Source organism: Paramormyrops kingsleyae, chromosome 24, assembly GCF_048594095.1.
Source record: "Paramormyrops kingsleyae isolate MSU_618 chromosome 24, PKINGS_0.4, whole genome shotgun sequence".
Lineage (NCBI taxonomy): Eukaryota > Metazoa > Chordata > Actinopteri > Osteoglossiformes > Mormyridae > Paramormyrops > Paramormyrops kingsleyae.
In genome coordinates this window covers 6,321,741-6,393,829 of record NC_132820.1, presented here as the reverse complement: position 1 = coordinate 6,393,829, position 72,089 = coordinate 6,321,741, and the positions used below count along the sequence as shown (strand labels likewise).

The window sequence follows — 72,089 nt, the reverse complement described above, 5'->3', positions numbered from 1 at the left end:
ACAGCACAAATATTTGCAATGTGCTATTTACCTCACTTGTACGTCGCTTTGGACAAAACTCTCTGCTAGCTATGTAAATGTAAATGCAAAACGACTCTACGACCGTCCCTGATGTACCGTAGCAGTGTTGGCAACTTCGGTTGGCTGGCTGGAGTGAGATTTTCAATCCCAAACAAGTCTGCGCACGCATTTGCATGTATGTAGCAGTTTTATTACCTTGTAAATAGTCTTTATGGCTTACAAACTACCCCAGTGCTTTTGATGTAGCGAATTTTAGGCTTATAATGGAATAATATGAATTCGCAGTAAGATTTCTTGCGTGAACGTGAGAGTCAGAAAGTGTGAGTGTCATGCTGGATACACCAGGGTTGGCAACCCTGACCATAACTGTCAATCTAGGCTGTGAGTGTGGAGATTATCACCCACGACACAGGATACCCTGGACGGAACGCCAGGCCATCAGACGCTCAGGAATGAGGCTGCAATGCAGGTACAAACGTATGATTGGCGTCATTCGCCAAATACCAGAATAAGATGGTGACTGATGCTGGAGCTCATTCCACTTATATCTGCCATGTATGTCCTGTTTTCCATTCACTGTGGGGCCTGAAGCTGGCGGATCCGGGGTTCATAGTGACGTGCCTTTTTCCGAAGCTGCGTCAGAGCTCCCTCTGTCACCGTGGCGATTTCCAAGCCTCGAAATGGATCCTAATACGTGTAATGACTACAGACTCACGCTCACTGCGATCTTCTCCCCGTGTGACACTCAAAATGCGACTTGCTTATAATAAAAAAAATGCACAGTTACACTAACAAAAGAATATGCATTAATCTGCGTGTTTTGCATGCTTGTCATCTGCTTGTGCTGTTCCAGTCTCTGTGGTGAATCTTTCTAAGGATTCTGATAACTGTAAGATTGTTATTAAAAATGCCTGATTGCAAATCTTCTGATATGTTAAATGTTCAGCCGTTTCAGGCTATAATTTGATACTGTGAATGTGGAGATGCACTTAAGACAGAATGGAGACATACAGTCATTAAATTGGGTGACTCCTCAGATAAAGCCGTAACGTAATTACCTTCCTCGGTCTGTTTCCCGTCTGACCGAATCGAACAATGCCAGCATTCCATGCCTTTGCACACTTTTGTCTTTATTGCCCTCGCTGTTTAATTAAAAACGACCCGTTAGCTTTGCTTTAAGACTGATAAAAATCGAGCACATCCTTTCAGTGTCAAAGATCATCTCACCGGCAGAATCTAACCAGGCTTTTCAGGAGTATTTGATTATTTCTCGATGGAGTCAGCTTGTGCCCGGTCCTCTGGTAATGTGAAATCACACTTAGCCCCCCCAAACCCCCCCCCCCCATTTCTCTATTTTGTCTTTGCATTTATATTTTTCTTCTATTATCTTCATATGGGACTTTTCTTCTGGGAGTTTAAGATGCTGAACTGTCTACATAAAAGACAACGCTAATAAGAGATCTTACCATTTGCGAAAACATGATTAAGGAAATGAATGCATTTGAATGTTAATATAAAAAAAAATCTGAGGGCTATATAGTCATAGTCCATCAGCGTTTGCAGTGCATCATGTAGACTGTACTATGACATATTGCAAATTACATTGTTCAGTGTCTTACTGGCAGGAAGTCCCTTTTGACCACTGTGCCAGCTGATTTCATCACTTGGCGTAACGGAGGTGGGCGTTGCACACGGGACAGTGAGGACACATGGGAAAAGAAACATATCTGATACACGACATGTCACGACCTCGCCGGACGCCAACACCTGGCAGCCATCCCTGGAGGACGGACAGATCAGGATTATTCGTCGTCTTTTCCGTGTGTCAGCAAAAGGATGTCGATTTGAGGTCTGTCCCATTTACAAGGGCCCTCGCGCTTCGTGAGCTGGCGTGCTCATGAGGATTACATTAGATTACGTTAGATGAACTTTACCGAGAGCGAGGCTCGCGCACACAGCAGCACGGTTCACAGAGTACAGACACGCATACATGTAGCGCAAAACAGACGAGGTTCCAAGAGAGTTCACATAGTACGAACAAGTACTCTAAGCTAGTGCACAAACATAGTACACAGTATATAGCCAGAGTTCTGTAAACAGAATAGTACGCAATATTAATTAAATGAATATTATGAGAAAATTAAACTATTACTGCTACTTCTCCTCCAACTACTACTACTACTACTACTACTAATAATAATAATAATAATAATAATAATAATAATAATAATAGAACAAAGGGATCCAGCATAAACAAATATAATATAATAAAAACATTAAAAAACAATAGGGATCTAGGGACCAATAATAATAATAGATATGGATGCGGTTAGATTATATGTCGCTTCTTTCATTTGTGTGAACCCTACGTCGGCCGTAAAAAAATTATAAATGGTTCCTTCATGTCCAGCAGCTGTTCCTGCATTATAGACGTCGCTCTTTGTGTGTGGTTTAAGGTCCCTGGGAGTTTTTGACAGATTAAAACGCTCCAAGTCGGGGAGAATGGAATGGGCCGGCCACATTTTTTCCGACGCCTTGGCAGACGGCCACTGCGGAACGTTTGTGTGCTGTTGCGGCTGATAATACGGGGGAAACGGAAGATTAAAATAATTCCTGTCAGAAACCGCAGTTGGGGGTTTCTGGAGCAAGAAATTGCTACAGGTGTTGGTGACGGTGACGGTGACGGTGACGACAAGCTCGCGGCGTAAAAGAACAGAAAGGAATGGAGCATGCTGGGAAATCTGTGGTTAACCCATTTCACTAGACTGAAAGGCGAATGATTGAATAGGTAAAGTCTTATCAAGATCGTATACCCTGCTGGGCTTGACGCAGTATCTTGGCATTGGTGTCAGGTGGTGCCAGAGAGGGAAGGTTCCAGGCAGAATATCTAAAATTAACACTGGGAGAGTAATTCTGAACCCTTCTCTCTAACCTGTGGATGCCTTTGGTGAAAGGAAGATGCAAACGACGTGAGAATTGAGCTCCTGAGATCATGAAGAATGGTAATAGCTAATAGCTAAGTCACATGTATGAAGGTGGGGGTTTTATGTGAAGTCTTGGGGGTTAATCATGTTCTGCAAAGGTTTCATAAGCTAAGAAGGAGATAGCAGAGAAGATACAGGCTAACTGAGACCAAGAGAGGTTTGGAGATAGAAGCAGAATTGGACAATCCAGGAGGTGATGTTTGATGTTTGTGGTGAAATTGTGGTAGGGGTGGAATGTATCTGGGGGTGTCATTGAGGTCATAGAAAATGGAGGCGACCATTTAATTAGAGCGACAATGTAAGAAAAAATTCTACGACGTGATTTGTGATTGGTTACTACAGAAGGATTTCGGTGTCTTGGTAAACAAACGCGAATGCTTTCAGTCATGTTTGTCATCTATTAATTTAATTTTTATTTTTAAATATTTTTTTTTATTTTTAATTTAGTGAAACCCTCTTTTGCCAGTTTCGGCGACCGGGTCATTTCACCGAAAGACCCGCCCACTGCAGTCGCTGAAGAGGTTGTCTAAATTTGCCAAGCTCAAGAGACGCCGCACCTGGTAATGTCTTTATTAACAGCCAAATTGGCGAGAATGGGCGAATTTATCCCGGAAGAGCACAGCGGGCTCTTCAACAGATGGCAAAGAGAGTCACAGTGTGAGAGATACTGGACTGGCAGCCTTGCACTCTGATTAAAAACAAAAAGTAAGGTGTGAATGTGTCAGCACACTTTTTTTTTCTCCCGGTCAACACAGATGCACCAGTTTCTGTAGGTTGATTCATTCCGCGCAGTTCACTGCTCACAGAAAGCAACTCGCTTCAAAACCCTAAAGAATATTTTTAACCAGCATAACGATAGACGGCTAAAGGGTCCTAATAAACATCCGAAATATGCTTCTTGTAGGAAATTTCCTCTGCGAAGGACCGCATCTTCTCCACAACGCAGTTGAAAAGTATCAGCACTCAGTAACCTGGCTGACTAACGCGATATATTAAACTTTGTGATTCAGGGACTCGGTATTACTGGGTCTGAAAAATTGGGGGGAAAAAACTGTTTACTGTGGATTGTACAGTAACTTCTGTTCAGGTTATGTCTGGAAATACCTTGGCATGAATTCCATATTCCACAGAACAGTAGGATGTTTACTTGTACAAAGTGAGGGTATTAAAGCAGTTAAACCAATGTTCAACCTCAAATATCTGGACCTCTAATACCAAACAAGAATCTTGCAACGGGAAACAAAGCTGAGGTGTGATCCCTTCACAGAATAATCAAATTCCATGATACACAGAAAAAAACAACGCAGGGGTGGACTGGTAACAAAAAGCAGTATAGGATTTGCTGCCAAGCGGCCCCATTTGGTGTGGGGGGGTCCCTCCCTTGTTACATTTTCCTGGGGGGGGGGGTCAATCAAACATCAAATTAATTCCCAGAAATATGACCTCTGTCAAGGTCAATAGGCACTTGAGTCATCTGTATTTCATTTTTTTTAGTAATTGCTCTCATTTTCCTGTGTTGGGATTACAAGAGTCAGCTATTTATTAGCAAAGGCTTATTGCAGATTCTGCTGTGTTGTGATGCAGCGAGTGAGGATGAAGAAAAGGAATTTGTAGCCCCTTGCAGCTTTGCAAGGCGTTCCGGCCACACAGACACAGAATGGCTATGCCTGTTTCGGCGTGGTGCTCACAAATTGCTTTCTACTGTAAGAACTTTCTAGAACTTACTGTAACCCCCTTTGACAAAGTTCCATACACACAGCAGGACTCTAACGATTATTTTCCATGCTTCATTTTCCGAGATGTCCAAACCCATCTTCTATTCACTATTTCCTGAGACCTCAGGTCAACTAAAAATCAAGCTTTTTTTTCGTCGCTTAATAAAAGGAATATTAACGTATTATAGTGGATGTAATGTTGAACTTTGCAAAGTGTTATAAACACTCATGGTGCAACATAGATTTGAGGTTTGGAAGTGGCAGTACGTCCAGGACAGAGGTAACAGGCAGTAGGACTGAAAAAATTATATGATTTAATTATGAATTTTTAATACGTTTCGGTGCCAAAAATCATAACATCTCCAATTAGAAGCAGAAAAGGATAACAAAGCAGTAATCAAAAATAAAGTAGCATTTAAAAAATAAAGTAGCTTTTTTACTTCCCCAGTTCGTTAAACGGAATATTAATTAGCCTCATTCCCATTTTCCCGTAAGATCAAATCCGCCACTACAGGCCTCACAAAACATCGTCCACTTTATTTTTTCATCGTATTGATGATGATCAAAATTATATTGTGCATGTTCTGTGTCACCTGTCCTAGGTTTTTTACCAACTTTAATAAATATTCATTGCACTCTTCTTTTTTTAAAAACTACAAAATATAAAGTTAAATTATCCCTTATTCTTCTTTGCCTTTAACCTCTATCAAAGAGAGAAGCAATTTGCATATAACATGGGGCGAAGACCATTGTTTACTAATTAAGGAAGCAAATTAGTCCCATGGTCTTGAATTTACATATTAATGAGGCACGGTATAATTGATGTTATATGGCTGTGGGCTTGTTGTGTTCACTTGTAAATCAGCAACTTTTCCCAAAAAGGTCAATTAATCAAAAGGAAGCCCATCCAGCATATGCTATGTTTGATGACATACCCCCCCCCCCCCCCCCTTCAAAATCAATAAAATGGGTGAAAAGAAAGAATCCCTTTTTTTCTGAGATACTTCCTTAAAATCTGCATTGCCCTCCCTCTGGCGAAATGTTTAATACACAAATATGTTGATGCACTGATAGTTCATTCAAGATGTAGGTTCGGGGTTATTTTTTAATACATTTTCATAATCTAGAATTAATGTAGTGTATGCTTTGGGAAAAGGTTGACCAACTGATTTTGGCAGCCAGAATACTGACAGATTCATAGCAGAAACGCATTTATACAATTTCTATGATATTTTTTTCTGTCTTATGACCAATTTTGCTTTTCATTGTTAGCACAACATGAAAAGATGAACACTCTATTTATCATATCTACCAAAACAAACACAAATGGAAAATATGTGACATGGCCAACAGTAAATAGGCCATTTTGAAAATATTGTAATATAAAGAAAAGGGGATAAAATATAAATAATGTTCTCAGTCTTTCTGCATGACATGTTCTTTATAGGTTTTACACTTCTGATGGCGTCCGTCTGGGAAGTTTCTGCTCTGCCCAGGAGTAATTCTGCTGCTTCGGGTGGAAACTGACTGGTGCCTGTGTGACCCCTGGAAATTTCTGGATGCTCGATGAACCCTGAAAAAAACTGTCCTGCACGCCTGACCCTCCTGTCTCCTCCCTGACGTGCTCCTGATGAGCCACGCCTGTTGCTTGTTACCCCTTGTTAGTTTTTGTATATAAGTACCTGTTCGCTTCGTCAGCCCCGGTCTGATCACTGATGTCAGAGAAGGCCGGTCAGCCTGTACTCTTGGCTCCCGGGCCAGAGAGGGTCACTCTGCTCGAGTCCCCTGTGTCCAGTCGAAGGGGGGGCCCTGTACCCTGCTTGCCTCTAGATGTCCTGACTGCGCTCCGCTTGACACCAGGTATCCCGGCTGCACAATGCTCGCCCTCGGGTATCCGGGCTGCACAATGCTCGCCCTCGGGTATCCGGGCTGCACAATGCTCGCCCTCGGGTATCCCGGCTGCACAATGCTCGCCCTCGGATATCCCGGCTGCACAATGCTCACCTCCAGGTATCCCTGCTCGCCTCTAGATGTCTGGGCATCTTTCTCGTCTCCTGTTGCTATCTTAGTGGCCTCCCCACAGCCTCCTGGCTCACTACCGGCCATCTCCTCATTCTCTGCCAGCTGCTGCTAACCCGACACCAGACTCCCCGATCGCAGCCAGACCAGATTGTAGTAATCCCTTTTCAGTGGACTAAGAGTGGGACCGTCTGGGACTTGCTCTGAGCCCCACTCTGTGGACCTCCACCTCAGTCCAGAGATTATGCCAGATCGGCAATAGGTCCCAGTGTCAGCTTAGGCTCGAGAGCGCGGCTGACTGAGTCTCCATCTTCCAGAGAGGGAGACGGGGCCATGCCATCCATGCCGGCCTCTTAGTCTTCCATTTGCCCGACACTGCCCACCTGGGTGACTTTCTTGCTGATGCCCAACAGGAAGAATCCTCCGCACCCTCCTGCCCCTGTCCCGCAGTCCCCTCGGCACCCTCCTGCTCTGGTCCCGCAATCCCCTCGGCGCCGTCCTGCCCCCGTCCCGCAGTCCCCTCGGCGCCCTCCTGCCCCCGTCCCGCAGTCCCCTCGGCGCCCTCCTGCCCCCGTCCCGCAGTCCCCTCGGCGCCCTCCTGCCCCGGTCCCGCAGTCCCCTCGGCGCCCTCCTGCCCCCGTCCCGCAGTCCCCTCGGCGACCTCCTGCCCCCGTCCCGCAGTCCCCTCGGCGACCTCCTGCCCCCGTCCCGCAGTCCCCTCGGCGACCTCCTGCCCCCGTCCCGCAGTCCCCTCGGCGCCCTCCTGCCCCCGTCCCGCAGTCCCCTCGGCGCCCTCCTGCCCCCGTCCCGCAGTTCCCTCGGCGACCTCCTGCTCCCGTCCCGCAGTCCCCGAAGTGCCTTCCTGCTCCCGTCCTGCAGTCCCCTCGACGCCCTCCTACCCCCGTCCTGCAGTCCCCTCGACGCCCTCCTGCTCCCGTCCTGCAGTTCCCTCGACGCCCTCCTGCTCCCGTCCTGCAGTCCCGAAGTGCCTTCCTGCTCCCGTCCTGCAGTCCCCTCGACACCCTCCTGCTCCCGTCCTGCAGTCCCCTCGGGGGGGTACTGACCCTCCTGCCTCCTCCCTGATGAGCCACACCTGTTCCTTGTTATCCCTCATTAGGCTTTGTATTTAAATACCCGTGTATTTCGTCACCCCCAGTCCGGTCACTGCACCTCCTGTCTCCCCGCATCCTTCTTGCTTTGGATCCCCCGCAGTCCTTTTTGTTTTACAGTACCTGTTTAGTTTAGGTCCAATAAAATCCCTTTTGTTCCCCTTACTCCTGCCCATGAGTCCTTTGTCTCACACATCACGACACCTAGATGGTTCACCAGATACTTTTTAATTGGCTCAGCCCTGAATTAATTGTGGATAACCATTCAGAGGTGACTGCCGTGTGGGTGAGAGAGGCACACACGAGAAATACTGATGGAGATCCCCCCCCCCCCCCCCCACCCCAACACACACACACACACACACACTTATTTTATAACAAGTCAAGTAATCTGAGGATGGCTTTTAAGTATTGCATCAATTATCACAAATTATTAAGAAATAATTAATCGTTATATCTTGCGCTATCTGGACTAGCGTCCCTACCCTGTCAGGGTAAGATTCTGCATGGGTGGATAATATTTTATGTCATTCAAATAGGTAATATTTATATAATTAAATAAAATACATCATTTATTTATAATTCATTTTGTTATTCTGTACCATCCTTGGCTTAAGAATTGCCAATGAATAGAGAGTGAAACTTGCAATTAGAAGAGTCAGGGTTAGTTTCGACCACAAACCCTTTAAAGCTTCACAGCTTGGTGATTTATGTGAACAATTACAGGCGACTTCCCTGAACAATAATTTGCTCTTGTCTGTTTTCATAATGATTTGTGTTTGTTTGCTTGTCAAAGGCAGGCCTGTCTATTCAGCCAGGATGACTGCGTTAGTTAATGAATGGGACTTATTTTTTTTTAACCGAGCGTCATCCCTGAAGCCTAAACTTATATATTTTTAATGATAGGCCTGTCATGCCAATGATGGGAAAAATCCGTCAGGATTTGCAGGCAAGAAAAGAGCGTCTAATGTTAATTAAAGCATTAGCTCGTTTTGCATTATCTCGCTAATTAATTTGCAATAAAATAAATAAAAAATACCGAGTCCACATTTTTCCTTAATCATGATAAAATGCCGACATTTTGTGCCTGTCTCTAAAACCACGTCGAACATAATGAGTAATTTCACAAAACTTTAGAACTAATGTAATTCGTACTTCCAGCTGAATATAACATCTCTGGGGACTCGACCATAAATCGGCTTTATGTTTTACTTAATGCTTCTATTTGTTATTACACTTCAGGTAATGGCTGGCTTTATGGCTTTTTACGGACCCTGCCTCTTTATTCTTTGTTCGGACAGCACTGCATGCCACAATAAATCCTTACAGAAGTTATGCTCGGTCTCCCTTTCCTCATTAACGTGGCTTCCACACCATTTTTATATTTATGAACGTGCTGTCCCGGCACACTCGCAGGAAACAATTCAATGAACTGGCGCGGCGCCCATTAGTCAGAGCGCTGGCTGCACCGTGCGAGCTCGTGCCGCGATGTGGGGCAGATCGCGATGGGACAGCGAGAAAAGGGTATGATGGCAGCGCAAAAAGCAGAGCCGCATTTAAGGAGAAGAGAGGAGTATCACGGATGGAGAAAGATTTGCTAATGCAGCCCTGTTCCAACTGATCTACACGCCCACTTCCCCTTCGGTCCGCCGCTGCTGCATGCCGGCTTTGCAGCCTTTGATTCCCCCCCCAACCGAGACAGCGTGTCACGTCGGCACGTTGCAGCCCAGCGCCTCGCAATGCGACAGCGCTCCGCACCGGTGTGACTGGGGCAGCTGTGCTTCATTAGGAGGCGGAGGATGGCGGCCGGAGTCTCCGCTGCGGCCGGATCGCTCCTCAGCAATCTCTGCACGGGCTGCTTTCCTCCATGTAATCCCAGTTTTACTTCATCCCGCGCATTTGCGTGCCACGGTAACGGCGGCAAGTGCAGCGCCACCCGCTCACCGGTGCACCGCGTCCCCTCACCCGGAGCCGATGGCTCCTGTCCTCCAATCAGAATTTTTAATCATTGCGCTAGAAGGAGCCCATTAACATGTATTCGCGTTAATTAGAGGTTGACTGGGAAAATAAAAGATGCTGCTTGATGTTCTTTTAAGAGGGAAAAAATACTTCTGCGGAGCCCCAGAAACATGCTTTTGATTAATTTGTGCTAACTCGCCTGGAGACATTTTCACAAGCCAATTATTTCTGACAGTTATATTGCAGTAAAAACGGGCACATAGTATGCATAGTATATATACAGATTTTTTTGGTGAAATATTCAGAGAATAATCAGATTCCAAATGGTCTGAAGATTAGTCGTAATATTTCCAGTTTAAGATTTACTACAAAAAACATTGGGACTTAAAATGGCCAATCGAATAATGGAATCTCATTTTGGTAGTGTATGACAGATCAACATCCCATCCATGCCATGGCCTGGGGCCCTGTGGTGCCAGGGATACCCCCCCCCCCCCCCTAAGCTTTGACCAAACAATATATGCAGTGGGAAGATGGATGGATGGATGATCTGTCCATACAGTGTGAGAGCATATGAGACACAGACATTACCTCCAAAATCTCAGGGATCCGTGTATTAGATAAACCACTTTGTAAATGGCATCGTGTCCTTTTAACTTTCCCATGACTTTACTCAGAGTTCAGCGTTATTTTCATAAACGTATGAGTGATGCTAGGGGCTACGATTTTGCCAAAACAGCCACGAGTGATCAATAATACTGGCTTATTAAAAAGCCCATCAAATTTATCATTAGCAAAGAAAAAGAAAGAAAAAAAGAGAAGGAGGACACTGAGATCGATTGCAACAGAAGCAGATATGCTGCTGGAATTCAAGAAGGTGACAAACATCTATTTTGCCTTAATCAAATCCAATCAGGCACGAGAATCCATATACTGATGCATCTCTTGTGTTCCAGACCTGTGAGATAGCTGATCTGTATGCATCATGCCTTGACAATAATAATATTAACATGTAAAGTAAACAGTTACTGCTAAAAGAGCTCAATAAATCACAGCTTAGAGTATGTTAGCTGTCGTCATATTCTTTGCAAAAAAAATCATGGCCTTTGGTTGTGTTATTTAGGCTTGTTTGTGTCAATGGCGATCTAGGTCTGACCTTGAAGGGCTTCTTGTCGAAATTCTGGCATTGTCCTGGGTAGTTGGAAGCCATGCAGGGCTGATGAAAGGGACACTAACGAGCGGATGTTTTGGATGGCAAGACTCCCGTCGTTACCTGACACATAGCAAGAGGGACCATCAGAGTGCATCCGGGAGGCTTGAGTCCTTGCAGTCTGGCCGCAATGCGCAATGCCTTCTTTTACGGCTTAGACTCTCTCCTGCGTCCATCCCGCGTCACGTGACTCTCGGCAATCCGAGGGGCGCCCATCCTCTGTCAGATCTGTGTCTTGCTCTTTGTTCTCCTGCCAAGTTTGCCCACGGAAGAGGCCCTGACTCATGTTCCTTTGTCTAATTCCGAAGCCAATCTCTGTGTATAAGGGGATATTCCACGGTAGGTAAAAAAAAGACGCTGCAGCAGTGCATGATGGGATTGCCACCTGTTGTTCATCCCTTCGCTCCCGTTCACTGCAACACGCGTCCCCCGCGCATGGGCCTCCCATGTGACGTGGAGGCTCAGGAATAAATACTGCTTTTGTCAAATGGGGATTAGTGCATTAAAAGAAGAAAAAAAAACATAAGTTAATTTGATACAATGTTTTCGGGTGGTGGATTTGTCACACTATGACACTCTGTACCCATGAATGTCCCTGTTTATTTTTAAAAAACCTAATTTAAATGCCTGTTGAAGGAACATGGATATTTTCTTTTCGTTTTTTTTTTGTTTTTCCGGACAAGTATTTTCACTAATGTTTTAAATAACAGTTCCAATTGATTGATTACGAATCTAAATCTGCAAGAGTGCTACACTTGTGGATACGGACAAGTGACTGATGTCATGTGACTCCTGGTCAGCTGGGGTGACTGAAAAAGGTCAGTATGGCTACTTTTCAGCATAAAGCGACACAAGTGCAGTTACGTAACCCCGGTCGACGGTTCACCTCTGCGTTAAGTGTTTAAGTAGAAATGCTTGGCTAGATGGTGCATCCAGAAAGGACAGGGTTTTTCCAAACCTGGGATTTAATCCCTCCATGCAGAATCCAATAGGACCTGCTCCTCTAGGGCATTTAAACCATTTTTCTTCTTTTTTTTTTTTCCAGAATCTGCCCACACAAAGCTACAATAGACATGCTCACCTCATACGCAGGAGTCATTGCAGTATGAAAGGATTTTTTTCTGCACATTGAAGAACACAGAAAAAAAAATGCAAAAGAGCTTTTGTTAAATATCACTTATATAGCCCCACAAATGTGCAGAGAGAGGGGCAAACTTAATACATCGGGCTATTCAAAGGCTGCTCCATATTGTGAGAAATGGATTTCAAAATGTGAAGTAAAACCAGGCGAAGATGAAAAATATGAGGTCACAAAGCAAACGGCTTGATTTAATATCACAAACATGGCACCAAAACATTTGAATATGACCTTTTTAATTAGAGAGTAGCAGGGCATGTAGGTATGTTTAACACCAGACAACGTATACAAAGGAAATAGTGTTACATTTTCCCCAGGGTTAAACTTGAGTCTTTACTATAATCAAGCAACTCAGTTTATTTATTTATTTGTCTCTTTGTCATTCATTCATTTGTTTGTTTGTTATTCATTCATTTGTTTGTTTGTTATTCATTTAAGTATTCGTTTGCTTGTTTAGTATTTGTTCATTGGAAGGGGAAAAACACTCAGATGGGATGCGTATTGCTTATGTTGCTGGCTACATTTTTTTCATTTGCTCAGACAATGCCATTCTTATACTGTAGCTACATTTCCGACATATTCAACATACTGATATTGCACAAGGTAACCAGTAAGAGAAAGTACATTACCCAGCGCACAAGGTCAGGCTCAGTGCAATGACTATCGATTCTGATATATTTCTGAAGATACTCAATATCTTGAGTGTGAACCTTGGAGCGTCGACTGTGGTTCAGTATATGTCGACACAATGAGTAACGTGCTGCACGTATCAGACCTCACACCAAAATGGCCAAACTCTTTACAGATTTTCTTTTTGACTTTTAGCAGTACTGGTCAAAGGCCTTGTGTTGCCCAAGGCAACTTTCACTGCTAGCGCCCCCCCGTCGCAGACAAAGGGAATTCGGCTTTCTAAGTTGATTCCCCCTCAGAAGATGGTGCTTCACACAGCCGCGAATGTCGCTTAATGGGTGGACCGGCTCTGTTTGTCAGGAAAATGTGTTTTGCAGTCTTTGCAGGAATGACCATGAAAATGAGGGTTATATGAGGAACCTCTATATGTCTCCCCTCCCCAAGAGGAAATCCTTTCTGAAGAAGCTCTCGCTTAAGCCACATTCAGTTAAATATCTTTTATTTATATTGCATTTCAATTTCAAAAAGTACACACTAGTTGACAGTAAATCATATTTACATGCGGAGATTGGCTGCAATATCTTTGTGTTTTATTTATAATTTGTCCTTTCAGAAAGTATTAATTGTACAGTCAGTACTTCAGCTGAGCCACTTCCAGCCCTTGTCGAACCCGGCGAGAACATAAACCCCAAGGTGAATGCCAACAACGTTCACATTGTGTTTTTGTGTTAGAAAACAAGCAGTATTAATCACGTACAAAAGGGCGACTGATGAAACCTGTGGTGTTAATTTATACCAATGAAAATTAAATACGCGAATGAAACGAATCATTGGAAAGAGTTCCTCGCAAAGAATATCGTTATGGGTTGGAACGGATTAATGCAATGGTTTTCAAGAGATGTGGAGCAAGTATCACTTCGAAATCAAAGCCACCAAGTGCCACATGGGTGAAAAAAATCACAGTGACCTGAATACATGTGCGCGTATATATACACACACACACACACACACACACACAGAAAAGAAACAGCACTTACCGTTTCAGTGAGGGGGGTGAACTTGCTTTTCAGGTTGATTAATATCTTATTCAACCTGAAAATTTATTTTTTATATCAAGTAATTTTACATTGATTTCAATTTTAAATTCCTATTATTTTTTTTTTCCAGCACAAACAGCATATTAGCTTGGTCTGCTAACACAGTTTGAGAACCACTGGATTAGGAGTCGGACTGTTTTTTGCGGGTTGATTAGTAACCCATACTTGGGATGTAGCATAAGGTTTTAGTTTTAGGACAGGTCAGACCCAGGTGGGTAGGAGGGGAGGGGGCTCGATACATTGGGAGATATGGGGGGCATTTTATAGGGTCCATAAATATGAAATATATCAGTTATATGTTGGGAAATATTATTACCTCTGCTCTGCAAATTGTATCAGTTGCCCTCCCACCCCTGTGGGGGACCCACATTTATTTTCCCCTCCCTAGCAGGGGGGGTCCAAGTTGATATTTTCTCAGGGGGGCCATGGGTTCTAGGTACACCCTTGTTGTTTGAGAAAACTGCTTGCTTAGTATGAACGACAGGAGCAAGACCACTCTCCTCTCAAACAATAAAATCTAAAGGACCCTGTTTATTCATTCTCGGACCCGTGGCTTTTATTTCATTCCATTAATAAATGAGTAAAACACACTGTGATGTCTTCAGCCTTAAATGTTTGAACCTATACTGTGGACTGGCAGTGGGATTCCCAGCGAAACCATTAGCATCAGGAAATACTGCTAGATTGTTGTGAAAGACAGGTTTTGAAATATACTGACTCTAGATGTGGAATGAATAATAAAATCATCAAGTATGTAATCATAAATCATAAGATGCTCTAAACATCAGCAATGAAAAATGAGTATTAACAGATTTAATATTATGCAAAATGTTTGTTTCCTGCATAAAATCCATATGTTGAAAACAACACGTTTTTTAAATAAAATATATTGTTTCAGTTGAATGGGGTGGATGTATCCTATCTTGTGTATTATGGAAAGCAGATAAAGGCTCATTCACTATGAATCATTTGGTCTCCTTCCTTATTTGTCACCATCAATATTCAATTTCGTCAAAAAGAACACACCTATATGAATGTCTGGTGAAACGGCAATGTATGGTACAATGAAAAATGCACTAAAAGTGAATTAATTAAAAAGGAAGCATTTTAATGCAATTGTTCTTCAGTAACATAACCCTGTTTTAGGTGTTATTCATGTACACACACACACACACACACACGCACACAGCGACTTGCATCTTCCTCTTTGAAGTTTCAATTTAACAGCCACAGATTCTCTAAAATGCCTTCCCCTCTACACTTTTCATATATATAGGCCATTAAATCTGTAATTGCTTTTGTTCACATTTAGGTATATTACAAATTAGGAAGTTTAAAAACGTATTAAGAAATTCTCTAATATTTACAATATTATACGGCTTCATTTTATATGTACTCACAGAAGATTTCATATATACAGCTAGCAACATATTGGAACATAGTATTTAAATCCCTGACCCCCTTAAAAATTACATCAATAATATTAAGACAGCTATTTACCTGCTAAATTATAGTTAAGAGATGGCAAATCTAGATACCCAGGTAACATCTTACAATAGAGCACTTGCAAAAAAAATTCAAATAAAATAAAACTGCATGTATTCAGAAATGTAGGTACATATCTATAATCAGCTATGCACTTTTATGAGATGCACAATGAATCAGGCTGTATAGGATATGGATGATACAAAGTTCTGATAACTGTGCAGTAATTGCATGTACACTCTTTGCATACAAAATAGATTCATTGTGACAGTACCTACATGACTATTACAGCAACAACATAATATTACTTAGTAACTATAATAATTGTAATGATAAATCAAACGTTCATAATTCATTTTCAATGTTATATCAGGTTTATTTCCGACATGTATTTAACGAATCATCCAAAATGAAGATTTACTCTTAGTATCATTCGACGAACTTTATAAACTGCTGCAGTCTCTTATAAGATTAAACATTAACCAGTTTCATATCTGACACTTAACCCAGTTATTTAGTTGGATATTTTCCAGGAGGAACATGAGCAAGAATCTTCCTGATACTCAGGGGGACATGAAGGGGATTCTCTTCCTTCTTAGGGGTACACAAGCATGGACCCCCACACTTAAGGGTACATGAGGGAGGGACCCTCCCACACTTAAGGGTACATGAGGAAGGGACTCTCCCACACTTAAGGGTACATGAGGGAGGTACCCTCCCACACTTAAGGGTACATGAGGGAGGGACCCTCCCATACTTAAGGGTACATGAGGGAGGGACCCTCCCACACTTAAGGGTACATGAGGGAGGGACCCTCCCACACTTAAGGGTACATGAGGAAGGGACCCTCCCAACATTTAGGCGGCTACAAATAATTGACATGGCATGTCTGCATCGTTACAAGACCATTTGTTATCCACTGCTGTCTAGACCTGTGCAGTATTTATATTAAGGCATTGCAATGGGCTCATGGGAGTGTCTTGGTCCCGCCTCCTCTAGTTGTTTGGACCCGCCTCCTCTGCAATCTGATTGGTTATCTCTCTGAACCAGTCATTTTTCAATATGCCCTCAGAATATTTTTGTGTAAGTAAAACTCCCATGAGCTTTCAACGGAATGATATCGATCACGAATCAAATCATGACACACTTAAAATGCAGGATGTGACGTACAATGAACCAAAGAGGATATTTTAAGGAAGACTTGGTTTAAAATCTTATTTTTGTCTGGGTACCCTGTCTAATTCCTGCTGTTTACTTTGGCTTTTGGAAAGGGAAGATTTCCATGATTATAGAAAAGAAGTTACACACCTCGCAAACAGACAGCATAAAAATGCTGTTACAATCCACATGAAAGTAGAGCCGATAAATTAAAAAGGAAGCAGCAATCGGATCATTTGTTTAAATTATATATATATATATATATATATATATATATATATATTAATTATATATGTGAATAGCCTTCATGTTACGTGTTGTTCAGTGAACTATGATTACAACAAATTTTTAGTAAAGGAAGCTTTTTTCCCTCTTGCTGACAGTTTGAAAACAGTGATTTTATATTGTTTAATGCTTGCAAATGAAAAGATTTGAGACTAAGTGTAGCATAATGTTAGCAAGGGTTAAGAGGTTATGAGTAATAGTCAATGATGAACCACAATGGCGTTAGTGGCTGCATGGGTTTTAACAAGGGAAACTTCAAATTCCACCGCGACTGTTTCATTGACTTGAATGAATTTGAAAATATCCAAGAAATAACTAGTGTGATTATTAAATCGGTTAGATGTTTACAGAGGTGGAGAGTGCAGCTCCGGAGAGTACAAATCCAGACCAATATTTTGTTTCAACCAAATACTTGAGTACTCTGTGACTGTCACCCTTTATACTCAAATGGTTGGTTGAAACAAAATCCTGGTCTGGATTTGAACTCTCTGCACCTGAAATCTCCACCTCTGGATGGTTTAATTGTTATCAAACAGTAGCAGCAGTAGTAGAAATGATTATGTGTGTACTCTAGGTGTGAAACAGATATCCCTGCAGCTGCCCTTTATAGCTAGCTATATACTATATATTTGTATATTCATTTCTTTCATAATTGTAACCTATTGCTAGAATTCGAAAGTCTGCAAATTTTATTGCATACTGTGCCCATGTTTGGTTACATTTCATCTGCAGTTCAAGAAGCCACTTTATAAACCACTACAGCCGTGCAACATTATCCATGTGGATACTATCGATATTTTATATGTTCATTATCCTCATTTACAGTCTATTGTTACTTTTTGTATTCTAGCAAAAGTTGTGTATAAATGATATCATATCAGGACAAAAGACTATCAAGATTATGGAGATTATTCAACCATAATAGACCGGTTTTGAAATGAGATGACGCCATTATATCTTGGTTATACACGAGGTTTGTCACCAACCTACACATATAAAATTAAATAGGAAATCCCCATAAAACTAGAACACAAGCCATAACTGAGCAAAGGATAACAAACCATGCTAATAAAATGAATGTGGTGTTTCTTCATGAGTGACGCCAAAGAGACGTTGTGCTGTTGAGTGTTTTGGTGTTCAACCCGTCTACTTCTGAAGGATTTTTATACATGGAGAGATGTGCGCTAAATAGCTACCGAATGGCTTTTATCGCAAAGAAATTAAAATGGCAGGTCGATATTACTGTCTCTGGCTGGATGGTTTGAACAGTTTCCTGTGCAAAGTATTCTGGGTAGTTCCATGACAGACTCTTTTCTCTCACATGGCTTTTAAATACATGCATCTAAATCAAATAAATTTAAAGTCACTCCCCCCCCCCCCAAATGCCCTCAAGTAATAAACAGAAATGTACCATTCCTCATGTAAACACAAAGTATACTCCATGAATGGTCTCGTAAAATAAGATAACATGTTAACAATCATATACAAGAGATATTTACAGTTCATTGTGAAAGTCAAAGGTGGAAACGCGACTCCTTGCTTCAGATAATTCCAAGTGATGTTCGGGCTCTGTGGCTGCCTTAAGCGTCGCCTTTAAAGCCATTATCAGGCAACGGAACGGCGACAATGACAAGTGTCAATATATTACAAATGAAAACCACTGCAGTGGTGGGGAAATAAAAATGAAAAATCACATTAAATTTTGTACAATTAGACCAACAGGATTGTGTGTTACCATTCAAAAATTTCAGAGTTGATGCAAGCAACTACAAAACAAATCGAAGCAACTCAATAAATAACACATCTTTAAAAAAAAATGAAAAACATAACGTATTTTAACAAATGAAAACCTAAGGTAGTTTTTCTGAATTAAAATAGATAGTACTCTATTTTAGTAGTACTTTTTCAGTATGTACACTATGTAACACTGTGGATTTGGCAGTAGGATTTTCAATGGCAGAAACTAGTATAAATGAAGTATGGCGTTATATCTTAATAAATAGAATCTCGTAACGTTCTATAAATAAAAAATGGGTAGTTAAAAAACCTTTATTTACAAATCCTCAACTATAATTTATGGAATTCTGTAGGATGAATGGAACATTCTTGGCTAATCATAAAACCATTTCATCCAGGTTAAAACAATTAACCTATAAAAATTTTATCAAAACATACCACTTTTGTTATAATCATGTATTTAGTGAGATGGTCTAATTTACACTAATACATAGTGCCTACATAATTCTCTAAAAAATATCTGAAATATTGAGATAATGGCTGCAAAAACAATATTTGGGGAAAAAAAAATTAACAAACAATAAAGCTTTTTTAAAAAATAAGCTATTTATGAAGCAAAACTGAAATACTTGACCAGGCACAGTATGAAAATGTATTTTTTTCATTTCTTCATTCTACGGTTTTTAACGTGTTAGCCAGCAATTCAGGTGTTCTGAAATAAAATGGACCCAGTTCTGACTGTAGCTCGGGTGTGACAGGAATTCAAAGTCTTGCTCGCATTGGAAAATCTATCAGCATAGAGGCATCGCCACCCGTTCCCTCGCCATCAGCATTAGTTGACGTAGTAGAGCCAATAGACGATGTTGAAGAAGGAAAATACGGTGGGGAAGATCATCCTCGACCACCTGTCGATAGAGTTTACGTCCGTCAAGTCGGGGATGGTGATCTTCAGCTGCGATGCACGCCTCCGTAGACGGCTCTTCTTCTGCGCCACGTGGCGCTCCAGCGCATTGCGTCCGAAGTTGGGCCTGGCCAAGCCGGCTTTGCGGTACTGGAGCGCCGAGCTGTCATACGCCAGCATTGTGCTCCGCGGGTCACCAAGACCCAGGGTCAGCTCCGACGTGCCCATGTCATTCTTGATTTCCAAGGGGCTCAAAAGGATGTTTTCGTGGGGGTCCATCTACAATTAGAAGTAAGCTTGTCAGAGTGGTCAATAAATCTTTCATCTAGCTACATGCTTTGCCTGTAGTTTTCTTGGTTGTAATAATACACACAAGCATATAAAGTCAACTTGACAACAAGAGCAATCTTGAGCTCAAGGTACGTAGTTATGTAATGATAATATGACGCAAACTCGTTTAACTCTCAGTGGTGTGCAACAAAAATTTAACACTGAAATATCCAATAGGTCATCGTTAGACGTTGAAACATTTGAGTTTCATTGACGGTGCATGTTACATCACAACAAACCTTGACTGCTACACCACGCTTAGTCACGGCCTTCTCAACTCCACCCACTTGTTCAGACACAACAAAGAAGCATATACACAATAATAATAAACAAGCGAACAAACTAATGAGAGAGCAGACCCAACCAAAGTGGACCCAAGAACACAACCAGGTGTTCTGATGAAAGAAGGGATGAGGGGGAAAAAGAGCGATGAAGAGAAAAGTGGATGTTACAGGAAGTTCCAGTGATGGGTTTAAATGTGAAATTGTTCCTCATTGTTATTGAATGTCTTTTAATCAATCATGTAATTCTTCCCTAAATCAATACTAATAAATGTGTGAGTCGTGTAGCTATGAATCCTGACAAAGCCTCTCGCAAGCAGTGACTCGACTGAATACTAAAGCTCTCATATCTGGCAGCCGCAGTGTAATCTTGAGCTAATCCTATTTTCTTTCCACTTCACTCTTTGCGACTCAAGTGCTTATTTTCCTAAGTTAATTGTGTTTTGTGGGGAATTCATACATTTTATTAAAAAAAGGTATTATTACATGTCAGCATCAATGGCTAAAGTAATTACAGAAAGTATCTACAGACTTGTCATGCATTGTTCTTCGATGCGCAAATTTGACGTAAAATATTCGGGAGAAGGGGAAGACAGTGGCGGTGGAGATGGTCATGATTACTACTTAAAAAAAAAGTGAAAACAAGTGTGACGTTTGTTCTGGTTGAGTATTAATGGAGGTTTAGTGCAATGCATGTTATCCATTTTGGACTGTTAATCCAGTACCTTATTCTTTTGTTCCCCTAGTCCTATTGCTGCATCGTCCACAAAGATCGGTTCCCACATCGAGTCATGAGCATCAATGTCCCTCTGTTTCATTCTGGCATAGAGAGCATCATCTCTCTGAACTACATTTCCCACCAACCACTGCAAGCATACAAAATCATTACGTGGGTCAGTTGCAAAAAAAAACGTATATAGGAGAAAGAAGGGTGAAGTTACAATTCTCACAGCAAACTACATCGACTAAAGGGAGTTTGAGAGGATGCAGGCATTTTGGGATTTGATCCGCAAAACGAGGTCCCAGGCATCCCTCAACTCACTCTTCCGTGCAGACCTCTCACCTCAGAGACGGCTGCATCGTCTGCTTTTCTAGACAAAACATATGCTGCAAACAATCTGTTTGTGATGTGACTAATTGTGCAAAGGTCTTTCTCCACTGCATCAAGTGCACAATGCTCAAGATGACTGGCTGCTGGACTGTTGTGTCTTTGACACCTGGTTTTTACAACAATATGCACAGGATGAAACAATTACTGCTGTTGCTTTATTAGATTGCGATGTCACTTGTATATGGATTGTCATCAAAATGTAAGTAAAATGACTTTATAATACAATATAATAATTATAAATCAAAAGGAAAACTAACAAAAACATCAAATGAGGTACAACGTCACACCTTCCTAAAATATAAAATCATTTTAATGCAAAACAAACAAAAAAATCTTGTACTAATCCATATTTGGTCTGTTTTCCTGAAGTGTTATGTTACCTAGTTTCCCCCTTTGAGATGCTAAGCTTCTTTTAATTCAACGCACGCTATTAACTTGCACTATAAAGTTATTCACAGACTGTATAAGAACAAACTCCAGTATGTGAAGCGTAACTAAAACACTCACTCATCATCGTTTATTGCTTGTTTGTATTGGTTCAATGTTTTTTCTACGTATGTAAGGGCACGTAACCGCTACAGGAATTAAATTCATTTTAGATGTCGCTTCTATCTTTGGGTAACGAGCAGTTCCTGTGTGCACCAATGCAGTGTAAAAAATCAGAAAGTCAGACAGTGAAATCACAGTGAAGACATGGGAACAGACCAGACAGGCACGGTACACTACCATTCACGATGCGGCAAGAAAACCAATCAAGATATCAGGCACTGAAACTGCGGCCATCTTGGAGGATACTTGTGAATTTTAATTTAAACATCTTGCTTTCGAATACTGTCTCGGTGACTCGAGCGTCAGCAGAACAAACATTGAGATCTGCAGGCTGTCAGCAATTTTCATTTTTGATTAACCGTTTAATATTTCCCATGATCTTTTAACTACTTTTATTAAAAATCCAATTAGCCTATTTATAACATTGATGATCATTACAGCTACAGAGTTTCAATATTAAAATCAGCGTTTCCCCCAGCACTGATAATCGCAACAATCACATAATATGCTGATACTAATAAATTTAATACTACAATAATACAACCACACGATAAATAAAGACACTCTTATTCGACGCAGGCAAATTTAGCTTGTACCTTGTTGGCCTCCATCCTCATCTTCTCATTGTTAGCGGTGGCTGCTTTTTCTGCAGCTTTTTTTTGCCTCTGTGGCCCTCGACCGAAGAAGATGTAGTTTACTAAGGCGTACTCCAGCAGGGCGAGGAAGACGAAGACGAAGCAGCCCATCAGGTACATGTCGATGGCTTTGACGTAGGGGATTTTGGGAAGCGTTTCCCGCAAGTGTGTGTTGATGGTGGTCATGGTCAGCACAGTGGTGATCCCTGTAGGGTGGCACCATGAGACCAGTCTCAGAAATCATTATCCTCTGACCCTCTTTCAGTCTCCAGACCAGAGTCATAAATGAGATACAAGGAAAGGCTACAAAACCATATGCACTACCAGTCGACAGCTTTTGCACACACTGAGATTTTCTACGTCAGCATGTTACTCACTTAACATTTGCTAAAAATACACTCGATATTCTTTACTAACAAACAAATTTACAGTATGTTCACCATTTCAGTACCTTTATTAGCAAGAAAATGTCATATCTTTGATGCATCACGTAACCTCCTCTAGCAGTTATAACAGTAAAGAAAATTCGAGCCGTTCTTCCTACAAGTGACATTAAATACTGCTCTGTTTCATGGGATGAAACAGGAAACTAGTGTATTTAAAGTTAAAGGACGGCCTAGAATCTGCCATCACCACACAACCAGTTAATAGGGTGTCAGATATGCCCTGTTACAAACTCTTTCCATGTTATAAAGGAAACTTATATTTTCCTTTATATGCGTTCACTCAAATTTCCAATGCTAAACAAGAATTTAAAAATCTGCAGTTTATGAAATAAACGTAAAAGTGGTAAAAACCCATGGTGTACAAACACTTCTGACTGGTGGTCTAGGTGGTATCAAGCTGAAATATCAAGAAGAGAATAGTTATTGGTAAAGAACAGGGGTGGGGAACCTGAACCATGGAGGGCCGGTGCGGGTTTTTGGGACGACCTCTGTCAGCCAATAATAAAACAGTGATTCTTAACCACTTGGATCAATGGACCAGGTTCCCCTGCTGTAGCTGCCATGCATTCTCTCTGCATCGTGTAATCAACATCTAAGTGCTCTTTCATGAATCTGCCAGATAAGCAAGTTGCTGGCACAATGTATAATGTAAGTAGGATGATTCTGGAACTGATCCATCTCGCAAGGGTTCCTGGGCTGCTCCTGTGCTGAATCCACATAATTTAGTCTTGGAATACGTGTTGTTCCTTTTTTTGATATGTAGGGGGAAAAAAATGCTGTTTTTCTGATCTAATGTACATTTGGAATTCATGGAATTATTCAGTTTGCTAGGGGGTGTCTGTGTTATTTACGCGTTAGTGAATTTACTAGCACCCAAGGAATAATGTTTCCCAGCATTGGAATTCTTCACGTGACAGAAAATTGATTGTGACTTTTAAAGATTGCGTTTCCATTTAAGGGCACTGATTTGTCCCCACCATTGTTTGTCCTCTGCCTTTGTGTCAAATGACAGGTAGCAGGCATTAATGAAGGGGAGGCTGTTTGTTAGGGTGATCAGAGGGCTGACATACCTCTGGCTATGACGCAGATCGGTTTTACTGCGCCGTTTGCGATCATCAGCTTGGTGTTTATATATAAGCTACCGGCGTTTCTCTGTCACCCATTTAAACATGCAAAGCTCCCGCATTTGAAGCATGACTGTGGCGTCTGTCAGCGATCCAGCAGGATAAGAAGCCCTAATCTGGCTGAGAGGGGCCGGATGTGCTCTTTGACACTTCCCAAATTGCTTCCCTGCAAACGGTTCTCAGCTTCCAGCTGAGGTTGTGGCACGCGTGCGGTCCCGGCCAATCGCTCCGGACTTCCGGAGCGTGGCGGATCGCCGGAGCGAAACGTGGGCCGAGCGGGACCCTTAACAGGACAAACACGGCCCCAATAAGCAGCACAGCGACCCGGCAGCGGGTTACGTAACGGTTAAAGTCACGGCCCTCGCAGGAGTGTCCTTCATAGTCTCATTTCATCATGACGCCAGCAAAGCACCCGGCTGGACAAGTAGCTAAATCTGTATCCGCACTGAATAAGCGTAGTTCGCTAACTATAAACTTAACGTACGAAATGTGAAGCTAAAGATTTGCTAAAGGTATAGTGCCCCCACTGGACAATACAGAAAACAACTGATCAATAAAAAATTTAAACAGCCAACAGGAATTACAAATTAATTAAATATTGCACCAAAAAAAAAAAGTTTCACTAAGGCATGTTGTGAAGCAGTGCAATCAAAAACATTTTGGATTATGCTGTACAACATTAGACAGCAATATATACTTACCTTTCCATAATATATTTAAATTTAAATAATGAAGCAGGCGGCCTGCTTCATTGCATGATCAGTTAATCATCCAGAGCAGTAGCGAAAATAAATACTGTTTCTAAATAATAATTAATGAAATAATCAGAAAGTACATAAACAAATCACTTTAGCACAGGTGTTGACTTCCTATTTACTTGCTAGTATCTAGTCGTAATTCCTGTTATGTTTACATGACAAATTTTGATTGCCTGGATCTTGGTAAGAGCAGGATTTAGGATCTATTTAAACAATATATGCACTACTACACGAAATATTAAGAATTTGTGTCAAACTTTTGTTTAATCAGTTATCTTGTTACCTGTATAAACACAAATTTGGCACAAATAAGTTTGTTTGGCCTGTGTGTGTCATCAATGCCCCCCCCCTCCCCGCTTGGCAAATTTAATTTCATCACCTGCACCTCCCCACCCTCCCAAAGGCAGTGCTCTTTGGATTTTTGCTGGTGCTGTTATGTATTCCTCGGGGAAAAGTAATCGGGGAGCCCAGTACGGCAGCAATGTCATGGCCTTACGTGGAGTTAGGCCTGATTGAGTCATGTCCGCTCGCATTTATGTCCGAGATCCACGGCAAATAATATACACTGAGCGAGAGACGTCTGAAAGGGGACGTAGTAGGACATTAGAGGATTATTGTTTAGTGTAACAGGTGCTGCCAGACGTATAATGACCCACTATCCATATGTAACCTGTAATACAGAGTACATACAGTAATGAATATGTGATGGACAGCTATTACATTCAGATCCCCATCTAGGGACTGTACTCCTGCTTTGTGCCCTCTGCTGCCTGGAATTGGCTCCACCCCCCCCCCCCCCCCCACCCCTGCGCTGCCTAAATGTTTGGAAGATAGATGGATATTTAAATGTAATCTGTGGCATGGATGCGTCTGCACGTATTGGGGGAAAACCAGCCATTTGGCGTTCCTACCCAAAGCCACTCTGGCGGCCGAGGCATCGTAGTTGATCCAGAAGGAGACCCAGGAGAGGATGGTGATCAGGATGGAGGGCATGTAGGTCTGCAGGATGAAGTAGCCGATGTTCCTCTTCAGCTTGAAGCTGAGGGAGAGTCGCGGGTACGATCCTGCAAAGGGGAGCACACCCATATTTGTGCCTAATTAAAAGTAAACACAGAATGATGTCCTCAAGGCTTTCGCTGGCCTCTATCTCAAGGCGGCCACCACGGGCTTGAACTCACATTAAATTTTCATGATGCTGCAGCGCCCAGGATATTCCATTTACACATGCTATGATAGAATAACTCCTTTCTACACCATATGATCTATACCATAAGCCTATTTATACATTGTAGTCAGAGCCATGAACCCTACGCAGGATGCAGAAACAGTATTTCAGGCGCATTGTAATTATTCCAGTCTAAAAAGAGATAAATTCTTAGGGATTACGCCTTAAATAACAGCGGTAATGAAGCCAAAATTATTTATAGCGATGTAAACAAAAGGCCAGGATGTGAATTGGGAGGGGATGCTTTGGCGCCAGGCCAAGGGAGACGCCAACTGGTGTTCGGTGTCAGAACGTGCCGACGGGAAGGTGGTGACAATATGACGAAGGCCAAGAAGTCCACGCGTCTCGCACGTGGCGCCGGGCCAGTCCTACCGTACTCGCTATTTGGACAGCCTTCTGTGTGTGTGTGTGTGTGTTTACATGCTGTAAACGGAACACAGGTAAAGGGAAAAAAAAAAAAAAAAAGGATTGGCTTCTATTTTTACGGAACAATTGCACACACACTGCGGGGTGTGGTGGTTCAGGACACTGGGCGCTTAACCTGACGATGAAGGTGTCCCACAGTCACCTTGACAGACCTACCCAACCTGAATTGTTCCAGTAAAATATTCCACTGTATAAATGGATAACACTCGTACTTTGCTATGGATGAAAGCATTGGGTACATAATTAGGTAAAGATTAAATGTTGGGGTCAGTGAAACAGGGATAGATTATGGTTCTAAAGGCTCATGGGAGTTTTACTTACACAAAAATGTTCTGAGAGCAAAATGGATTATGATTGGTTGAGAGAGATAACCAATCAGATTGTAAAGCAGGTAGGTCCAAGCAGCTACAGGAGGTAGGGCCAACCAATCAGATGTCTTGGTTCCGCCTCCTATACAATCTGATTGGTTATCTCTCTGAAACAATCATTATTCATTCTGCCCTCAGAACATTTTTATGTAAGTAAAAACTGCAAAGCAGGGCCAACTCTAGCTATAGGAAGAACAGGCAGCTGACGAGGGCCCCGGAATTACCTGTGCTGTGGAGGAAGTGAAACGATCGTTGGTTTTCTTGGCAAAGGGGCCTCTCATGTAAAGCTCTGCCTAGGGCCCCGGGGAAGGAAAGCCGGCCCTTCGCTGAAGTGGCGCGCGGCAGGACAAAGCCAACGGTTTCTGTCGACCTGGATTTATCCCACATGCCTGAGCCTGTTCCCTCGAACATCGGGTGAGTCACTGAGTTGAAACTGCGAAGAGTATCGTACTGTGACATCTTGCTTCCCCCGTGCCCTACGCTCGAGGCATGGTGCGGCTCAGTGAGTTAGGCCTCTATGTCCGCGGCGGCCACTCAAGCTCCGGCCTCGGCAGAACAGTCGTATCTCTGTTGGGCCCTTGAACAAGACCCTTAACCCCCCCCAAAATACTTCAGCGGTGCTCAGTAAATGGCCTGACCTTGTGCTTGGGCCCTAAGCTTCGCTCTTAGCTGTGTATATGTTTGTGCGCATATACGTCTCAAAGAAGAGCATGATGGGATATGCAAAGTCTTCCAATGTACCTGAACCAATACTCGTGCAAATGACGGGTAAAGATTCATTTCTTTCTCCCCCGCTTGCATTCACCTTGACGCCTTAACTGCTCTCAGTCCTCGCGCACTTCATAAATAATCCCCTTCAGTTCCAAACGTGCGCCAGGTCAGAATCCCTCCGGAATTGTTCCTTCTCCAGAGTAGATCCGGAACGCGCTCCCCTAGTGACTGTTGTTCTGATTGCTCGCATCGCAAGTGTATGGATATGAAAATGTAGTTCACAAATAAGGGTGCTCTGAGATAGGTCTCTGTTTGAAGATCGGAAAGTCAAAATGACAGCATGAAGTCTCTCAGCTACTGTGAAGATGACACTATGATATGCCGCCCATCCTAACCCCCCCTGTCCCTCCCAAAAAAAAACATTATGTGTTCCCTCCTTAAATATCTGGTGATAAATACACAGGGATGCACCTAATTGGTACACGTGCATGCACTTGCTGCATCAAGCACGGCAATAAATGCAAAAAATGCATTTGCGCTGTTATGGCAACAAAAAAATTGTGCAACTGTGCATTTTAGCCTTTACTGTATATGTTAACGCGTACTTTATTTGCAGTGTAATGCAGGGTAATTCCTTGTTCTAGCAGTGCAAATATGCCTCATAAATACACATACATGCTACCTTGTCTTATGTAATACATAATAAATGGTGTTGGAGTTGCTATGTTATTTATATGTCCAAGGGAGACGCTTCAAAGTTAACATGACGTGGCCCTAGAGGAAGACACAAACTTTCACCACCTCCCTTATAATTTTAGTCCCCTTCCCCATGTCGAATTTCCACAAGACTCTCGTCATTGCACCTATAGACTTTGATCTGTCTGCATTAACATTGCGTGCTCTATTGACCATGTAGTAGCCAAGGAAACTGTAGTATTAAGCTTTGCTAAGCTAAGAACCATCAAAAATACAGACGGTAAGAGCTTATCTAGAAGGGCACACAGTTTGCTTATCAGCCCTAACCTGCTTGCTAAGAGGACATGACCAGAAAGGTGCAGGATGTCTAAAAGTCTGCATTTTTTCCCCTAGTGTAGCACACAACAGAAAATAGCAATACTATAGTATTCGTTTTAAACGGAAATAGGTCAGGTATCTATAAATGATAATTGGTCATTTATGTATAGCATGGAACAGCAATTTTAGGCCTCCTGTCCAAATAAAATGACAGGATTCATTCCTACTGACCACTTACTATTCAAACTTTTCCCTCGACTCTAACCTGGATAAGTAGTTTGAGGATGTATGGATGTTTCATTCGTAGTGGAACAATTCCCATAATTCCTCGGCTTATCTGTTGTTTTGCTTGTGAGGTTTGTGCCGAGATGTAATTTTATGGTGTGTCGACAGCATAATAAACCCATGCTGCTTCAGATTCATCACCACAGTGCCTGGCTTACCGGTGGAGAAGACAACGTTCTTGGAGATGAGCTTGTAGTCCACGATGGAGAACTGCGGCAACTCTATCCGCTCCACCCCCGTCACTGCATGGTCACCCCCTCGCCAGTAGAACTCGATGTCATCTGTGGTATAGCCATCTAGGGCAGGGCAGAGAACGATTCGTGATTGGTCGATTGTGATGTAATAGGGGAACTGCCCTCTGGGTGGAGCCACAAGTCAGCCATGCAGCTTGTATGAAATGAGACACAGCTTTTCTGGGGAAAATACCCAATAACCCTAATAAAGGTACTTCAGCAAAGAAAATACTCCAAAAAGTACCTTAAACGGTCTTTGTTGACCCATTTAAACATAAAACTATATATAACAATCATACATACATATGCATACACACATATATAGACCAGAGTATCTGGAGCAAACTCCACGATGACATGGGGAAAACATATAAACTCCACACCCATGGAGTCATGGCGGAGACTCAAACCCTGGTCCCAGCAGTGCTGACCTCTGTACCCCCCCCTCCCCCAAAATAAGTCTTGTTTTGAAAATATATATATATATAAATAAATGTTTATTTGAATCTGCACACTTTTTGAAATAATGTCCTACATAAACAGGCCCCATGACCCTGTACTGAAATAGTGGTTAAGAAGATGGATGTATGGACAAGTATCACGCTCATTCTGATGTTTCTGCGCCAACTGTAGTAAATGGAGACAGCGCTCTCCAGGCCTTCCTCTTTTCCGTCGGTGATTTACCCAATTTCTTTTGTGATGAGGTCACCGGGTTCTAATGAGTTGTCACTTTCATGCTATTTCTCAGTACATCACAAATCCACCCCATTTCTTTTTCATGCAGCACTAGTTAGTCAGTCTGTGTTCTGCTGGCACGTGTCACACATTCACAATACCATTCGAATAACTTTTTTTTAATATTATTTAAAAAAATACTGATTGCGGGAGTGCCTCATATACGAAAATACACCTAATTGTTTTTGGTCGCAGAGTGATTGATCTTTTCTAGGGCACTTTTAATCTATAACAAAACCATCTGAGATCAATGCACCTTACAAATCAATCAAACGTATAGACAGCCGCCAGTGATTACATTTTACGTAATGTACAGCTAGATGTTGCATGCTAATGGATCCAAATGCTTTACTGTGCCCTCCGCTTGAAGTGCTTTTACCTTAAGGTCCAATTACCGATTCATCTCCTTTGAAGGCTTCTCCATCCCTTCAGCCAAGCGCCCTTAAGTCCTGTTGCTCTCTTACGCTCCTGTTTTTTAGTCGGTGTTTTTTTGCCTTCGGTAAATTCGGTTAATTGTTTGCAGCAAATTTCTCAAGGTTTCATCATTTCTGGATCTCTTTTAACTCGCTTTCCGTTACCTGCCTATGCGCTACCTTGATATATCAATGGCCCTTATTTTTGCATCCATGAACTTTCGAAAAGCAGGGAGAACTTATTGAGGGGTGGCATGGTGGCACAGTGGTTCAGCATTTTTGTCTCGCACCTCTGGGACTCGGGTTCGAGTATCCGCCCCTGCCTCCATATGTGTGGAGTTTGCATGTTCTCCCTGTGTCGTGGTGGGGATTCCCCCGGGTATTCCCAGGCACCTTCGTACAGACGTCTGGAATGTCCAAATTCATTTTCTCCTATTAGCTGCCAGGAAATCCGAGCAGCACAAAACGTACAAAGTACTTTGCGTCTTCCGTTTTGGATGTACACTTACGGTGGACAGTTGACAGCAGTATTGATTAACTGTATGAAGCAGAGCTTGGGGGGGCCTCTCTAACGATATTACAGCTAACCTCCCTGCATTATATTCATTTATTAAAGAGAAAAGGTCTATATACTTCCTTAGCTATTTGTCGAATGGGCCATCTTTACCCGTGTCGATGAACAAGCTGACCGAAGTACCAATTCGGCACAACTGCAGCTTTCATGTGCCCAAACCACTAGCAATAAATGATTGAGTAATATCTTAAACTGGCCCAGAAAAACTGATTTTCCGCCAGAGCGTGAAGCTGCATCTTGCACAATCCAGTGCTGTTTCTACGCAGTCATCAAGTGAACTGACTCCGGGGCATGGGGTGGGCGGGCGGCTGGGGGGGGAGGTGGTCAGGCGGCTGGGGGGTTTACATGGCAAAAAAAGTGGAATTAAATATTACAGCACTGTGCAGAGGAAGACTCTTCCTCACCCCTTCCTGCGTTCGTAGTCGCGTCTCCCGACAAGTTAGCGCCTTGACATTGTTAGCCTAGCTAAGGCTACGGGAGATGTGTAGCGATGAAAGTAAGTAAGAGGTCCCAGCAATCGCCAGCTAGCATCACTGATTAGCCCTGTACAGGTACTAAACCTGAATCTCCCTTTACCTGTTTCTCACAGCCAGTGACCTATTTACTAAATAAAACCATTTTTATTTTAATACAGCATTTGATCACTTTATAAATATCTAACTTAGGAAATTAAAAGCTGACTACTGTCAACGTCATGCAGTACAGAGGTACTAATTAGAGGACTGATTGGCTGAAGAGTCCACGCCATGGCAGGGCACAGTCACACACCATTAACACCTACTGGCTATTTAGTAACTCCAGTTAGCCTCAGCATGTCTTTGGACTGTGGGGGGGAAACTGGAGTACCCAGAGGGAACCCCACGATGACACGGGGAGAACATGCAAACTCCACACACAGAGCCATGGTAGAGACTCGAACCCTGGTCCCAGAGGTGTGAGGTAACAATGCAAACCACGGCACCACCATGTCAGTACAAACCACTGCACCACCATGTAGCCAGAGACAGCAAGGAGCACTGCTGAAAAAAGCAGAGGGCAGTTGTGTAATTTATATACGCACACATACATATTGCATATATCTCATTATTTCCAGGTCAAAGTAAGTGCCATATTTGTTGAACTATCTGAAATAACATCCACAAAATCCAAGATAAGAATGACAAAATGGCACAGCAACCGAAAAACACGCATAGACGTGCAAAACTAGATAAGCTACGGACTAAGTTACAATAAACAACCAGGCCGAACGATAATATGAAATAATAAAGGACATTTCCATTGCTGTTTGCTGTTGTATGCTGCTTAATTTGCACTGTTGATTATGGAACTAATAAAATAAATGGCTTTGCAAAGACTAATATTAATAATTTTATGCTTTTAGCATTTTCATTTATTCAATATATAAAGTCCCTGGACTTTCAAAAGACGATGGAGAGAGAAACATTAACCTTTATTTGTGTGAATAGAAAAAGTTACCGGATGATGATCATTTAAACGTCTGCTTCAGACAAATGATATCACAGCATGATATTAAATTATGTATGAGCTGAGCATTCGAGGCAGCGGGAAAATGGATAAACACGCGGACCGACACGCGTCTATTTCACGATGGTCTTGAGGTTGTTCCTTTTCCTTGCAAATTCAAGCTGATATTTCTAGTTTGAAGCTCCTTTAAACTTCCCCTTTCTGGTGGCCAATTAAGCCGCCTCAAAGTCAAGCAGAACATACGGATTTTGCTGTTCCTTAGAGATGAATAAAGGGCACGCAAGGGGACTCAAGAAATCCACAGAAAACTCAGGCCATAGAGCGACAAATCGATCATTTTCCTTTAAAATGATATGCACTGATTAAAACTTAAATATGCTAGAGATATGAAACAATAAGTATAGATAAATCAGTTTCACTGGGCGACTCGTTTTAGAGCTCATTTTGCAGGCACAGAAGAAAAGTAAAGAAAACTTTTTGCCTCAAAGAGTACATCACTGTGCTGCACTAATGTTTCCGTTACGCTTTGCATGTGAGTGACTATTTCCGCTGTGTTATGCCAGATTATGTTTCTCTCTCTGAAAATGCTGACGGTTTACAGGAACACCTCAACATGTGCAAGAGGGTAACTAGATTCTGTAGTTATAAGAGATTTGCTGGTTAAACTGCTAATTTAACAGTAACGGTTGTTGATTTACTTTCTGATCAGGAACATGGCAGCAGGGGTGACAGAGGGGGGGTATGGAGACCCTGGCACTTAACAGGAGCCCTTCAATACATAAAATTATATGTGAAATTGGGCAGTGGGGGCCAAGGGAATTTCTAGGCACGCCTTTGTACGGCAGTACCTCATGCTTTTTGAATCTATTTCAAATAACACTTCCTAAGTGACGTAACGTTGTCATATTTTTCTGACACCGGCCCTTTAAGATTTATGTAGATTAGTCGGAAGTCATACCACCTGTACCTCACTTTGACATTTACGTATTTGGGTCTGTTGTGTACTTTGGGTATAAGCCAGACCAGACAGAGAGACATGAGGAACGGGGGCTAGTTGAGGTATTAAGACGTATTAAGGCCCAAATTAGTTAATTAGCTTGCTGACTCCACTGCCGAATTGACAATTTTTTTTTTTGTGGGAAAATCCTAACCCCCCTCCCCATCTGAATTGAATCCATAAAAATGACAAGTGTAAAATAAAATCAGTACTATTTCTGTGTCCCATGACTGTTGCGCGCAAACCCGCGGCGAGCATTTCGACACGGCGCCGTCTGTCCGCGGCAGGTGTCTCCTGCCGCAATTTGCGTCCCATAATCCTCTGCGTTATACCCGGCCTAATGCAGCTGGGGGTGCATTCAGCATAGCGACTTATTTTAGCACCACGGTGTAGTAAAAGAAGGAGCATGTAGTAAACAGGCCAACCGAAAAGGGAACGAGGTCGACGCTGAAATGATGCAGGACTCTCTTCAGAGATTATTAATGCTGTTCTTCACGGGGAAAAAGGAGCAAATTCCTCACTAAGTCCTTTCTGGCTGCATCACTGTAAGGAGATAAAACTATGAAGAGTGTATCAGAGACAGGGTGTGAAAGATCCCATTTCTGGTTATGTACTGGAACAGACAGGGACATATCTAGTGTGTGTGTGTGTATATATATATATATAAGTGCACTTATTACCAGTGGGGAAATAGCTTGAAACATTTCTTTTGACCGCCTAAGACAGAGGTGCCCAACTCCAGTCCTGGGGGGCCGAAGCCCTGTCTGGCTTAGTTCTTTCCCTGTTCCACCATAAATGATTTAGCTCAACAGCTGTGTGGTAATTAGCACAAGGAGTTGAATCAGGTGTGTTAAACAAGGGGAAACCCAAAAATGTGCAGGGCCCCGGCCCCCCAGGACTGGAGTTGGGCCCCCCCCTGGCCTAGCACTTTTGCATGGTACTGCATATTATATTACATATATAAAAATTTATTTCTAACCCCCATTCTCCGTTGTAGTTGCTGAATATATAAAAGTTCATCGATTTATTATTCCGACTTAAATTTAACATCAGCTATAACAGGGCTCAGAAATCATGTTTGAGATCACTGGTGAAAAAGCAAGAAACAGTACAGACTCACGACCAATGAAACTGCGAGACGCCGCAAGCAACTAACCTGCTCTTTATATTCACGAAACCATCGATTTATCTTAATACACAGGCTACACATAGTATATTACACTATCAAATGATTTAGTGCGAGAGGCTGCAATAAAAACCCATAAATCAAAGACGGATTAGAGGAATAGCGATGCAGGAACTCAGGATATATGCTATGTATTTATTTACGAAGCGCTGAAAGTCAAATCAAAACAGTGCAAATAAAAACCAAACAGAATATTAGGGAAGTTCAGCCTGGTGTCCATGTCAGTTAAAGAATTTAAAGACATGAATTAACACAGCAGGAGAATAAAAACAAAGAAATGTCAATAATTTCCAGTCCCATAATAAACATGCATATATAAATCAAGATGTAATCAAGATCTAAAAATAATATCATAATATTGTATGATTAACACTGTATGCATCTATCCCCCACTCTTCAACCTATTGTTGCTACAGAAAATGGCACGTTTTTTGTTGAATGGTTGTCAGGGGTCTAGCATCACTCAACCAATCGGCAGTGTTCTTATTATGGTTGTCAGGGGTCTAGCATCACTCAACCAATCGGCAGTGTTCTTATTATGGTTGTCAGGGGTCTAGCATCACTCAACCAATCGGCAGTGTTCTTATTATGGTTGTCAGTGGTCTAGCATCACTCAACCAATCGGCAGTGTTCTTATTATGGTTGTCAGGGGTCTAGCATCACTCAACCAATCGGCAGTGTTCTTATTATGGTTGTCAGGGGTTTAGCATCACTCAGCCAATCGGCAGTGTTCTTATTATGGTTGTCAGGGGTTTAGCATCACTCAGCCAATCGGCAGTGTTCTTATTGCTTCCCGCCTCTATCATCCCGCCCACGATGCCCAGTAAGGCACACATGGGTTTGCCTGTGGCGAACGCAGCAAAGCTATCATCCTGGTCTCCTTCTGCCACCCTTTAGCCTAATTAATGAGGGTAGGACAAATGAACTTCTGAAATCTCATAAGTGCGACAATAACAATCTCTGATACAGGGGATAGCAATGCCTGTTAGCATTGTTTCCGGGCACCTGGGTGGTCCCAGGACTCCTAGGTTACGTTCCAGGCTCACCACGATTGGACAGTTCTGGCCACCTGATACTCCTCACCAGTGTATCCCCTGTATCAGAGATTGTTATTGTCGCACTTATGAGATTTCAGAAGTTCATTTGTCCTACCCTCATTAATTAGACACACAGCACTTACTCCCCAAATACCTCTTCAGAGAAACCCCCCATCCTTATAAAAAACTACTCCCACTGGAAATAAAATATATTTGCTAATAACTTAAAACAGAATATGAAAGATCAGGTTCAGGTATATTAGCAATGCTTCCGAAAGTCACCCTGCTCTAGCCGCTAACACGTTCATTATGTAATTGTTAATCAGACATATCAGACAGTGTTAACAGTGCTTAGGTGAACTTGACTGAGACTGATGTCTTAAAGGTGCGATGTCCTGATTTTCCCCGAGTCCAATGCATCCCTGGGTCAACAAGTGAGTGGCTAGCATTGCACCACGGTCTCCATTGTATGACATCACCGCATTAATTAAAAACGGTGTCCTCTGTTAAGCGGTGAGCTGCGTAGATATATAATAATATCAACAACAGATTTTAACTTGTGCCACAGTGCTCCTTACTTCATGACTGGAAGCCTTGAGCTTGAAAATGAGAAAGAAAAAAAAATCGACCAATGTGATGATGTCATACAATGAAGACTGCGATTGGTTAAAGAACTGAAACACAGGCCCCTCCCTTGTTGACCCAGGGAACACGTCAAACTTGGCAAAATCAGCATGGCCCTTAAGGTGTAAGGGTACCTCCTGCGAGATCTTCGTCCGGGATTTCTTGTTGCTTTATTTTTTGAGTTTTCAAGAATTAAGTGGGGGGGGGGGGCTGGACAGGCCCCATAACCAAGATGTACCGTAAGGCCGCCCTGTCAGGCCTCTCGGTAATCGAAGGGACCCAGCAAGCCGCGATTGCAGCAGGTGGGAAAGAACACCACCAGCAACAGCCGCGGAATAGTTTTTCATTTTCATTAGCGCTGACGCTAAAAAGGGGGCCTCGCTAAATTAAGCAGGAGCATTGCCCTGTAGGTTACTGAAGATGACCAGGAGTTCCCATTACCCGTCGTCCCAGCCAGCGCGTCCTCGCGAGCCTCAAGCTTCTCCGCCACTTTAATTGCTTGTTTCCCTCAGCCGTGTTTACTCAGTGGCTCGAGTGGCCTGTGACAAACATTAATCAGTGCGCTCTCTCCACCTGACAGCGACCTATCAGGGAAATGGGATTTGACCATGTGCCTTTTCCTATAACTCTTCTCCCTTCCCAGCATGCCCTTCTGCTCAGTCTGAATGAAGGTCATTGTCATTAAGGTTATGCAAACATGGTATTCTTAGGTTCTTAATATGTTATATATCCCCTTTAATTGGCCGGACTGCCTTAATACCAGGGAGTTCGTAAACTAATGAACCTGACATTTACCCATAATTCTCCTGATAAACAAGAAGGCCCGAAATAGACAAGTGTCCTCAATTGCTAGTAGATTTCAAGGTGTGTTCCCTGATTGGGAAAAAGAAACACTTGGTTTTTTTTTTCCAGTGAAACAACTGAGAATATAGGCAACCCGCCAAAACTTCTGACCAGTGGTTTGTACCTCCACTACTGTGTTGGGAGCCTCTGTAAATCTGTGACTGATTCTGTGGATGAAAAACAAGATGTCATATGTGATATAACAGGGATGATAAAACCCTAATCATGCCCACAGGGCTTGCACTCAAAATAAAGCGGACCTCATACTGCGGTTCCTGAGAAGAAAAGAATTGCACATGGAGCCAGACAGGAGAAAATACTTAGTAAACAGTAAACTAGCCAAGCAAACATGAAAGAGGCCGTCTGTCCGTCCATCCATCCATCCATCCATCCAGTTGAGGTCCAGAAAGTAAAAATCAAGTTCAAGATTTAGTTTCATCCAACCAGTTGAGTTTAAAGACTACAGTCATAGTCAACTGGTTGGTTGAAACAAATTCTTGGTCTGGATTTTTACTTTCTGGACCTGAACTACATAAAATACATAAAAAAAGAGACAGCCACATATCATTTACACCTCTGACATCCATCCATCCATCCATCCATCAACTTCTCTTTTTATTCCATTAGGCGAAATGTCTCTGACCCAACCAAGGCCCATACGACGAATAATGGTACAAACTGCAAACCCACATCAGAGTCCCCTCATACTCAGTGAGAGAGAAGGACGTTTAAATGAACATTGATGCACAGAGACTGCAGCAAAGTCCACAAAGGGATAAAAAGACAAAAGGAGTGAATAAACAATACCTTGTCATAATTCGAGCCTGTAGACTAAGCTTAGCCAGTGCTCCCAATTACTTACATTGAACGTATCAACTGGGATGTAGAAATTGCTGTCAAACTGGATGGTTTTCTCAGAAAGGACCCCTTTCTTTGTTTTCGTTGTTTTGCGGATTAAAGTCCTGCTTCAAACAGCCGTGCTAAAGCTGAATGTATTTAATTTTCATGACTTTGGAGTTTGTGTCAAAATCTCAAACACACAACTGCAAATATGTCTGGTGATAATACCGGGATGTTTACCGAGTGTCATTTTGGTGGGGTTCCTCAGATCAGTCTTTCCCAACCGGGTCCTCAGGGACCCGCAGAAGGTCCACATTCTTGCTCCGCTGGGGGGAGCGAGAGCATGGACTCCCCGGGGGTGGGACGGGCGGGGGGGGGGGGGAGGGGGGTGAGTAACACTGCTTCAGAGTAAACTGCCAGGACGGTGGTGACACTCACAGCTCTCTATCTCCAGGGTACAGTTCTGTTCATCCAGTGGATACCTTCTGAGGTCCATCATGCAGGCGGCCGTGGTGGTGATTCTGGATGAAGACACACAGGGAGAAGTTTTTCAAGGATCTGCTGCAACAAGAGCAGGTGTGAGAACTAGCTAATGACAAGCTAATAACACTGGGTAAACTACACCCTACACCAGGGGTGGCCAATCTTATCCGCAAAGGGCCGGTCTGTATGCGGGTTTTCGCTGCAACTCCCTAATTAGATTACTAATTAGAGGACTGATTGGCTGAAGAGTCCTCACACCTGGGTTTGAACAGCTGACCTACAGGTTATTCCAAAAACCTGCATACACACCGGCCCTTTGCGGATAAGGTTGGCCACCCCTGCCTTACACTCGTCAGTGTAAAATGCTGTCAAACAAAATGACTCCAGGAATTTCCCTGTACAATCATAAATACGCCCATTCAAAACCCTCAAACGTTAGAGCAAAGAACTTTACATTAAAACACGTACTGCAACTATGCACTTACCAGATAACTGATATGATATGATAGTCCTAATTACCTATTTTTTTTGTTCCATCCATATTAAATTTACTCATTTTATATCGCTGCCATCATATAGATATGACTAATTGAATGACATGCGTAAGGTTTCTGAAACTGGCCTTTGTGGGTTATTGATTAATTAAATTATGAATGTGGGATTAGAAATTGTGTCTACATAATTAATCTGCTGAATTGGCGCAGTCTTGACAATGTGCCGAATCGCATCCAAGAAGAAAATGTATGTTTTTTAGTTGATTAGCAGAGCCATGAACTAAAACAGTATTGCAATTACAATAATGGCTTCCTTTGTGACTGGCACAAAAGCTACCAGTGCAGTGTCCTGAACCCACTCGGGCTTTTCAAAGTTTTCGAGTTTTCAAAATTTGCCATTCAAGCTTAGAACCTCACCCACGTTCAGCTGAGGTCAAATGATATTTTTATAAAAAATATTCAGCTCCACTGAAGACTTGAAGTATGGTATGAATATTTAAAAATGTCCATCTGAAAATGAAGCGGGGGGGTGGGGTTGCCCCTGAACCCCCCCTAAATAAATACCCAAAGTTATGCTCTTGCATATGTGTGTAGCTCAATCGGTTCTGTGCAGAGTTTACGTAATTCTCAGGTACTTAACACCGAGAGCCCACCGATTAAAAAGCCCAGTGAAATCGCTGCCCTAGTTTTATCTCGCTATAAATCACGGCTTCAGCTCTAGCCGACGCCCTCCTTCTTGACAATTCAATTGCGGCGCTACCTCGGATCACGCGGGAAATCAGGTCAAAGGGAAACAGGATATAAATAGCTCCCCCTGGGTATTAATAGGCGACCACGTCACACGCCGAGTGTTCCGGTGCCACTCGGAAAGCCGTCCCGACCCTTCCGGGTCACCCGGGGTGCCTCGCGCCTTCTGGCGGGAATGCCCCCCCTCCGCGCGAAGGTACATCATGAGCGGTAAGAGTGACCCAAAACCGGGGCTCTGGACCTTCCCCGGGACGGAGGGAGGCCTCCCGTCTGGGGGAGGGGGACAGCTCAGGACGTGTCCCCAAAAAAAGAGCACAGCGTGTCACATGGAACACAGCTTCTGTTTGGGACAAACCGTGACAAACGTGACAGACCACAAGTGAAGAGACAAAAAACTGTCCTTTGTATTAAGCAGACAAATGTCTTTAAAATTAACTGAATATTTAAATGAAATATTTAAACATAAAATAATAATGCATAAAATACACATAACATTGTCACAAATGGTCCATTGATATGTCCTTATGTTTGACTCCAGAGCAATAGGTGAACAACATGTTATGTGTGACAAGCCTGGTCCTTTGGAATGAAGGGTTATTGGACGGTGTCAAAGGGAGATTATCCATCCATCCATCCATCCATACCCATTTGTCCAATGCAGGGTCATGGGGGTGGGGGGGTCCAGAGCTTAAGCCGGAGGTTATGGGATGCCATCCCATCACAGAGCTTTGTTCACTAGTCGGTAACCCAACCCCTCCCTCAAAACACTCACGCCCTCCTTCATTTCACGAGACGTTACCTGAAAATGCTGCCAGGGCAGAGAGGAAGTGATATCATAAAAAAAAAAAAAAAAAAAGAAATTCCCTTTCATACTTTTTGGTGCCAGGTTTAATCTACATTTGTCTTCCCCATCCCCGGACTGCTGTAATTGCTAGACTGCAGAAGAGATTGCAGGAATCACTCTGCACAAATGAGCAAGAAGGAAGACGATGTACCTTGGCGAGAGAGAAACAGATGAATCGACTGATTAGTGGCCTTCGGGTTAACATGAAGGATGCGATGTGCATAATTTATCGCGGACTGTTTTTGTTTACAGATGCCAATATCATAACAGATAACAAAACATAAATAAAGAAGAACTGGGAGTGTATTGCAATGCATAGAAACTACAAATTACCTTAATTCTGCAACATTATTTAGACATTTTTGCAATTTTAGAAATGTATATAAAAGTGTTTTGGCTATTTTGATCCAGTGCCTCAGTGACTAAATTATCCAGTGACCCACAGGACCATGGTACAGGCAGTTTCCTTGTTATTAAGATCGTCCGTCTCCATTTTGGGTTAACGTCTGCGAGGACGGCAGCGAAAATGAAACCAGAAAACGATGAAATCCTAGTGAGTAAAAAATAGGCGTGAGATGCCGGGAGACGACAGTCAGCTTCACTTTTTATTCTTCGGGGAGCTGAGAACGACTTGGGTTTGAAAAACGCCCCCATTTAGCTGAGATACGAAGGTGTGTGTGTGTGTGTGTGTGAAAGCCACACTTAACAGGCTCCACGGTGCATTCCACAGTACTGGTTTCACTGGAAAACTGAGCCATGTACTTCCGTAACAGATTGTGTCCCGCTTGCGTTAAGTCATTCAGGCAGACAAATGCCCACATAGACACCTTCCGTCCTGCCCGCCTGGATACACGACCCCCCCCAACACCCCCCCACACTCATAAACACACCCCCACAGCCAAACCTTAATGACCGGCCAGCTGGTATGGGGTGTTTTCTGAGGGCTTGCAAACACCTCTGAATTGTTCTGTTCACATACTTTATTTTAGAATCTTCAGACTTGGTTTAGCTCTATTTTACCGAAGACCCAAATACATACGTCTTGATAAATGAATAATCGGGACATAAACGGCATCCTGCCTCATGCCAGCGTTTCTTTAAAGAGCGCCGATGGTGGGAAAAACAAACCGTTAAACCCCCCAAAATGTGCATGGGGGGGGGGGGGGGGGTGTCGATTCCCGATGGTGCCCCCCTCCGCTGGGGCTTCAGGGTCGTCCAGGATGGTGGTCGAGAGAAACGTTACGTTTACAGTGGAAAAGTATGACAGAAGAGTGAGATGGAGGGACTGTGCCTGTATCAGTGAAAGACATAGAATGGGCTGCGTGTAGAGATGTATATTTTATTATATATACACACGCACACACACGCATATATGGCTTCTGACTGCAGACTGCACTGCAGTCTCTCCTAAGATAAGCAAAACCACACAACTCGAAGCTCGATCGATTTTAGCTGCATCCATCCAGCCCGACTTGCCCCGTGCCAGCGCACACGTATACGTTTAGCCAGATTTGCCTGTCTTTTTGTCTCTCCCTTTCTCTTTTCAACATTTCCAGGCACTAAATGAATACAGTAGTGCAGAAAATTACCAAATGGAGCTTGCTGCACAGGGAGGGACAGCTAATAGAGACGGTGAGCCCCAAAGTGAGGGCTGTTCTGGGAACTGCCAGCTGGTGTCTATGTCTCGGTGACGTGCTGCGCTTAAGAGGCACCCTGGGTAATAATCTCAGCCGCGCTGGACGCGCCAGATAAACCCGGGGCAGCCGGGAGGCTCCGTCAGGGAGGCGCGGAGCTAATCACCTATCCCCGGCACCTCCGCCCTCATCAGCGCCCTCCGGTGTCTCCCTCCACCACGCGGGGCCCGTGGAACGGGTTCAGTGACGGCACCGGGCCAGGAACCAGGAGAATCCCCCGCGATTAACTCAAAGCCCCGATGAACCACCGTCAGCGCGAAGGCCAAACCGGTTCTCCGGATCTTCTCTTCGGGCCCAGCTCGCTCCGAAGCTTGGCTCACCCCGGGGCCAATCACAGGACAAATTTTAGCATCTTCGGTGCATTTCGGTTCCTCTTGTGCATTTTCGGTTCCCCTTGTCCATTTTCGGCTCCCCTTGTGCATTTTCGGTTCCCCTTCTGCATTTTCGGGTCCCCTTCTGCATTTTCGGATTTCCCTCCACTTTCAGAAATACTGCAGGTTCTACAGCACATAAGTGTTACCAACAAGAATAAAAGAGGTCAGATTCAGCCCCCACCCCCTAGATTATTCCGTGCTCCCCCCCATGCACCTCAAAGTTGGAGCCGAATTTGTTTCTCCTGCTCCGAGAAGTATCTGGGAACGTGGAGAACTGATATGTGTCGCTGTAGGAATCACGGCCCTTTTCACGGCTTCCGGACCAAAGGGACGGGTCCCTCCTTTTTTCCTCCCCAGGCACATTCCCTGCTGAATGAATCCCATTCCCGCGCCGTCAGTATGGTTCAGGTGGATGGCGAGCCTGCGAGCTCACAGACCGCGGCGCAGATGTGAACAAACAGGCCCATCATGCTCCAGAAGCCCGTTCTCTTCATCTATAGCCGCCATTCCAGCGGAAATAACGAAGCCTGTCAGCCTTCGGTGCTTGGTGCGGTGCAGCGATACACAGCCGCACGGCAGGGCAGGACAAAGGCCAGACGACCGGGGCCCCAGGAGAGCGACGACAGCTCAAATAAACCCAACAAAGCGTAGCTGCCAAAGTGTCAAACCCAAATTAGGAAGCGCGGACTGTGACAGAGCTCGATACGTGCAGAGCGCAACCTCAGATTTATTAGAGCATAGAAAATATATTTAGAAGGGATAGGACGACGAAGACTGCGATCATGTGAGGTTTATCAGACAGGTCCCAGGTAGAGGTGTGGGTCAATGGGAATGGAAAGAGAGTTTGAATAACTCAATGATGCAACTGTCAGTCTTGGTTTTTTCGACTGTAATGCATGGGGGCGGAGCATGTGACGAAGGTAGGCGGGGCTGGGGGCGGAGCATGTGATGAAGGGAGGCGGAGCTGGGGGCGGAGCATGTGACGAAGGGAGGTGGGGCTGGGGGCGGAGCATGTGACGAAGGGAGGCGGGGCTGGGGCGGAGCATGTGACGAAGGGAGGCGGGGCTGGGGCGGAGCATGTGACGAAGGGAGGCGGGGCTGGGGGCGGAGTTTTGTGGCCATCGGAAGCCAGTGGCTGTGGTTTATACATGGTCAGCCTAGCTGCAGCGGAAGCGGCGAAATGGGTGACGGGGAAAAAGGGACAGTTGGGTGTAAAATTGACATTGTCAAAATACGCTGCTGCGCCAATCTGAAAATTTTGACCGATGTTTATAAGTGATACATTTTGCCAGCGGAGAAACATTCACTCTGCTGCATTATCGTCATTTTGTCGTAGTTTGGTTGGGGTGCATGACAAACCTGTGAGATAGCAACATGGGTTAAAAAACATGGATCTCGGTAAAACACAAGACTTGGCCCCAAAGCCAGGTTCAAATTGGGGGTCTTCAGTCCTCTGACAATCATGGTGGTGAGTTACAGCGCTGTGTGGGATCATGGCAAGACATCGAGGGACATCTCCATCTCAAACTTTTCTCACTTGAACGCCGACTAGGATTCGCTCGTTACAGCTTCCAGCTCGCCTGCTATTGACAGCGATTCCCTGGGCACAGTGTAATCATATATAATGCGCGGTGAGACATTGCTCTATCCTGGATGGTAACGGTGGGAAGCCTAGTGCTTAATGACTCGAAAGGTTGCTGGTTCCAACCCCTAGAGGGGCTTCACTATAATGCCCTTGGGCATGGAACTCAACTGCTGAAATACCCAGTGGTATGAATATGTAACACTGTAAATCTCTTCGGGTGTCCTGACTAATCAACCACCGAAAAGATAAACATAATAATATGAACAAACACTGTGCTCCAGTCTATAAGAAGCCCAGATCTGCTGCCAGACCCAAGGAAACAAGCCTTCATTAACCCAGACGTATTTCCCACAGTCTTAATCTTACAATGGCAATTAAAATAGCCTTTGACGGTTAATTGGAGAGTAAGGCCTGCAAAAACACTTTGAATATCAATGAACGTTACACACCAGATCTTCCGCCGCACGTCGGCGCGTCATTGAAATCGACATAAAAGCCCGCGGTTGTTTTGCGCGGAAAAAAAAAAGTTATTAAAACTGCCGGCGAATCGGTAGCTTGGTATCAAATAAATTGCCTGGGCTGTTTGAATATTCATCACTCACTTGTGTTCTGCGGCGGCGCCAGCTTGCTCACAAAACCACACTCGCTAAATCAAATTACTCCCGGCCTGTAATGAGGACAGTAAGATTATGCAGTCCATTTATAATGCGTGTTATATTTCGAAATTGAAGTCACTGGTCCAACTCAGAGGTGGCTGATTGGGGGAGTCTACTTCTCGTTGTGAGTCACTAGACAGTATTTATCGCATTCATTATTATGATTAGCTAGTTTAGCATAAGCTGGTCCAGGCACGGCTCTGTGGTTAGGGCTGGTACCAAACACCACCTGGGTTTGAGATTTGTTTGCAAGTGGTTCAGCGGGACTAAATCTCTCTGCCTGTGATCGGAAGATTGCTGGTTCAAGGCCCAGCCTCAGTAGAATGCTCAGATGTCCATGAGCCCTTGAGCAAGGACCTTACCCCCCCATCTCCAGGGGTTCTGTACATTGGTTGGGCCTATGCTGTGACCCCCCCCCCCCCCCCCCCCAAGCCATGGAGAGCAAGATGGGGCAGGGGAAGAGGAGAATTCTAACGTACCTGTACTCGCACCTGTGCCAATGGCAAATAAAGGATTGATTATTATTTACTGTGGGTTGTCTGTATGATGGGGGCATGTTAACCCCCCAGTGATGGAATGCCATCCCATTCAGGGTGTTCCCTGGCTAGTGACCTGGCTTCCGGGGACAACCCCCCAATAATCAAAACTAGCCAACACAACACCCTGGACCTCCTTAATTGGGTGGGGACCTCAACCCCTCCCCCCCCCCCCCCCCAAAGTTACACCCCTAGTGCCACCTCTACCATATCAGGGGCCCGAGGCAAAGCTTCACTTAGGAGACCCCCCCAGACTTACCCTAATAATGACCATTTCTCTTCCTCCACGACACAGGTTACCAAGGAGCCCTCAGCAGCGGTCTGTTCCGCCTATAGCTAGATCCGGCCCGGTACTGCCAGACTCACACTTAATCCCGGGGCTCTGAGTGAAGCAGGGCTGACCCGGGTGACAAAGGGACCATCGCAGGTGGCTCGCGTTTGCGTGGGGCCTCCCGTCTCCCACCGGTAAGTCACCATGGCCAGAGTTATTAAATTCCCCCTCCTTCACCCAGGCCGGCAGATGGAAGCTCCTGAGTACCCCATCGCGTCATCGTTGGGCGGGCGGGGGCCGGATATAGCGGGGGGATGGGCGATCCGGTGTACTCGGGGAATCCGTAATGCGCGGTCCGCACACGTGGGCGGTGCTCAGCGGGTCGGACCACTGTGCATGCGATCGGAAAGGGCGTCGGCTCGAATCAGAACTCTGCTGGGTCCTTGAGCGTGGCTTGATTGGGATTATGAATTAGCCCTGGACCTTGGGATCCCCTACAATATCTTTGGCTGAGTAGGGGGGGGATCCCCCGCGATGAATTCTGTTGGTCCACCGGGCTGGCCCAGTGTAGCAGATGGCCAGTGCAGTTCTGAGCATGGCCTCTTATCCACCCCAAAATACTCCAGGGGCGCCGGATAAATGTCCGTACCCTGCACTCGGATCCAAAGCTTCGCTCAAAATTGTATATAAGTGCGTGTGCGACTCACAGGGAGACTCAACGGGACGTGCAAAAAAATGTGATTCCAGTGTACCTGTATTTGTGCAAACTGCAAATAAAGCACTGCATCACTTTCAGCTCCACTCCCACATCCATCCTGCTATTATCACCCCCCTTGTTTTTTTCCGACACACCCCCCAACCCGGCCCCCACAACCATAACGTGCTGCCATCTTGAGTGTCCAAGTCATCTCGTCAGATGAGGGGCAGCTGGTCATGCTGGGCTTGACAGAAGTCCACGCATATAATTAGTTTACACAAATGTCCCCGTGGTCGTCCTGCCAGGGAGTCCGGCACGTGTCACCGCAGCCCGAAAAGCTGCCTTCCCGAATAACCTCACAGCCGTCCGGCATCCATTTTCACCGGCAGATCCGACGTTTGTCAGAAGGCGAGGTCTGGGCGGGAGGCGGAATACGTTCGCGTTCCCGTAAACGGGATCGACGAGGGGCACTGGGCTGCAGAGCCGCGGTCACGGGCAATTAATTTTGCGCTCGCAACAATAATCAAAGGCTGCGTTGCAAATATGTGACAGCATATGTGAGCGATTCTGAACAGGAGCTCGTTTGGATTCAGGCACTAGCTAGCGCAAAGCGCTGTAACGCTAGAGCGGTTTAGCAGGAATTGTTATGGAAAATGCATTATCCAGCTCCGAAGGGACCGCCCTCCGCCTTTACCGTTACCTACATCAATCTTCCACCCAACCCATGGACAAATCTGACAACGGAATTATTTTAGCAGGTTGGGAAAGCAGTAAATTACCATAGACGACTTAAATGATTATTACAAGTTTAACGGCTCAGTAAAAATGATTGGTTTCCATCAATAAAACTCGAGTCCCTAAGGGCCGGATTCTCATTCTCTCAACAGTGCTGATCGATTCATCCTGCAGATTTCTGCAAATAAATCATGTGATTGTTACTAATCTCTGCCTGATCCCAGTTGTTTGCAAGAAAAAAGTTTCCAAAATAATGTTTTCAAGTTCAGCCTGTAAATCAATAACGGCTCTTCATACAGTATATCCCTTGGTTTTTGTCAAAGGCATTTATACATGTTTTTGTTAAGCTACGGGGAGATTGCTATACGATGACCATAATATTGTCATACAGCCTATACATTTTTGTAATTTAATCCCCATGATAGGACGTAATCTGTTGTAGTTGTTTTAATAATCAATTAATCATTTTGTGAAAACAATCGACTAATTGCTTTGCAAAGCATAATTTCTTAGTGGCTCCAGTCAGATACGATGAAGTGGCAACACACGCCAAAACGAAGCGGCTCCTTCTGTTCCCAGCACCCTGACATTAGCAGAAACGTCATTAGCGCTGGCCATTTTCAGAACATAATGGTCCTTTGAAATATTGCCACAATTGCCATATGAAAAAGACTATGGGATATGTGTGGCTTGTGGCTTTTATGAGTCTCTGAAGAAGACGTCACATCCACAAGCTAATGAGGCTGAAATTCAGCTCTGACGTCCTTGAAGTCTGTGCCGTCCTGCTCTAATCTCTTAAGAGCGCCCCAATCTACAGAGTGATGCATTGTGGGTCCAGATGTGGTCAGTACAGACAGGAAAGGGAAGCCGGTCTGCTTTTAACATGCCTACATCTGTGCAAGTCTGAGCTCAAACATCGCATTCGCTTACAGATCTCCTTGATAAATTGCCGCACTGTTGCCCATGCAGCATACATTTATATACGTACCCTTCTCCCAAGGATTTTCAGGCTCATGGAAACTCCCTGATTGAAATATTAATTGGATTGCATATCCACAGGCTTCTTGGGGCCGCCCGTAATTTACATAGTCACAGAGCTCGCATGCACAGATCATAAGACACCTTGTTAGATAGCTGCTCCCGCGTGCTGCCTGATTTACATATGTGAATGCAGTACATCAGCACCATCAGGGACTTTTAATGTGAAATGAAGACGTCCTGGAAGGGTAAATTAAAAAAAAAAAAAGATTTTGGCGTTTGTGTCTTACGGGGACAAGAAACACGGGCTCAAAAAAATTGATCGTGATGCTGAAATGTGATTCAGCATCGTTCTGTAACCATGGCGGCCAACTACCTAGAAATAAAATTATTACACACGAAAGCACAAGTCACATCTTATGGGACCTCGGAGTGGCGATACCTCAAGCCGTAGAGCACGGTGCCGTCCGGGTGCAGCCGGATCATTCGGTTTTTCACCGTCACGCCGTGCACGAAGGACTTCTTGTCATTCAGGAAGTAGGTGTCCGGGACCCAGAGCTGATCGGCTACTCGGTTATCCAGAGTGAGATTGAGGGGAATCTCCGAGTAGGACAGCCTCTTGTCCCTCCAAGCCTGCTGGAAATACATCGTCAGCGTATAGTCCTGTAAGAGAGAGCAGGTGTGAGGCAGGTTACTGGGCCCGCAGATGAGGTCAGGCCAGGAAAAAAATTATAAAATCTGTTTTCACCGGGGCACGAGTTATTTTTAGATGAAACGATGTCATCTTAAAAGCGGCGGGATTAGTCTGGGATAAAGCGAAGCGAGAGAGAGGCTCCAAGGAGAAGGGGAAGATCTGGAGAAGATCCTTCTGGGACCAATCAGTATGAGTCCTGCACGCCGCACCTTTGCCCCCTTGCCCGGCTAATAGGAAGACGGCTCCCTAAAAAGTACAACACTGCTCTGTGCCTTACTGCCCCCGAGCCGGGGGCTGTGTCTCTTTCCAGCTTAGCATATATACTAAGTGGTTCTTTGTAAGAGAGAAGCTTTTGTTCTAAACATGGTGGTCCTCGGGAGAAAGAATCACGGTAGTAGCAAGAAATACCACACTGAGGTGGGCCACACATCTAAACACCAGAAATGACACCTTCTCTGAGTTAACTTTCAATGCAAATGTACACCGTTTAAGCAGGCGTTTGAACTGAGCTGAGTAGTCTTTTGCTTGTATCCTTTTGTTTTAAGTGTTTTAGTGCAGTGTAAAGTGCTTCACAACTTCATTTTGCTTATTTACTTAACGCGGGAATGGCAGGAACGCACTGCATCATGTAAACGTTCCTGAGAAATTCCGAATGTTTTGCTCGTCTTACAGGTGCACAGGAGACCCGGAAATTCGGTATTTTGCTTTGCAATCGCCACGGCTGTGTTGGACGCCACATGGAAGACGACGGCGATCGCCGTTGCCAGGACGACACAGGAATAAACCAGATCAGCCAGGATCACAAAATGGCTTCAGACTGTGGCGAAGAAGTTTGGCTGAATATGACGACAAAATCAAGCTTTTTTTTTTTAACTGATTTTTTTTTTAAGCTGATCCTGCCTCAACACAATAGTCAAGAATCCGGCAATCATTTGTCAAATGCAAGACTTACGCTCTGTTGTGTGTGAGCCGTACTCAACCCTTAAACAGAGCCAAGACCACAAAATGACATTCATCAAGGACACAACTAACCACAATCCCCAGTCAGTCGCTCCTTTATTCTGACTGGCTGATCAGCCACTGCCGGTCTTCCATTGGTTGACGGATAGCACAGGTTTAGCACAGAAAAAAAAAAAACATAAAATACGTATTTCTGCTTCAGTACTGCTTGAGAGCTGCTGGGTAGCTAATTTTCAAGCTACGCTATCAGAGCTGCTAAATAATTATTATATTTCGTCGTGGCACCTCATCCAGTGTCTCCAGCAGGGGAATACGAAGGAATGCTGGGAACAGTGGGAGCATTTTTTACTCGGCTGTTGGGACGGGGGGGGGGGGGGAGGGGGGGTGTGGTGGTGGTGAAACGCTCTCGAATTCCCTTCTATTTGAGACCTGGAAGAGGAAACGGTGATGTTGGCTGTGTGTCCCTGCTGCATTGCGGTGTGAAGGTCCCATATGGACACTCAGGGGTCAAATCCAACCGGAATGCCAGTTTGCCCAATTTCGCTTCGTCTGAAATGCTCGAGCCCACAGAAGTGCGTGTGCTTCTTTCCCTGCTTTTCTGCGGCAGAGCGTCGCAGAGACTTGGGGAATTTAAGGGTAGAACTACGACGCTTTTCAGAGTAAAGGAAGATTGGGGGCTACTGTGGAAGGAGAGCGAGTCTGAAAGGAACGGGCCACCTACTGAAAAAGAGGAATTGGCATAAAGTGGCGGGAGAATGACAATCCTCACGTCTTGTTCATTCCTCTATTTCTTCATGCTTGTTGCCGTAGGTAACCGGTAATCACTAGAATTCCAGAATTCCTCCCAAGCTATTTTGTGTGTTCTTGTAGCGGGGCTGTTTAATATAAAGGTTCTTTTGTAGCTACGTACGGTGACCCAGCTTCCTTTACACCATCACATACTTCAAACCATCAAAGCCGATCAAAACTCCTGCACTGGCTTCTCCCTGAACCCTGACCCAATACTGTACTTTTGTGGTTAAGAAAGGAAAAAATGCAAACAAAATATAAGCTTCAAGCTTCTATATTAAAACAAAAAAAGAACAAATCCTCCCCTCTTTTGTTTTTCTTCTATACATTCAGAAACAGGACTTTGTGAGGGTCTTGCGATGGTGTGGCACCCTGTACTGGGCTGTTTTGAGGGAGGGGTTAGGGCAGTAACTAGTTGTTTTAAGTATGAACTAAGCTCTATGATGGGATGATGTTATTCCCAGCTTTGCGCCCGTAGATTCCAGGACAGGCTCCAAAACCCCACGACCCTGAATAGGACAAGTGGGTACAGATGATGTATGTATGGATGGATGGATGGATTTATGCAGTCTGCCTGTTTTCTGTGTCCTCACAATGCTGCTGGTTAAATGTGCTTCGGAGAGGCAAAACGGCACTTAAGCGAAATACTCGGACTCCCCGAAGAACCAGACGCCAGCTGGAGTGGGATCAGGGCCTGCCAGCCCGGAATGGCATTCGCCGCACGGGGTCCAAACGTTACGGACACCTACGCTCCCTGCGAACATGCGTACGGCCAGTGGGAGTCACACGCAGACCACATGTCCGCTTCCAAGCTTCCCAGGCGAGGAAGTCAGCCAGGACCCAAGGCGTAGCTCTCAAAACTGCTCCTGGGGGGGTGGGGGAGGGGGGCTAATCCGGCCCTAACTACCCGTCATCCGTTTCATGGCAGAGACACCAGAGACGGGACATAAGAAGGCATAAACAAGCCCGACGACCGCGATGCAAACTCTGACCCGGCCTATGAAACACTTCCCGTCTCTACGGAGGTCTTCCTGTTCGGAGTCTCTCACGCTACGAAGCGTTGTCAGCCTTTAGGCCAGAATCCAGGGGCACAGACAGAAATTCCAGGCCCCCCTGACAAAATGTCACCTTGGACACTATACTGTTTTATAATTTTACATATTCAAAGGCCCCTGCAAAGTGTTGCCCCCCCCCCAGATCTGCCAGGGTAGCCATGCCCCTCCAACACCCAAAACATTGCAAGCAAAACATTAATATATATTTTCCCTCTTCGTTAACAGAAACTGTATTTAAAGCATCAGTACCATAATATTTTCAGGACAGTGACTAAAATGACACGCCATACACCATACAGTGACTGAGACCTACAGTCTGTCTATGTTATGTCCTTGAATAACAATGTTTTGGTCAAGGTTTTAGTTTTTAGACTAAAGTAGAAATAACAGGATGAGTTTCGACATACTGGCTTTAAACAGCCTGAATGGTGAGTATTATTGGGGGGAACGATTGTTTCTTATTCTGCTCCACGGCGCCCCCAGCAGCTGATGGTCTAGCATTAACACAATCCAGCCAGTCCAAAGCGCTTGACTGATTCCTACCACTTTCTGGTCATATTTTTCCACAAGCAGATGCCCCTCCCATAACTGAGATCCCATTAATTCAAAAAACACAAAAATTGAAATTATTTCATATTTTAGATGCAGTACATACCTGTTGTCCCAATCGCTGCATCAGTGCAATGCACATGAACATACACAACGCTAAAGTGATTTAAAAAGCAGGAATAGGTCATGCAGCTGGCCAGAAGTGTTGTTGACACTCTGGTTAATTTACGCTCCTCCCCCGCATTTACAGCCAAAACTGCCTTTAATTTGGGGGGGGGGGAGGGGGGAGTTTTCAAAAAATACATGAAAGGTAGTTTTCTGGAACATTCTGTCTCAGGATGGTTGACTACGAGTAAAACGGCCATGTCTATCAGTATGTTAATTATGAAGTTTCGACAGCACCCTGGATATGGGGGCGCAGTGCGGAGGCCGGGGGGGTGTAATGTTCTTCTGCTGGAAGACAGCCGTGTCACTGCCTGCGTGGGCCCAAACCCCACAATGCCCGTTACAGGACCTCTTTCCCATTAGTCCTGCCTTAAATTCTGCTCTTTAGCCGGTACATTTTGCTTTCCTGGCACACGTGGAGACCTTCTCCTGCATTCCTGTGGCATGTTCTGCCTGTAATTGGATATCGGGCCAGTAGCTTATATGAGATACTCGGCTATCCCCGCTGATCGTGATATTTTGGCTTCATCAGTCAACAGGAATATCCTTAAGGAACTGATGACAGAGCAAACACTGTCATACAGAGGTATGTGTGTGTGTGTGTTTTCTGGTCTCTTCCCCTCAGGGCATTTACCAAATCAGCCCCCAGTCTAATAACTGAACCTGATCCACAGACTTCCACACACAGCAAACTCCTGAACTGGACACCTTCTGGAAACGTCCTTCTTACATAAATCCTACTGAAATGTACAGCCTACATTTGCTCCCTGGATAATGAAAGGCCCGGAGTGTGGCTAGCCGGCTTGCGATTCCGTGAAGCTTCACGGCAGACGGCTCGGAAGAACGAGGCCAGTCCCGTCCTCTTCCGGACCGCCATGATCCGGTCTGATCTGTGAAGTACCGTCCGCGTGGGTCATGTGCGTTCTGGGCTACCGCTGACGGCACCCACTCTTGAAAAAAGGACACCCCTGAAGAAGCAATATTTCCTCCCTGCTGGAGTGACCTAAAAGCAAAAGGGGCTTAGGGACTGGTCGAGATTGGGGGTGGGGGGGGGGGGGGGGACGTCAGGTGCTTCAGCTCTCAGATTGTGCCTCTTCAGATCGACGGAGCGGGAGTGGACTCTGGACTCGGCCCGCCACTGGAACGTAATCTCCGAGGACCCGGGGAGGCTTTCATAGCTGAGAGGAGCAGCTTTGCGTGAGCCTTCAGGTGCCTGAGAGCCTCACTGTGATCCACAAACAAATCCGCAAAACACAAGCACAGGGGACATCCATCCGTCCGGCAAACCCACCCATCTATCCATCCATCCATCCATCCATCCTTCCATCCATCTTCAATCTGCTCATCCAATGCAATCTCGTGTTGGAACAAATTTCCAAAACTCAGTCCACCGGATACGTCTTTAAAAATATTTCTGTGAACTGGAAATTTTAAGCAAGTACTTTGGAGTACGTGAGGACTGGGTGAGTCATCGATACAAGTCTTATGCAGTCAGTAATTTTAACTGCCACGTATCACATATCAATAATGTGATTTAACATAAGTTACGCTTATAATAATTACTCTCCATTGATGCATTATCCGGCCAACCATGAATATATCATATATATTATAGCACATTGAGTGAAATGGTCCAGAAGGCATAAGGCAGGGGTCTCCAACTCCGGTCCTGGAGAGCTACTATCCAGTAGGTTTTCTATCCTACCCGGCTTCTGATGAGCCACACCTGTTCTCAGGTAAATACCAGGGCCAGGTGTGGCTCATCAGAAGCCAAGTAGGATAGAAGACCTACTGGATAGTAGCTCTCCAGGACCGGAGTTGGAGACCCCTGGCATAAGGAATAACATGGGAAGACACTGCAGCCTTCTGTGGCAAAGGAACATCTACTCAAATCCCATTGTCATGCAGCAGCCTGAAACCATGCAGGCTATAAGTTTAGCGTCATTAAAATGCGAGTGGAATTCATTGCCACAAAAACAGAGAATCTTTCATTCCAAGGTTTAAAATGTACAACACGAGGCTGACCTAGTCTATTGTTTATAAGCTCTTTCGACGATTAAACTTCTTTTGTTTCGCAGCATGTCGTTATTTTTCTCCCGAATCAACTTTTTCTCCCGCCAACCTTCAAGCCCACATGCTTCATCACAACTGCACCAACCGCTCCGCTGTAAAAATGCAGAAATATATCCAGAGAAAAACATTTTTTAAAAATAACCCGTCTAGCCCCGCCTCTCCTTCGAAATCTGAAATGTGTTCTCAATCCGTTTCCACAAAAATAAAAGCATGCAGATCGGTGCGATGACTCACTCGCTAAAGAATACCACTCTCCCTCCCTCTCTCCTTTCACTCTTTCCCTTTAGTTACTCCCTTAATCGCTGCTGCAGCCTAAATAATTGAAAAGCAGGGGGTTGTTTTTGCGCGGGATTCGGTGTGGCTGCTTTTGCAGACACTTGCCCAGAAGCACCGTATTTTGCATTCAGCTCATTCTCCTCTTCACTTGTTTTGGTCTCGGACAAACCAGGATCTCGGCGCTTTCGTGACTGTTAAAGACTGGAGTGATATCAGACAAGAGCACCGGCCTCACTGCAAACGGCTGTAGTAAAGCATTACATAAATCATTTTGTTTTGGGTATTTATTTTTATGTGATTATGGGTGATACTTAATTTTTATATATATATACATATTTTTTCAAAGACGTGTAAAATATGAACTAATATGTATTTTTGGTTTTTAGGCTAGATGTTATGTATAAAAAATGTTATGCTTTTGGGGTCTTATAAGCCCATGTGGGCTGGGCTAAGAATGTGCAAGACACAGTAATAAAGAATTCATTCATTCATAGTATATGTGATATCTGATGTGCTGCTGCATACACAAAATAGAATTTTGTGAAACAATTATTATTTTAAAAAATTTGGGGCATAAAGAAAAAAACAGGCTGATACCGGATATTTGAAAAGCACCTTTTCCTTACTTATAAAAATTTAACTCTTTCACTGCAAAAAAACACTATATATGTGGCAAGCTGAGATGGCAGAATGGCAGAGATCTCAGAAATGATATGCCAAGTGAGACCTGCTTCTTCTACCATCTGTTACTTCACAGCCGCTCTAAGCACTGTCAGGACGTTGGTGGAGATGCGGTCGTAGATGTTAGGGCTGCTTGCACCAGCGATGAAGCTCCTGTTTGCCGACGTTCCAAACAGGAACGATCCCAATAAAGCATCCCCTGGCTTTCTTCTGTAGACGCACCACCAGCAATCAGACATTTCCACAAACATCCCCCCCATCTTCCATGACCACATATGGAGTGCAAGGTCTCAGCAGCACAAGGTGTCACAAAGGGGACACCTTGGATGGGATGCCAGGACATTGTTGAGGACTACAACAGGAGGGAGGAATTCATCTTTTTCTTTGTCACTCATGACGGAAATACTGGTATATTTTAACTGCTGGAACAGAAGAACTGTTATTTTAAGGGGAGTTCTGGTGAAATGGACATTTAAGGTATTGCACCTGCATAGATGGATGGATGGATGACTGGATGGATGGATACAAGGGCATAACTTTAGGTATTGGGGAGGGGTTGAGGTCTTCACCCATTTAAGGTGTCTGGGGGGTTGTATTGGCTGTTTTTCATTACTGGGGTGATTACAACCCCCCACACCTCATAATTTACTCCCATGGATGGATGGATGAGATATGCATCCATATATGGAGCAGGGTACTGAGTAAAGGCTGTGGAAATGACAGAACCCTTTATCAGTTTGCAACAATGAGGTGAGAGACCCAAATCCCAAATGCACCGATGCTCATAATGATTAATCACATGACTACAAGTCAACACAGACAATCTGCTGCTTGACAAATCACTTCCATTATGAGGAAAAAATCCAAAACAAAACTGATCCCAATCTCTGGTTGCAAAGTTATGACATTAGGGATGATCTTTTGGAGCGTAATGGATAAGGGGATCGGGGACACGTGTCTTTCTCGTGACATCTTGTCGTGGCGCTTCCACACGCACCGTGTCACTGCCGCGCCCTCTGACTTGCACGAGGACGTATTCGCGAGCCCCCTGTCCTGCAGCGATAACGCAACGTCTGAGAATAACGGCAGGCGACTCATTTGCGCTCAAGTCTATAAATGTTATCTTGATTAAATTTCTAAAAATAAACACTCTTACGCGAACCGGAAAAAAGTGTCATCCCACTTCCCGAGACACAGTGAGCTGATGTGTGGCAAACATTGTTTTTCCGCTTGACTGTCTCTCTAAACTTGGGGTGAACTGAGAGACGGATTCGCAAAATGTCATGCAGAGCCAGAGCGGAAGCAGGCGGGGTCATTTCTGCCCCACTCAGCTGCTTATTTACTGATGAAGAGATTAGATAGATAGATAGATAGATAGATAGATAGATAGATAGATAGATAGATAGATGAATAGATGGATGGAATAGACAGACAGATAGATGATGGATGGATGAATAGATGGATGGAATAGACAGACAGATAGATGATGGATGGAATAGACAGACAGATAGATGGAATAGATAGATAGATAGATAGATAGATAGATAGATAATGGATGTAATAGACAGATGGATGGAATAGACAGACAGACAGATAGATGGATGAATAGATGGATGGAATAGACAGACAGACAGATAGATGGATGAATAGATGGATGGAATAGACAGACAGACAGATAGATGGATGAATAGATGGATGGAATAGACAGACAAATAGATGATGGATGGATGAATAGATGGATGGAATAGACAGACAGATAGATGGAATAGATAGACGGAATAGATAGATAGATGGAATAGATAGATAGATAGATAATGGATGTAATAGATAGATGGATGTATGAATAGATGGATGGAATAGACAGACAGATAGATGGATGCAATAGATGCATGGAATAGACAGACAGACAGATAGATGGATGACTAGATGGACGGAATAGACAGACAGATAGATGATGGATGGATGAATAGATGGATGGAATAGATAGACGGAATAGATAGATAGATAGACGGAATAGATAGATAGATAGATTTTTTTGTTCTCCCCTCCATTTAAATTACTCGCCTGAGGCGAGTGGGGGAGCTGATTTTCCAGACCTAAATCCCGCCTACACCCCTGTGGGATAGACTTCATGCCCCCTCCCCCCATATAAGTTGTAGATGGATGGATGGATGGTGCTTCTTCTTCTTCTTATTATTATTATTATTATTATTATTATTATTATTATTATTACTGAAAGAAGGGGAGACGCACAGCGGGCGGTTAAGTGAGGAGGTCTGGCGCATGACAACCCCACCCCGGCCTGGTGAATGGTTAAACACTAACCGGGCACTCCAACAAGCGCGACGCAAACGGTGTGAAAAATAAAAATAATTATAAATAAAAAAATAAAAAGGCGAGCTTTCTGGAGCACGGAGAGTAGCGCCGATGCCGATTAACCCACTTTCGTTTGTCACCCCGCCTAATCCGTTTCGCAGCGCAGGCTGTGCCATTATCGGGCGCGGAGAGAGGACAGGTGGGAGATTATCAATGCGCAGCGTGGCGCGCATTCGGGAGCGCGCCGGGGCGCGGCCGCGTTGGGTGCGGCGCTGGAGTCCGCGCTCTTCTATCCGCGGAAAACCGGCCTCTTCCAGCCGCAAACACCGGTATCGTTATTAACTGCCCCGAGGGGACACGAACCGAGAAACAGCGACGTAATGAGCTAAGTTACGACACACTGTCAATACCGGTGACATCGTCGACGCTACCTCGGCCCCGGGCGCGCAGGTATTTATGTGACTCTTTAGACGAGCGTGAGCGCGCACCGGGACAATCCATCAAAGAACAATTTACTTTGCAAAATGCCATAAGGTCTCCTCAGCAACATCCCGCATTTGCAGCGGTATTATGTGTCAAGGTACAAGAATAAGCCGTGCAGCCCCTCTGCCACCTGGACACCCCCGTCCAACCTGCTCTACACTCTCTTATCATGTTCTGCACCGTGACACACAAAATACAGGCGCAGACCTTCATCTGTTTTCATTCTACATGAGAAAAACATAAACACCTTTATGCACCTAAAAATGTCAGCCGCGTGCCAAATCCTTTAAGATTAGCAGTGGTGGGTGATATTAAGGGACAGATTTCCATATAAACGATGCTCAGGAGAAACTAAAAACCTGTAAATCCATAAATTGCAGTTATTATGTTGTTTTCTCTATGATATTTCAGACAGATATTATTTAAGCGATGATTTCCATGCGGTTAAGTCAGAGATAGTCCTGATGCAAATACTGCTGATCGTGGGAGAGGGAGCTGAAGAAATCTTTTGAGAGGGGTTCAAACTTTTAAGCAAACTTTTGTGAGCAATTTTTGTTTTACCTGGCTATGTGTCTGATCAGTAATTTTTGGGGGGGCGGGGGGAGGTTGTGGTCAAACACGTTGTTTTACTGCGTGGCTACGCATCTGCAAATTAGCCCTTTTTGAAAGACAACTTTATTACAAAAGTTTATGCAAAATAATATTTCCAATTAACTTTCGGCGCTGGTGGTAAGTTATTTGAAGATAGCCGGCTACATATCACGCTACGACGCAGCCAGCTGTGCTTCAGTATCTCTATTCCACGTCTGAGCGCATTTCTTTAAAATAGAGAAAGAGGCTGAACTTTTACAGGAAGTGACTCAGCAGCAGGGGCGTAAAACACATATTCCCATTTACTTACTGGCTTGAACACTGAACCAACAACACAAGTCTATTTTGGGGCGTTTTTTTCGGTTTGCTATTTGCAATAGGAAACATTAATTAGGTTCCGTTTCCTGAATTTTTCTTTTGATGTTTACCGTGCTTGTGAAGGATCAGAGGTCAGAAGATCTAGAACATCAGGCCCAAATCGAACCTGGAGCCCAAGTCCCTCTGATACTTAAGTAATTTTCAGTTTTCCCAGAGTGAAAAGAGAGAGAGAAGCATTACATTTTTATTAACAGAGTGGTTGTTGAGGTTGCATAACACATAACAAAATATTAATATTAAGAAAATAATAAATAAATGGAAAATGAACACACAGAGAGGTAAATTCATTGCAAATGTAAAATACCCTTGCCAAGAACTATGGAAGTAAAACTGATAACAAACATATGTTATAAAAGTAAACCAAACCACAAAAATACATTGTAAACACTGGGCTGTTGATGTATATTCATGTAAATTATGAATATGAAATTACAAGTATGAATACGAAATAATGCATTGAAATCGAGCTGTGAATATTCATGTATTGAAAATGCAAATTACAAAACTTAAGATACATATTTGAAATATTACCCATTCCTGGAAGTACCTGAGAGAGAACCGTGCGTCTCTCTGCATTTAGGTTGGAACCCTAGAGGAAGTACCAGATGGTTCCAGATGGTAATTGAAGCATCATCGGGCTCTGCTTGGATCTCAATATGTTTAATAGTGCTAATGCAAATAGTACACAAATCAGGCATTTAATGGGTAAGCATTATTGGAGTTGCAGGCCATTTGAATTAATAGGGAGAATTCGGCAGTGGTACAGGGCCCATGCAAAAATGTATTATGACTCATTAAAAGATATTCGTTTGATGGAAATGAAAAGGCATTGCTGAATGTTTAATTAAAATCCGTGGCAGGAAATTGGAGTGAACTTAATTTCAGTGCTGGGGATCCACGACTGTTTACAGTCCCTCTGATCAAAGACCTTTCAAGACCAGAAAAGGAAAGACGGAGAGAGTGCGGCAAGCAGAATTACAATTATATTTATTTATCAGGTGCTTTTGACCAAAGTGACGAACAAGAAGTGGACCAGAGAGCAGCTGAAGCAGGATCGATTCTAGATGAGGGGCATAATTTGTCTGGTGGGCGGCAACCCATCATTAGCCAATGATATGTTTCCAATCGGTGAGTGACAGGGGAAAGGGCAATCTTGTGCCCAATCAGCTTTCAGTTGGGGCCAATGCCCCTGTGGCCCCGCCCCTGTATACGTCCCCAAACCTGAGCTAGAGGCTCACAATGACAGGGCTTAAGAACAAAAAAGCAATAAAAGAAGAGCGAACACACCACTAATGGCAGACAAGATCAAGAGTGGAATTTGAAATAGCTAAAGTGAAGCCAAGATATTGAGTAAATCCTTGATGGCTAATGGCCTTAGCGGACAGGCAGTATGACTGCATCCTGCAGCTTGTTTTCTTACTTCCAACACAATCCCATTCATCCGTGAAAATAATGTAAATGCTCCAAAATACATCCAGGAACCTACATTTATATTCCACGTGTTAGCGTCTCGCGTAAGAATATGTCGTATTTACTACCTGTGAACCACCAGGTTCCAGATAATGTGTAAAGAGTAAAATCAGTGCAGCATTTGAATATAGGAGTGCTAAAAAAAACCTGCTTGTTTCCCATTAAAGCTTGGCCCCGTTTGTAGGACATCCCCTCTATAGATATGAGCTAATTTCATGCGCCTTCCCTAAACTCGAAAGATCGGCTTATGGATGGCAAACGTTGTCATTGTAGACTAGATAGCAGCAGGCTTTCATGTCTGTTAATCCCCAAGCCATCAGTTAACATTCATAAAATTGAGGGGGAACCATTTAGGTTTCATTCGGTCCTGCTCCCCACCACCCAGCCAACCAGCTGATTGGACGCTTGAGCTACCAGATACCCAATCAGTGTTTTACAACGCCGCTGAGCCTATCAGTGGGGTACTTACGATTCAGGTACTAAAGAGGCCCTTGTCTTCTGCTCGCTGTCGACGTGTCGTTTTACAGCCAACTTTGTTTAATTAAACTCAGAACCGCTCGTTAGCGGTGATTGCAGATGATTGCGTATCATCAGTAATTGACCCGGAATGTTCCCCCAGCTGAGGGTTGGGTGATTTACTGGAGGGTGTGGGTCATGACTTCCCAACGACGTCGCCGTGTGCAAATCCTCTGGGCTCTCTAGTAACTTCTGTACCACGGGGTTGATTTAAATTTTTAATCACTCAGATCAAAAGGGTGGGACAGCCTGCGTAGGTTGCACCTGTCCTTCATATCGGCAGGGCTGGGGAATTCAGTCCCACTTCCTGTGTCGGTAGAATTTTAGCATGTCACCCTGCAGACCAAAGACATACAGGTAGGCAAACTGGCATCTTTTGATTGCCCCTGAAACATAAGTGGAACCTCCATTGGACTGGCACCTCATCCAGGGCAACTTAGGTTTTGTGCCCTGCGTTTCTTGCAAAATATTGACCTCAACGGAACCCTGTACCCAGAGCTGAACCCATTCTCATCAGAAATCAGCTTCCTTACAACACTCGGTTACCGAGTTCTAAAATAAAAACAATTACAGACTAAAATAAACTTAAATTTTACTCGTTATAATAATAATTCATCGCTCTTCCATCCATACATCTTCCAAGCACTTCTGCTGTTTGGGATTGCGGGGGGATCCCTTGTTTATGTCAGAGAAAATGATTTATGTAGGCTTTATTTGTATCCAATCGGGACCGCCGGAGACAGGAAGACTAAGACATCAAGGGCTTCTCTGATTACCCGAGAAAAGGAAGGACCCTAGACAAACAAGCCTCCGACAGCGTGAAAGACGAACGAGGCACTTTCCGGGTGCCTTAAAAGTCGCCGTAACTTTCGATTGATGAATCCATGAATGTTAAAATGGAAACTTCATCTGCCAACACGACGGTGCCGTCCCGGGATAATTGCCTCTCGAAATGAACACACTGATATTGTCTCATTAGCTGAGATGATGAAAGCACGTACAGTGCTGCAAAGGTATATTATATTTTCCCCACATTGAATCAAAGCGGCTAAAATGAAACAAGGGAAAAGAAGCTCAGACATTACTACTTGACATTAATTGCCGCCACAGACTGACTCGGAGCCTCCTGATGTTGAGAGTGTTTTGTATAATGGAGGCGGTCATGTGATCTCTCCCCCCGGCACGGAGCGCTTCACTTCGCGCGACGGGAAAGGTGCTTCAGCATTTTGTACCATTTCTCTCAGGTCTCTCCGCTTCTGCCTAACTTGCTGGGAAAACGTGCTTTGGAAGTAAAAGCGAGGACCTGGAGGTGCTGCGGAAACTCAAAGCGCCAAGCCAAAAGCTCTCAGGTGAAGCAGCCCCTCGTTTAAAAATCAACAGACAGCCCGTCACGGTAAAAGTACCGACAGCAACGGCAGGCTACAAATTATTGGCCTTGGTTGGTTGTAGCGGTCTGATTTAACCCTTCACCTTCCCTCATCACCTTCCCGCGTCTTTGCATGTTTACTTATTCAGCACCTGCATCCAGAGCAACCTACTTTTGAGACAGCAAATTAGCCAGTCGCAAGACTAATTGGAGGGTTATGCTCCAACAGTGACATTACTCAGACGATAGTGGGATTGGAACCAATGACCATCTGGTCACAAACATGGCATCCTGACCCACTGAGTCCCACCACACCCATCACAACAGAGCCATGAAAACGTATGGAGGAGCCACACAGGAGGTATAATCTATTCCTTGGGCCACAGGAAGGGCAGATGTCACATACTTTGGGCAGAAATTAATGGGTCTTGCCTTAAAGGTGACTTCAGCCTTTGGCTCCCGCGGCCACCCAGCAGGCCCTGTCCCGGGCAGGCACTCAGTGGGATGCCAGGCCCATTCTCCAGATGCAAACTGATCGTCACGATGCAGCACACGGCATTCGCCGCTGTCAGGCTCCCTGCGCTGGTTTCGAACCAGGAACTTACACAGGTCTCATAAAAGACTATATATCCTTCCAACTGGATTGATTGTCAGCTGTCACTGTTATCACCGGGCGGGGAAAACAATGAAGGGGGGGGGGGTGGCACACAGTAGGTGTCTGAACATGCTCAAGTAGATACCCATCCTCATGTGACGTTCACGCTCGATTCAGAGCACGTGGGCCGATGATACTGAATTTATTGAAGGCTGACGACATGCGGCTTCGTTTCCAGGATCTGGCCTATTATGTTTTCTCCGGGGGGCAGGGTGGGTGGGATGGAGTTAAAAGAGCCCCCGAGTTGAAATTGCGCCTATCCCAGGCAGCAAAGAACACAGGAGGTGGGGCAGGAATCGAACCCAAGACCACAGATATGTGAGGTCACCCAAAGAAGCTGAGCTTTAACGGCTGTGAGGAGATGGAAACCTTTTAACGTAGATGTTTGTAGCTCACGCTACAGCACATATACCAGACAAATGATCCTTAAACCACTTTTTTCTAAATGCTTCTTCGGTTGGTCTGTGCTATTAGATTGGCGTTGTTTTAAGAGCAGACTAAAACAACAACATTAAGGTGTATCTTTCCAGCAGAATGCTATATAGATTTTGTCTAGTATTTCGTTGCAGTTTGAAGATCAGTAACGATGCAGCGTTCACACTGTACTTATGCAGCCATCAAAAAGTTTCTGCAAATTGCCCCAATGTATTGCTTTTTATGGCCATAATTCTGGACATAAAAACTCTTTCACAGCTTAACCAAAGACAGATTTTGGGGGTTTATTTATGACTGTTTGATAAAATTCTTGGTAAATGCAACAATTTCAGGTTTGTTTTTGATTTTATTTTCTAATATGCCAATCATACAAAACAGCGGCAATCCAACATGATACGAGAAGGTATTAACGGAGACAGGTGCTTTTATGAAAAACCTCAAAGGCCAATGGGAAGGGATGATAAAAAGGCACTACAGCCTGAATCCATTTGAGCTTATTTTCTATTGGAGAATTATAACTCTAGAAAATGAATATATCACTCAAAAAGATATTACATTTTCACTAATACCGACCACATCTATAAACAGAACCCAGATCCCACTTTGCAGCTGACAAACAAAACATATGTTAGCTGCAATATTTACCAGAATGTAGGACCACGTTTAAAGAAAAAAATGCACAAGAAAGCTGAGACGGTATCTGAACCAAATCTGAATGCCATTCCTTGGCAAAGCCTGGCTGAAAACGAAAGACTGCATCTGCGTTTCTGCGTCTCTGAGACTGCGGATTCTGCTTGCTTATCCAGTAATCTTTGGAGAGGCCTAGTTCCATTATATACAGTAAAATGGCAGATGCATTTAAAGAAGAAAAGGCTAAATGCTATGTGATAACATCAGGCTGGGAAGAATTGTAAGTTTAGATTCAGTACCTTAATAAACGCTGCTCCAGTGCTGGGGTTCAGTCACCTTCAAGAAGCTAGGAGAAAATAAGCCCAATTTCTATTCTACTGTATCTCTCGAGTGTACAGATGTTCTTAAAAGCTCACTGTCGAAGATTAATTACATAGATAACAATTGAAGAGTCTAGATGGAGGGTAACGTTAATCGCTCTTGTTTCATGATGAATTCCATTTTTTAAAAGTGATTTAAAAAGTCACATCCAAGAGATATGCAAAGACAGACTCTTGTCCTGACAGGAGTTTGTTAGTTCTATGAATGTTTTTCTACTTTCAATATAGCACCTGTAATCACTTTAGTGCATGTGGAGCTGTATTAATGGGTCAAAGCCTGAAGCGAGCTGGATGTTTTCTGGTGGAAATATAAAATCTGTACGTCTTAACTTAAATTGCAGACCAGTATTTTTTCAGTGGATCTTTCAGTTGTGGTTAATGATGCTGATTCTACATACAATGAACGGCTGGTTCCCTTAAGATAGGCTCTCAGAGCATCTTGTTTATTTATTTTTTGCATGAAATGTTTTACACAAGAAGAGCTTCCTAAAAAATACCCCATGGCACAGACCTTGGACCACACACTTTCCAATTAACCATATTGGTTGTTCCACACTGGCTGTTCTGTATTAGTTGGTCTTGAATGCTTATCACCCAAACTCGGAATGCACACGCAACCACATAAAGAGACAGAAGCAAAAGACAGGGTGACAGAAACAATCACAAATGTCTGGATATCAAAACCAAAATCACATGCTGCCCTTTGCTCTCCTCCCATTATGTTAGTCACATTCTGTTACTCACCCACCAAAACATCCGAAGAGAATGACCTAACCTCCAGCAGCACTTAGATACCTGCCCCCCCCAAAATAGCAGGCTGTGATGTGAGGTCAGGCTCACATACGCGTCGGGCAGATATATCCCAGGCACTCGCATAGCCCTAAGAGTTTTTTTTTTTTTGTGCAAAATATTTCCAGCACAAAGAACATCTTTCAAAATGCCTTTTCAAAATGGGGCATGAGGATTGAACAGGTTTCAGTAAACAAAGTGGTCGTCTAACCTAAAGCTCCTCTGCTTTCCATAAACCAAGCTGCTCGACATCTAACTAGATCCAGTGAGTTTACACGGTTGGAGGCAAAAAGAACCACCACATGGATCCAGTGAGGTTACACGGTTGGAGGCAAAGAGAACCACCACATGGATCCAGTGAGGTTACACGGTTGGAGGCAAAGAGAACCACCACATGGATCCAGTGAGGTTACACGGTTGGAGGCAAAGAGAATCACCACATGGATCCAGTGAGTTTACACAGTTGGAGGCAAAGAGAACCACCACATGGATCCATTAATTTTCCCCGTTTGGAGGCAAAGAGAATCACCACATGGATCCAGTGAGTTTACACGGTTAGAGGCAAAGAGAACCACCATGGACAGAGGCAAAACACATAAGGCGGAGCCAAAACTGGAGGACAGACACTTGTTTGCCAAGGTCACCACAATGGTTGGGGTTCAGTGCAGAGTCTGCTCATCTGTCTATAGAGATGCGGTACAGATGTAAAGAAGAACCCTACTTTAATCTTAACACAGAGACTGCAGGGTCACAGATCAAAGGATACTCCTTCTTTAGCGGTTACCGGTGTCCCTCACTTAAGCTTGGGAAAGTCATCGAGTTCCACTAGCAACTGAAGTTCCGAAAAGAGAATTCAGGATCCAAGGAATCACTGAGCCGACGTGGAAAGCGGCTGCGAGTATATACATCGTAAGATCGCATTTTCAGCAGGCCTGTTGGGAATTTCATATGTATTCCAATCACAGGGAACCGTGTCTGAGAGTGGTTTAACACTTTGTGGTAGGGCCTAGTCTGTTAGTGAATTATAGAGCTCTCTGTAACAGCTAAAATTATTGCAAAGTAATATAGTAATACAAGACAATCAGCACTCATGGAAAACATTGCAAGAGCTGATCATGGATTTATTCTGAACTGTACAACACTCGTTAACTCGCTGCATATGGGTTGCTTTGAAAATTCGTCATTAGTCGCGTACAAATGTGTCAGCTGTACTACTCAGTGCACGAAGACTGCAGATGCTGGGTCTGTGTTCAGGAATGAAAATAAAAAAGAACAGATATGGACCAATGAGAGATTGTATGAGTGTTTCCTGCAATCTGGGATTACAGAATAAAGAGCTGAGGTCGTATATTCAGAGTGTTGACGGCGATGTCATTATCTTTAAACAATAACCCAGCAGGATGGACCAAACACAAAGACAAGTCCGTCATTAAGAGGCTAAACATTAAAAGCATTTAGGTTTGTATCCAGACTTTCAGTATGGTTTACAGGAAAGAGAGGCTGGACATAGTTTCTCCTGAATGTCACAAAGTACAAATGTTCATTACACTGAACAATTCATGCCACGAGCAACAACTGTTTTAGGTGTCTTGTGTGGCAAATACTAAAAACTACAAAATGGAATTAATATGATCAATGGGCTTTTACATTAAACAAAAAAGAAATATGAAAACAATCAGTAGTCATGGCAACAATCATAGCAATTATAATAGCTATACAGCCTTGAAGTCTTATTAAAAATCAATTATCAATAATAAGCAATAGATATAACTTACTGCAGCAACATTATTTCTCGGTATTTTGCATACACAAGTACAGCATGTAGACATATCAAACACCAGGATACAAAATAATTAAGTGGATGAAAAAGATGCCTGGTGAGAGACAAATTCTTAAACTGTTGTATTATTTTAGGTCAATAGTTCAGTTTTCAAAAGGCTTGAAGCATTCCAACTAAATTCCGTTATAAAATCCTTCAAAATCCCTTCCTATAATTAGATTTGAATGCAAAATTTTGATCGTGGAAAATAATGCATTTACTATAGACCACAGAACAATTGCATTAAATGATTAGACTGCAAATACCCACTAAATCCACTTAATAAGTAAACAAAGCTACAAAAATAAGGAGTAAAACCTAAAAAAGGCCTCCAATTCATTTGGATTTTGGTGCATTCACCCACTTTAAGGCTCAGCACATGCACATTTTGACGTGTGAATGTTGATTATTCGATCCGTTTTTAGGGAGATCAATGGTTAATTGCGTTTTCTATAACTACCACTAGGGGAAGCTGTTGCATGAGGCAAAAGTTTGGCCACTGTGAAGCACACTGAAGTGCGGCGTCATTGAAACATATGTTCCCGCAAGTGTAACACTGGCAGTCCGCCGTTCTAACGTGAGCGCCGTACGATGGCCCGCCCTTTGAAATTAACGCAATAAAATGTGCAATGTGTTGTACTATTTCATAGGATTGACTTAACACTATGAATTGACCTTCAAGAAAGCCCCATTATGAAACATAGGAGACTGCCGGTATGCACGACCAGAAAAGCAATGTGTTACGAGTACGAGGAAAACAACACACACACACACACACACACACACACACACACACACACACAAACGTAGTATACACGTTAGCCGTGTAATTGTTTTTGAAGGGCATCGTATTTCCATGGGTATTGCTTTTTCTTCGTAATAAATCGCAATAGAATCAAATACGATCAAGTACATGCCACTTTGCCAGTGATTCAACAGCCCGGCGTAAGACGTTTCAAGGAGACGAGCCCTGTCTACCCCGGCCAGTCCTTACCGATGAATTAACGGTGCACCGTCCAATACAGATAATGAGTGGGGGGGAGGGGGGGGGAGACAGTGTATCCCGTTTATGTTTGTATCTGCGTGATCAATACATTTCAGATGATGCCGGAAATTGTACCGAAGGGAGGACTGGCGAGGTAAAGATAACTGAATGGTGCACTTACCATATTGACTTCGGATACCATGTCTATGCTCGCAATGTCTATATTCATTCCTACTCCCACCGGGGGACCTGGAAACCAACAAAAGGGTTGGCAAAAAAATACGTTAATAACTTGTTCATTTATTAAAAATTCGCTACATTTACTGCATGCGTGTCCGATATGAAACACCCCATACGCCGTGCATTAGCCAATAATCTGTATCTCATCCGCATCCAGGTAATAAATATCCACTACACCGGTGAGTTAACGTCTGGTTGTGAATGCAATTGTTGATTTCTAAAATACTACACGACCTTTCTAATAAAATAAGAATGATAACACTATGGAAAACTACTTTCTCCCTTTCATAGAAACTATGTAGGCTATATAGATATTTTGCTTTCGCATGTTAAAACCACTGACATTAACATCCTTAAAATTGCAATGGACATTTACAACCTGACCGTAAAAGATGATCAAAGTGTATTTTCGCATACAGTAACAGACAGATGCACGTTATGGACTCAAAGATAATCGGTGTATTGCAAAAGTTGAATTTCATATTAAATCGGTACAAGTTTTAAAATGCCATCGTCGTAAACTACGCATTAAAACAGCATACAAAGACGATGTCTCTATAAAATGAACATTGTACGTTATCGAAAAGCCTGGCCCGCTACCTTCACGGTCGGAAGCAACGTGCACTTCACTTTAAAATGAGCTCTTGCATCTGGCGATTCACAAAATTCAAGAAATAGCCACGCATGCTTATAAATAAAACACCATTGCATTAAATAAGTGTCTCTATTAAATGGGTTGATTTACCTCCAAAATCTGGCCTCAAGCGAATGTCATATCCTTTCAACAGTCTATCCACAGTTTCTTTGACGAGTGACATATTGCTAGGGTCATTGACACTAGAAGAAAGGGAGATGCATTCTTAGTTAAAGATGTTTCTATGACCATTTACAAGTGATATATAGTACATGCACGCGGAGAAAGTACGAATAATCTAATCACTCACCTCTGCGCACAAACAACGGCCACAATTAAAGGAAAAGTCCAAATGCCGAAATAGCTTCTTTTTCTAATTCTCAGCATCGCCATAGTTTTGATATGATTTTGGATTTCAGTGAAGACAGACGAGGTCCAACTTATTCTTGCCAGTGCCGTAATTCCAATGTGGAGCGCATGCGCACACGCTACCACAACATCAAGGAGCAGCGGCTGCTGATGTTGGTGGTAGAGCAATTTCCCAGGCTGGGGGAAAATTTAAAGGGGAAAGCGAAGCATGGACCGAGCGGATCACAGGCGTCCAAAATACAAAAGAAGGGCAGAAAACAGAACTGATACATCTGCAAGCTGATACATCAGAAACATATAACGCTTTAGATCGAAAAAATTCCCGTACGAAATTATTTTGAAACTGGTGTTTACTGTTTTTACATTTCACTTAATTTACCTCTCGCGGTCACATATTATCATTAATAGTAACCCGTGGCCAGGAAATATCAAACAAGCAAACAAACAGACAGACAAACAAGCAGTCAAACTTTTCCTTGCTGTTACCAGCAAACAACAGCCGATGCGGGAGCCTGATTCATTACAGTATGCTGGTGCATGCTTGGGGGGCCGGATGCCTTGCTTTGAATTTTAACATGGGTTTAAGGTGGTCTTGCCTGGGTTTAAGAGGAATGGGTTTCACCGTGTCAGCTGCTCGCATGTGTGGTGATGTTGGGGGTGGGGGCGGTGCGGGGGGGGAGGGGGGGGGGGGTTAATGAGTGCTACAATCGGAAATTACTGGGGAAATAACGCAACATATTACTTTCTCATGCATGTATATTCAGTTCTTTTTGCTGACTGTTATTAAATGCCAAACTAACAGCTGTTTTTTTTAATCTTTATTATGCAATGATGCTAACGTGCAATACGCTTAGAAAACCTCTGCAAGAAGAGAATGTGATGCTTCTGTGCTCTTCTGGGGGGGGGGGGGGGGGGGCATGTAGGCTGGCGCCTTTGGCAGGTGGCCACGTTTGCGGGATGCTGGTCACACACGCGGCTGTGGGCTACGCTGCTCGCCCTGCGGATAACGTGAGTCGAACTTCGGGTACACGACAGTGGTCTCTAATTAGTAAAAAATGTTGATGATGTTGATCAAAAAATTAAAGTCTATAAATAATGCAGCCTGGCGAGTCTTTTTCCAGCCTAATTAAATGACATTAAAACTGCATCGTTTCAGTTCAGAGTTTAGCCAATATACGATTTGGATCAGCATGACGCGTAACGCCGATATATATGACCGAAGATAGGAACTAATGTAGGAATAAAGTGAAAGGTTTCAACACCAGTAATCAGTGCCTGAAACGCCCTGAAGACACATGTCAGGGGTGTAAAAGGAGGCGGCATCTGAGACTCCATGACAGGAGACACGGAGGTGGGACGGCACGCGGGATTAATGCTCCGCTAGTTACAAAACCCACCCCAGTCCTTCATTTTAACCCGATACATCGATTAGTCCCTCGTTAGTTTTATTTTGGGGGATATTATAATATTTAGCTATAATATATGTTAATAAAGGAAGATATGCCCAGCAACATTAGCATATAGTACTGTAAAAATAATTTAAATTAAGTTGCAACCTAACCCTGTATTCCCGACAAAGACATTTCTGGTAAAGGAATAAACGTTTTTGTCCCCTTCGCGAATGAATTCGCCTTTGTCTGCGAATATCAATGTTGTTTCAGCAAGATATGTCTATAAATCTCTGTTGTAGTTCCAATATATGGTTAGAGGAGTGCGACGGAGTTGCAGTGAGATATTGTTACAAATCCAGCTATGGTATTTAAACTTTATCACTGTAGCTCGAGCGTCAATTATGAGCCAGTCGAAGGTCCATGACACTCCGTGTGATTTGAACCTTTCGCCAGGAATGAAGGCGTCATATAGTTAATTAAATAGTACATAGTTCCGAGAAGTTGTTCTTTATTTAATACATACTTTTATTAATTAGTTATCGTTTTGTATTTTCTACGGCACCAACACGGACCATGTTAATATAAGATTACATCTGTGCTTGCCAAGTCAGTAATTTTGCTGTTAATGTTTAAGCTTTAGCTTTTATATGAATCGACTTATCAGTAATCAGTGGAGTGTATTATTATGTGTCCAAATCCTTTGGTATTGATTAAAATGCACTGTCATGCTGGGGAATCAAGTTCGCACACAAGAAGAAATTCTTATGAACATTATTGTCAGTTCATGTACAAACTGCCACCTGAATCTCAGGGCTGGCTCTGTGCGCATGACTGCAACTCAACAGTTCTACCCATTGTAAGATTTTAATAGAATTTGAGAACACCATCCATCCATCATCCATCCATCCATCCATCAATTCACATGCACATTAAACATATTTTAGCTTTTTTAAGAAAGAAAGAAAATAAACAAACAAATAAATAATAATTAAATAATCCCCTATTTCTGGTACTCTTATATGTGCAAAATAAATGGACAACATGAAGTATAATACTGAACATGGACATTTTGACAAATTCAAGATTTGCCCGGAATTTTATTCCATTTTTCTAAGGTACTGAGCTCTTTCTGTACTGCTAAACAACGATTTAGCAGCAACAAGTAGGTCTGGGCCTAATTTAGACCGACAACATAAGCAGGCGTAACAGCAGATAATGTCGCACAAAAAATTAGTCAGTGAGAAAAAACGCAAAAGATTCTGGTGGAGAGAAACAACAACAAAAAAAAAAAAATTCTGTGGTACACAAGAGAAGATGAAAATTCTGGGAGATCCAAAGCTAATATTCTGCCCATGAATTTGTCAACTTCCAACTGCGTTGTGACGCTAAAAGCAACGTTAAGAGTCATTCAATGAGCTTCCATTCGGTCCTGTTCGAGCAGCAATTGATGTCTGGCCAAACACACGGTTCATAACTTCATAAACAGTGCCCAGCTTAGCTTCGTTAGCCGCTCACTAATACCACTCATGGTGGGCGTGTAATTTACACACACTTCTCACTTATTCATCCATCACATGACTCACTCGCTCATTTACTGGATGTTAAAACACCATCTCCCCCACCCACAC

At 43.7% G+C, this 72,089-nt stretch overlaps 1 protein-coding gene across 2 annotated transcripts; it reads right to left on the bottom strand.

Moving 5' to 3' along the window:
* Positions 1 to 13,267: 13,267 nt before the first annotated feature.
* LOC111857342 (gamma-aminobutyric acid receptor subunit beta-2) lies at positions 13,268 to 69,279 on the bottom strand. Of its 2 annotated transcripts, XM_072706554.1 has the most exons (10): positions 69,012 to 69,276; positions 68,813 to 68,904; positions 68,009 to 68,076; positions 48,215 to 48,435; positions 38,117 to 38,199; positions 28,870 to 29,007; positions 25,594 to 25,746; positions 22,316 to 22,560; positions 20,785 to 20,925; positions 13,268 to 19,727 (listed from the first exon to the last, which is right to left on the bottom strand). In XM_072706554.1, exons 1-10 carry the CDS (start codon positions 69,092 to 69,094, stop codon positions 19,380 to 19,382), a joined length of 1,572 nt encoding a protein of 523 aa, XP_072562655.1. In that variant the 5' UTR covers positions 69,095 to 69,276; the 3' UTR covers positions 13,268 to 19,379. The 2 variants fall into 2 exon arrangements, with proteins under 2 accessions (XP_072562655.1, XP_072562656.1); XM_072706555.1 differs by lacking the exon at positions 20,785 to 20,925 and having other exon boundaries at positions 69,012 to 69,279.
* Between the last annotated feature and the right edge of the window lie 2,810 nt (positions 69,280 to 72,089).

Bases quoted from the DNA above. Each gene is read 5' to 3' on its own strand.
- LOC111857342 (XM_072706554.1), bottom strand. From the start codon at position 69,094: ATGGCGATGCTGAGAATTAGAAAAAGAAGCTATTTCGGCATTTGGACT. The intron at 68,905-69,011 runs GTGAGTGATTAG...CCTTTCTTCTAG, and splicing joins GCCGTTGTTTGTGCGCAGAG to TGTCAATGACCCTAGCAATA. The intron at 48,436-68,008 runs GTAAGTGCACCA...TCTCTCTTACAG, and splicing joins TGGTATCCGAAGTCAATATG to GACTATACGCTGACGATGTA.